The 70,842-nt window shown below is 49.3% G+C and overlaps 1 protein-coding gene across 1 annotated transcript; it reads right to left on the bottom strand.

Moving 5' to 3' along the window:
* Window positions 1-2,517: 2,517 nt before the first annotated feature.
* On the bottom strand, window positions 2,518-29,529 carry XPNPEP2 (X-prolyl aminopeptidase 2). Its single transcript, XM_067722262.1, has 21 exons — window positions 29,079-29,529; window positions 26,743-26,813; window positions 25,129-25,239; window positions 24,126-24,189; window positions 23,017-23,121; window positions 22,687-22,773; window positions 21,529-21,675; window positions 18,147-18,248; window positions 17,408-17,489; window positions 16,929-17,124; window positions 16,079-16,168; window positions 14,832-14,941; window positions 14,066-14,143; window positions 12,889-12,960; window positions 10,847-10,907; window positions 9,519-9,588; window positions 8,920-9,024; window positions 8,441-8,500; window positions 7,853-7,929; window positions 4,944-5,033; window positions 2,518-4,655 (listed from the first exon to the last, which is right to left on the bottom strand). Exons 1-21 carry the CDS (start codon window positions 29,125-29,127, stop codon window positions 4,461-4,463), a joined length of 2,022 nt encoding a protein of 673 aa, XP_067578363.1. The 5' UTR covers window positions 29,128-29,529; the 3' UTR covers window positions 2,518-4,460.
* Window positions 29,530-70,842: the final 41,313 nt, after the last annotated feature.

Genomic DNA, 70,842 nt, shown 5'->3' on the forward strand with positions numbered 1-70,842 from the left:
CTGGGGCTTTCTCACCCTCCCAGCCTACCTCACTTGAGCTGCTTGCTCAGTTCCTGTTTCACAAAGAAACTAGGAAGTGAGGAGACGGGCCAGCCTTAGGGCAAGGGTTGGCTGGGCAGGGCTGGCGCTGGGGAGTGCCTCCCACTCCCAGCTGAGAGAACCCTGGAGGACAGAGATGGACAGAGAGGAAACAGTTGCTCCTGACTCTTTCATATTCCTATTTTTTGGCACCAAGAGTGCCCACCCACTGAGGAAGTGCCCAGTGAGTTGGTAAACTTCACTGCTGACGTGCTTTAGCTGGTGAAGGGTAGCGAGCCCCGCCCCTTCTGTGGTCCTAGCCCGTGAACAGCTGGAGCAGCTGGCGGGCAAATGAGAGACAACTGACAGTTATCATTTTTTTTTTTTGCGGTACGCGGGCCTCTCACTGTTGTGGCCTCTCCCGTCGCGGAGCACAGGCTCCGGACGCGCAGGCTCAGCGGCCATGGCTCACGGGCCCAGCCGCTCCGCGGCATGTGGGATCTTCCCGGACCGGGGCACGAACCCGTGTCCCCCGCATCGGCAGGCGGACTCTCAACCACTGCGCCACCAGGGAAGCCCTGAGAGTTACCATTTTGAAAGTGAACCATTTAGACTCTTTGTGTGCGTATGCAGGTATGTATGTATGTGTCATCTTACCCACGCTCTTTCCTATTCCAAAAAGGATTAAAAGGGTCAAAAGTGCAGCTCAATCCCATCATCACCACTGCTGTCACAGCTGTGTGACATCAAACTGGTCTCCATGGGCCTCACTTTGCTCATCAGCGCCAGTAAGGGAGTGACAGAGGCGCACACTGAGAGGCACGGGGGAGCCAGCACAGAGCTGAGTCAGGAATGCTGGGGACTTCATCCCAGCTCCTGGGCAAAGGGCAGTGTCACCTTGGGCAAGTCCCTTCCTTTCTCTGGGCTGCTGTTGCAGTTTCCCCGTCTGGACACTGAAGGGACCAAACCTGGTTTTTGTTTGTTTATTTGGTCCTGGAGCTCCTAGTCAGGACGGCCTATGGCATTTGTGGGGCCTGGTGCAAAATGAAAGTGCGGGAGCCCTTGTTAAAAAAATTCTTAAAGATTTCAAGATGGTGACAGCAGAGCATCACATCAAGAGTGGGGCCCTTCTAAGAACAAGGCCTTGCGCAACTGCACAGGTCAGTCACCCAGGAGGTGGCCCTGCAATTGCTTCCAGTACAACTTTATGGGAAGTCCATCCAGCTGCTTATTTTTTTTAATTGAAGTATAGTTAACTGACAACATTGCATCATTTTCAGGTGTACTGGGGCTCTGCTTTGCCTTGTGGCATTTCTGAGGAGGCTTGAGCTCTGGGAAGCATAGCTGGGAAAACAGATTAGATACTTGCTCAAAAACCTGTCTGGTTTTGACAATTTGTATGTAAAATTTTGGTCCCAAACGTTTTCCTTACCTCCCTCCAAAGGTGGGCAGATAATAGCATTTTCATCTCTTGTCTGTGCGGCTTCCTGGCTTACAGAGCGCTGTCATATCTGGATCTTACGGGCTTCTCACCTCATGAGGAAGGCGGTCCAGGTAGTTTACAGAAGGGATAACTGAACACCAGAGAGGTGCAGTGACTTGAGCAAGGCCACACAGCTGGTACAAGGACCCTAGAATCCTAACGCCTAGGAAAAGGGAGTTTTCCACGTGGCCTGCTCCACAGCGGGAATCAGCAGGCGAGGAGGGGTTCGGTAAGCTCTATTCTCCAGCAGAAAAAGCAAGGACCGGAGCCCAAGGGGACATTTATTTATCTTCGGTTCCTAATGATGTCTCAAGTGCCCTGCACGTGTTAGGAGCCCCGCTGTGTGTGCCCTGAACGTTTCCCTGCCTGATCCGGAGGGAAGCCCTTGAAGCAGGATGCTCCGTGTGCTGGGCACCTGAGGCCCTGGAGGGGAGGCGCTCGGGTGGCTGTGGCCCCCTCTGCAGCCAGGCTTCTGAATCCAAAAATGGTGGATTAGAAGAGGCAGTTTAACTGTGGGGAGGAGATGAGGTGCAGCCCTGGGTCTTGCACTAAAGGGAGGAAAGGGGGGCATGTGAGCTGCCCTGGGCTGAACGGCCTGCGAGTGGGTCTTGGCCAGGCACCCAGGCCCTCCTGCTGCCCAGGAACCCCAGGATCAAGTGTCAGGGGTCAAAGGTAAAGGCCTGGGCGGGAAGGCTCTGGGGAAGCAGGATCGTGTGGAGAACATGAGCTAAGTCCTACTCACCAGCCATGTGATCCTGGTTGAGTCTGTTTTCTCATCTGTAAAATAGTGAAATCCAGATCCCTTGCCCTTTTTTGAGAGAATGGGTCCTGGAGTCATTTGCCTGGTTTGATTCCTGCTTTTTTCATATCCTTGACGAGTGACCTTGAGCGACTTGGATAATCTCTATGAGCCTCGCTCTGTTCTCTCACTTGTAAAATGGGAACAATAAAAGTACTTTCTCAGAGGTTGTGGGGATGAAATGGGAAAATGCGATAACGTATGGTACGCTTAAAAATTTCAGAGGGTAGATCTCATGTTTAATGTTCTTACCACAATAAAAATAAAAACATGTAAAAGAGTGCATGTAAAGCACAGTGCCTGGAACATAGTAAACACTCAGTGGATGGTACCTCTGATGATGATGATGATGATGGTGGCGACGATGGCCACTAATTTTATTATGAGCAGCTGTCTTTGTGGGGTGAGCCTGTGGGGGAACAAATGACTCAGCAAACAGAGGCCCGCTGTTGGGTGTTACAGGCTCTCAGTGAGGATGGCTCAGAGCTGTGGCCTTTGGGTGCAAGTATCGGTGGTGATAACTGTCACAGGTCACCCTCACGCTCGGCAAGCTAGGCCTGGTGGTCCCGTCTGGGGGACTCCTCGGCCTGGTGCCTTCGCCCAGCACTCTGCCCCAGAGACTTGCTTCTCTCCTCCCTTGACTCTGCTCCACTTCTGCTGGCCCCAACTTTCTGTGACCACCTTTGCCAAGTCCTCCAGCATGGGGCTCCCCTCATCCGGTCCACGAGGCTACCCGTCCTTTAGCACAGGAGGTGGTTGGCTGGGCGTGGCATTCATGCGAATCCACGTACGCGCACGCATGCTCACTTGCACATTCTCAAACACATGTGCTCCCCAACTGAGCTTCTGGGAGCCTCACATCCCCGCCGCCACCGCAACTCCTCCCCTTCCTCTCCCACCACAAAAGCCACAGGTAACAGCAGTCCCCGGCTGCAGAGCAGACAATGCAAAACCCAGAGGCAGGCTTCCTTGCCAGGCTGTTTTAAGCATTCAGCAGGATGTGAGCCCAGGTGGCTAACGGCTGGGCTGGCCAGAGACAGCTCTCCCCCACCCTCCCCCTGCCCCAGCTTGGCGAACTTGGAAGGGGCTGGGAGGTAGGCTAAGGGATTCTGCATGGTGCCAAAGAGCAAAAGAGCTGGACTGCTGACCCACTCTGGCCCCGCCACGTTCCCACCAAACACGGTGTGTCGCTGGGCAGGTCCCACCCCATCTGGAGTTCAGTTCTCTTATCTGTAAAATGGGGAAACCAGATTCTGCCCACACAGGTTAAAGGTCATCCAAGAGTGTGGAGGATTTAACAGCCTTGTCCCAGTGGCTGCACTTTGGAAAGCTCAAAGGGTGACACACGTGCCGGGAAGTCTGGGAGAGTGATTGGGCACTGTGCCTTAGGTTGTTCTCCGCGTCCTCTCCTACCCCATGGCCAGATTGCTACGGCTTAACTCCCTATGCTGTCAACTGGCATGGAGTCTGCCTAGGGTTTAGGAGTGATGGGCTCACACATGGGTGGGTGGGGCGCTGGTGTATGTGCCCCTCACCTGGCTGGTCTCCCTGACCCTGGGGTGGCGGTAACACAGCCAGAGGACTCAGCCACCACCCCCTCCTCTCCCTCTACAGGCACAGTAGGGAGCCTGGAGGCAGCAATTGTTCCTTCAGCCTGTGGCTGCAGCCAGGAGGCCACTGCAGGGCCAGGGACAGTGGGGGTGACCAGAGGTGGCCTCAAGGATGCGGGAAGACCAACAAGTCAGGAGCCGGTGTGCGTCTGGCTCTCTCCAGCGGGTGCTGGCAAGGTGGGGTTCTCCTAGGGCCACGGAGCCCCTGCGGGCTAGGGCAGTGTCCTATATTGGTCTTTTGGGGGTGGAGCCGACAACAGCCTCTGCCAGGTTACAGCCTAGGCCTACCGGGTTCATGGGAGGAAAGGGACTAGCTGGCTCCTGTATCCTGGGGCTGGGGGTTTGGGGGTGGGGAGCTGAGGGTGAAATGTCGAAGCCCAGGTGTGGGGGGGAGCTGGGGGTGGCGAAGGTGTGACCCAGAAGCCCTGCACCCCTAGGGCTTGGCCCTGCAGAAGGAGGCTAAGGGCAATGGGTCAGCAGGGGCTCTTGGGGCACGGGTGGGGGGGGGAGGGGAGCTGAGTGAGAGGGTCAGGAGGGGAGTCTCGAGCTGCTAGACACTCCAGCTGAGGATGGTGAGAGCAGAGACTGTCATCAGAGGGGCCAAGGAGGCGGTGGGCGCTGCCCTGGAGGCCAGGGGCTCCGTGTGCCGCTGTAGCCAGGAGAACTCCTTCAGCAGCTGGCGCCGCTGGAGCTCGGGGCCCACCTTTTCGCGGATGGTCTGGTAGTAGCGGTTCAGGTACTGGAGCTGCAAAAGGTAGGAGGGGTAAGGGCCTCCCCAGGCCAAGCTGTCAAGGTGTGGGAGCTTGGTACCATCCAGGTCCCCACAGGTCCCCAGCCATCATCAGGTGAGCAGGGGAGGGATGCCCCAGTGCGTGCCTGTACGTGCCATCAGTGTGGACCCTCCCAAGGGAGAGGAAGGGGCAGAGGGTCTTCGCTTAGGGGAAGCAGGGGTGAGAGAGGCCCAGGGCTGGGGAGAAGGCACTTAGTGGCTCGAGGGCTGAAGGGGAAACAGCGCCGAGGGGCGCTCGCTCACCTGCTCGGGGGACAGCAGGCTGACGTCGATGAGGTTCCGGTCATAGGGCACCAACGACACCACTTCAAATGTCAGGTAGGTCCCTGGGTACTGGGGCGGGGGCACAGGTAAGGTAGGAAGGCAGGAAGTGAGCGAGGGGGAGGAGCTAGGCTGAAGGGGTGGAGGGAACACTCCACCCAGAAGCCCTGGGCATGGGGAACTGACCTTGTCAAGCCTGAACCCTCCACAGTGCCCTTGGCCACCCCCGTGTCTACCACTTAGGCACCCGCCTTTGGTGCTTCCCTCATGATTCCTGAAGTTTAGACTTAGGCCTGTGTTTTTCAAAGTGTGTGCCTCCAGAGCGCCAAGGGAGCCTGTTAAACATGTAGATAGATTCTGCGGTCCACACCCCAGATCACTGGAGTGAGAATCTCTAGAGCAGAGCTGGGAACCTACATTTAAATACTTTTAAGGTAAGTATTAGTTTTTTATATCTTTCTATCTGATTTCCATCTCTATCTACAGCTCTCTTTCTATCCATATCTCTGTTTCTATCCATTGAGGTATCTATGGAGATAAATATAAAGAAGAAGAAATAGCCCATAATTCCCATCTCCCAGAGAGCTCTTGCATATATGTGCTTAGAAAATTCAAACTACAAAAAGATACTCAATAAAAATGGAAAGTCTCCTCCCTGCCTGGTTTCCTTCCTGAAAACATTTTTGGCACATATAGTATATATATGTGTATATTCTAAAAATTCACGCAAAATGGATCCTACTATACACTTTTCTGCACCTCCCCGCCCCCCTGCCATAGTAAACCTAGGAGAGTGCTCCATATTGGCACAGGGAGGTCTACCTCACTCTTTTTTTTTTTTTTTGCGGTACGCGGGCCTCTCACTGTTGTGGCCTCTGCCGTTGCGGAGCACAGGCTCCGGACGTGCAGGCTCAGCGGCCATGGCTCACGGGCCCAGCCGCTCCGCGGCACGTGGGATCTTCCCGGACCGGGACACGAACCCGTGTCCCCTGCATCGGCAGGCGGACTCTGAACCACTGCGTCACCAGGGAAGCCCTACCTCACTCATTTTAAGGGTCCATAGTGTGCAGATGATAATTTATTTAACCAATGAAGGATATTTAGTCTGCTTCCATTTTTTTAAACTATTACCATCACTGCTACAATCAACATCATCGTATAAACATCTTTATACGAAGTGACGTTTTGCGACTATATCCAGAAGGGATACATCTGGCAGTGGGAATGCTGAGACAAAAGGTATAGGCATTTTCAATATGTATTTTGATAGATATTACCAAACTGCCCTCCCAAAAGGTTGTACCAATTTGTACTTCCCCCAGCAGTGTATGAGAGTGTTCTTTCCCCCACAAACTCACAAGCACTGGGTGTCATCAAAGTCTTTCGCTTTTGTCAATCAAATGGTATTCTACTGTCACTTTGATTTGTATTTCTTTAAGAATAAAGTTGAGCATCTTTTCACATTTATGGACCATTTGTGTTGATCTTAGTGAATTGTCTCTTTACGTCTTTTGCCCATTTTTTCCCTTTTCCTTATTTCTGTCTTACTCGATTTTTAAAAGCTTGTGGTAAAAGAAGGACATTCCCCCTTTCTCTGACACACGTGCTATACTCATCATACATCTTTTGAGTTTGTATGTGGTATTGTTCCCATATAGATGTTTTTTATTTAATTGGGTCAGAGTTATCAATCTCTTTCTTCATGACTTCTGAGTCTTACATCGAAAGGCCCCTTTCCTCCCTGGGATTATAAATGAATTCAGATAGGTTTCCTTCTAGATCTTTTATGGTTTCACCTTTAAACCTCGATCCATTTGGAATTTTATTTTAGTGTAACAGTGAGGTTCTTCAGTTTAATTCCCCCCATTTATTAAACAATCTTCCTCTTCTTTACTGTTTTGAAGCACCAGCTTTATAGTAAACTAAATTCCCATCTTGTTTATGGAAATTAGAGGGTCCATTTCTGGACTATTCTGTTCCACTGTTCCGTCTTTCCCATCTCTGGTGTCTTACTGTTTTAGTGATGGCTGCTTCGTAGTGTGGGCTAATATCTGCAAAGGCTAGTTTCCCTTATTGTTCTTTTCCAGAATCCTCCTAGCTATCTAGCTATCTTTGCATGTTTATTTTTACAAATAAACTCTACTATCATTTTGTGAAGTGTTGAAATTGAGGTTGCCTTGAATTTATAGATTAACTTAGGGAGAAATGACATCTTCATAATATTGAGGCTTATTTCCAGAGACCGCCATTTACTTAAATCTTTTTTATGTCCCTCAGTAGAGATTTTCTCCGTGTAAGTCTTTTAAAGTTTATATCTAGGTATTTTATCTTGTTGGTTGTTATTATACAGAATCTTTATACCTAACAGGCTCCCCTGGTGATTATTATGTGCATTGAGAACCAATGATTTAGGGCAAGGATACTGATTCATTTGGTTTGGAGTGGGACCTGGGCATTAGCATTAAAAAAATCTCCACGGGCTTCCCTGGTGGCGCAGTGGTTGGGAGTCCCCCTGCCGATGCGGGGGACACGGGTTCATGCCCCGGTCCAGGAGGATCCCACATGCCGCGGAGCGGCTGGGCCCGTGGGCCATGGCTGCTGGGCCTGCACGTCCGGAGCCTGTGCTCCGCAACGGGAGAGGCCACAACAGTGAGAGGCCCGCGTACAGCAAAAAAAAAAAAAAAAAAAAAAAAATCTCCAGGTGATTCTAATATTCTAATGTGCAAACAGGTTTGAGAAACTGATTTATGGAGTTATTCTGACACTAAGGAAGACTCCAAATAAATTCATGACCCTACATTAAATTCTCCTTTGACCTTCCTTACCCCCCATGCAGCCCAGAGTCACTGCCACGCTGTCCACACCTCCAGCCCGCCCCAGTGGCACTTTACCTTGGTCTTTGCTTCTACCACAAGGGCCACATCTTCAAGACGGATCCCAAATTCTCCATCCTGATAGTAACCAGGTTCTGGGAGGCACAAGAGATGCTGGTGACATTAAGTAGGGGAGGGGACCCAAGCCCAGGTTTCCTATGCTGACTGAGGAGTGGCTGGAGGGCCCGGCTGCCCCCCGCTGTTGGCTTGGGCAGACCCAGCACCTGTTAGATGCTCCGTGGCTACTCGGAGGCCACTGCCAGACTTCAGATTCCCCACCCTCCCTTGTGACCCAGCGGGGAAGACTTAAGAGCCCACTTGGGTCCTGGAGGCGCTCCCCTCTCCCTGTGTGCCACTGTCCTGTTACCCCGGCACTTGAATGGAGACTCTGGAGTTTGGATGTACAGCTGGAAACCAACTCCCATGGGCAAAGTGAGGGTACGGGCTGAAGGGGCTTGGGGTTAGAGTGGGACAACCCATTCGGGGCTGGGAGTGGGGAGGTGAGGGAGTGCAGCGGTGGAGCCGGGGCGGGCCTGTGTGGGGCTGTGCTCCTTGAAGGCTGGCGTTCCCTAGACTGCGGTCCTGGAGGAGCCCCGAGAGCCGTACCGATGGAAGTGAACATGCCCTTGGCCATGGCAATGTTGCCAGACTGGAATCCCACTGGCCCTGGAAAGGGAGAGTCAGGGACAGTGTCAGCCCTCCTGCACTCACCAGCTTGGAAACTAGCAGGTTCCGGGGAAGAGCAGGTAGCTGGGATCCCTAGCAGCGTGTGTCCACCGCATCACCGTCTACCTGCGACTGGTACAGACCAGACTGGCTCTGGCTTATATTTCTCTGGGGTCTATGCCAGTCAGCCACTGGACCTTGACCTGCCTCTTCTCTCTCTGAGGCCGTCCTAAATGCCAGCGGAGCGGCCAGCTGCCAGCATTTCTCACTTACCCTGTGGAGCACCAACTCCCCACCAGCTGGGTAACCTTGCATGGGTCACTGCACCTCTGTGGGTCCTGGTCATTTCCACACCTGTGAAACGCTCCACCTCTTTCATAAGAGGGGGAACTCCAGGGGAGTGCTGAGGAGATACCTACATTCGTGCACACACAGGAAGTTGCCAATGCCGTGGCCTGTCCCATGACCATAATTGAGGCCAACATCCCACAGGGCTCTGCGGGCAAAGGCCTCCACCATTCGCCCTGGAAGAGAGATGACCTCTGGTCAGCTGGCTGGACCCCAGACTATTGGCTTTGCCCCTTCCTGCTCTCTTTTTCCAGACCAACCACCAGGATGGTGCCTGAGGAGAGGGCCCCCTGAGAGGCAGGTAACCATGCCCTATCTCCAGTATACTGTACGTTGTACCCACTACCTGGACCTCCCCATCTGTGAAGACACCCGCTTCCTCCAGGAATCCTCCCATGACCGCTGCAGCCCACACTGACCGCCCCCACCTCTGAGCTCCGGCTCCAGCTCCTGAGTTGGACTAGGAGACAGGAGGCCTGGGCTCAAGGCCTGGCTCTCCCACTAACCCTCTGTGTGACCTTGGGCAAGTCACTTTCTCTCTCTGGGCTGGATTTTATCTATACAGTGGATGGGATGATGATATAATCCCTGCCCCACTAGCCTCCCAGGGTCTGAGTGCAGTGAAATCAGGGCCTGAGGTTCTGGGTCCAGCCTGGTTTGCAAAACCCACCTGATGTAGCAGCTGGGAAGACGAGTCTGGAGAGATCAATATTTCCTATCAACACGCGGGTGTACGCCTCCTGATGGGGAGAGGGCGAGGGAATGCGGTGTGTGGGCCCAGGCCTGGGTTGGGGGATGTTTGGGGGAAGTACATGCTCATGTGTGGTCACCCAGGTTCTGGAGGATGGCCGGAGGAGACCGAGGGGGACCTGCTCAAAGCTGGGGCTTGGTCCATGCGGTTCCCTTTGGCTGGTCCACAGGGATGCTTGTAGGTGGGGGTGAGCTGAGGCCACAACAGTAGGGATTGGGGAGGCAAACTCCCTGGGCTGGAATCCTGACGTGGCCACTCACAAATTTGACCTTGGGCAAGTGATTTTAACCGCTCTGTGCCTCAGTTTCCTGGTCTGTAATGGAACGGTCATAGTACCAGCTCATAAGGTTGCTGGGAGGACTAGGTAGACTCGTGCATGTTGGGTGCTCCCAACAGACTAGATGCTCAAATAGAGGTCAGCACCCTTCATTGCCATGATCACGATCACCATTTAGTTTTCTTAAGGCCTTATGGTTGGGTTGAGGCCTGATAATTGGCAGGTCGGCCTTGCTCTGTCAGGGCTGTTACCTTGTGGTAAGAGGGAGGGAGGTGGGCTGACAGTGGCCTCTTCTCCTGGTCACTCCCTGTGGCGACCTGGTGAGTCCCCTTCACCGCCCCCCCCCCCACAGGCTTGTCATCTTGAGCATGATAGCCTGGGGCATTGGATCTAACAGCTAAACTGAGCTCCTTGAGGCCTGACCAGTGTTTGTTTTCTCTCTCTCTCTGTCTCTGGCACAATGTCTGAGCCACAGTCCACTTGCTGAATGCACAAATGTGGCCCCCTGCTCTCCAGCCCCCCAGAGGCCCCCAGAGGCACACAGACCATGTCCCTGCCTCGACCCCAAGTGGACCAGCCCTCGCTGCTTTCTGAAAACCTCCAGCTCCTTTCCACCTCTGAGACTTTGCTGGTGCCTTTCTCTCCCCCTGGAATGGAATGCCTGTCTTCCTCTTTTCTGTTCAGCACAGTGCTAGGCTCACAGACAGCACTAAGAAAATATTTGTTCATTGAGTTACTGAAATGGGATGATGATAAGCTTGGGGCCCTGTTGGGGGCCTGAAATATCTCTGGGGAAGTAGTTGGGGGCACTGGGTTTTCTGGTACTAATTTGCTGTGTGACCTTGGGCAAACTACTTAACCTCCCTGGGCTTCAGTTTCAGCCTCTGTACAATCAAATGGCTCTTGGCGGAGTGGTTGCTTGGGTGTCCGTTGGGTGAGTGTGGGTAGGGAAATGTGGTCCAATGCCTACCTTTTGGAAAGCAGAGGGGGTGCCCCAGTGGACTGTTCTGGTGATGTCTGTTGTCCCGTCCCTGTGGAGAAGGACAATCAACATGTCCAACTCTTCTGAACACCTTGGGGTAGGGATCGTGGCCACGTGCTTCCCGAGTGCTTTCCACTGGGGTTTGAGTGGCAGGGCTGGGATGGGGGTGGGGAGGGAGGTGAAAGGAAGAGGATGGCTGCCATCATGCCATTCCCAAACTCAGCATCTATGCATGAAGGGGCTCTACAAAGCTATCACATTCAAAATCACTATGTTTTCTGAGAGTCCCAATTCCCCACACACATCTTCTACCCCCATACCAGCCATTTTGGTTGTTTTGTAAATCTGGGTTTCCTCGGGCCAGGCTGGCTCTAAAAGCAAGGCTTCCTCCAGGCTTCCTAGGAGGTAGGAAGGGATGGTCCCATTCTTACAGATGGGGAAACTGAGGTCCAGAGAGATCATAGCACTCTCACACATTCATATACTTATTTGCCATTTATAGAAGGGAGGGAGGCAGAGCAGACGTCATTATCTCCATTTCACAGGTGAGGCAATTGAGGCCATGAGGCTATCTCCCTCCCTGAGCCTCAGTGAGGCCAGGTCTGGCGCAAGCACTGACTCCACACAGTTCTCTCCATTGTAAACATGGATCTGCCCCAGGGATTTGCTCAGAGTCCCAGTGAACCAAAGCTGCCAGAAGCCAAATAGTCTGACTCCCAACCACCAGCTGCAGCTGTTCCCTCAGGATGCCTGCTGTGGCCACCCCCCGGGGGTGGGGGCAGTGAGGAATGATCCCAGGGCCCTAGGGACTCCTCCATGGGAGCAGGTCACAGGGCGTGGCCGACTTCTTCAGAAGGAGAGAAGAGGAAGTGAGATGGCCATTTACCCGGCCTCACCCTGCTGAAGCATGCCCCAATCCAGCAACGCCCCAAGAATTCACTTCCCCTTCGCACACTGGCCATCTCAAGTATACACAGCGCCACACCGGTGACTGCAAAGGCTGCTAGGCTGAGCGCCTGCCAGGCTGGCTTCCAGAGCCCCGTTAAGGCTAAGTGTAGGGCTTTTATCATTAGCACATTCACCGCAGGATAGAGGATGGGAAACTATTCCTTGCTCCTCCATCAGTTCAGCGTGCCCCTTTCTATCCCCCACTCTAAGTTTCCCACAGTCCACCTGCTTCCTAGATGAGAAGGGAAAATCTTCCAGCCCACCTCAGCTCAGCTCCCATGTGAATGAATGGGCCTAGTCTATTCTGCATGGCTGTCATGTCCAGGTGTTCAGGTTGTGCACTGCACAAAGGTACCACATCTAAAGAAATGCCATTCACTGAATGGGTATATACTAATTTCAATGAGAGCACACAAGTGGACACACAGATTGTGGGGTCCTGGAGCACGGGACAGTGCCCCCCCACCGCATAACCCTATCTGTGGTTGTGCTCACACTCAGAAGAACACGCACATGTCTACTCGCAGACACATCCGCATGCTGATGGGTGTGCCCTGTCCCAACTGTGCTGCAGGTGTCCCCTGAGGTTGCTTCACTCACCTGCCTACTGCTCTTGAAGGCCTGATCCTGCCCCCACTCCCCATGACATGGTCACCTCACCGTACAATGAGGGAAGAGGTGGTGAGGACAATGCATCATGCTGGTGGCGTGCGGGACGTGTCCAGGGTGTGCATGAGTCGGTGAGAATATGGGCGCTGTGTTTGTGCAGCCAGGCGGGGCTGCTGAGCATGGCTGTTCAGACTGTGTAATAATGTTCGGGCTTAAAAAACATTTAACTTTCACAAGGGGAGTCTTCCTGATTCTCACAGGGCAGCACCTGTGGGCATCCCCACTGTTTTGGCCTCTGTCTGTTGCCCACCGGGCAGGGACCCCCACGTGTGAAAATGGGAAGGATACTCAGGCACATTCAGTCCAGGCCTCTCCTTTCTCAGATGAAGGATCCATGCCCAGGAAGGGAAAGCTTTGGCTGGCTCTTGGCTGAGCTGAGACGGCCGGGCCAGGGCTGGGTGAGGAGTACATACCAGTATTGTCCCCCGGAATCCAGCAGGTACATCTCATCTGAGGACAGCTTGCGGTGCAGCTCCTTGGTGGGGCTGGGAAGGGGAGAGACGCTGAGAAAGGAGCAGCCTAACCCTGAGCTGGGTGAGGTGGGGGCCCTGAGTTAAAGCAGAGGAACCTCCTCCCCCCTGGGGGCCGGCCTTCTAGCTAACTCCTTTGGGGAAGCCATCATCCCCCAAAGGGCCCTGGGAGACTACTGAGCTTCTGCTGCTAATGTCCTCAGCGCACATCTGTTCATCCTGCACCTCCCCGAGCAAGGCCCTGGTCCCCAGGGAGGGGAGAAAGGAAAGAGCCCCAAGTGTGGGAGACGGGAGAACTTTAATGAGCACCCAGCTGAGCTATCTCTTTTTACATCAGGAGAAACAGGTTTGCAGAGCAAGGGCTTACAGAAGGCCCCGAGGGAAAGCTGTGAGGGAGCTGGGCCTGAACCCAGATGCTGAGTCTAGGGCTTTCTCTAACTTCTTGCCACCTCTGGGAGCAGAGGGCCCCAAGAAGCCAGGGCACAGGAAGGGAGGGTACCTGAGGCTGGAGCTGGAGAGCAGGAGTTGGTAGGGCTGAGGAGTTCCTACCCTGTTACTCTCTAGTAGGGAGAAGGGGCTGGGCTAAGGCAGCTGAAGTCTTGGGGACACTGGAGGAGGGAATTCTGGGATGGGTCAGGCCAGCCACTGGAGGGTGTCTGCCCTTTCCCTGCTTTGTCCTTGCCAGGCTGAGGCCTCTGGTTGGCTCGACTCCCCACCCCCAAATTGCATCAGGCAGGCCTGCAGGTGTTTGTTTTGTACAGAGCCAAACATCTGGCCAGCCTACATCTTGGGCCCACCTTGGTTGGTTCAGGCAGAGTGAATGGGCCCTTCTCCCCATGTGCTTGTGAGCTTTAAGAATTAAATAACTCACAGGAAGCCAAGGAAACACATCCAGCAGCAGCCCCACCATCTCCCTTCCAGATCCTTCTGCCCAGAGTGCTCACAAAGTCCCAGCCTCTCGAGCAGGGAGATTATCAAGTCTTTTAATTCAAAGGAGACTCTCAACGCCTGACTGGGCTCCATTCCGCACCTCCAGCCTCCACAATGCTAAAGGCCTCAGAGCTTAAATGTGGACTCAGGTCCTCCACAGAGCCCCAGAAAATTCTTTCTTCTGAAGTACCTGTAGTGGGCCAGGGCAGCATTCAGGCCACTAGCAGAGATGGTTTCAAAACTGGATCCGGAGAAGAACTCTTCTTCTCTGGAAAGGACAAGGCAGGAATGATCAATGAGTGGGCTCAGGGACTAGGCTGGGCCCAGGATGTCCAACAAGGGCAAGTGAAGGTGACGGCTGCCTCTACCTCAGCCAGGCTCCATTTGGCCTTCCCAGTCCCACCTCCTGTCACTTCCCAAGCCCTGACCTGTCACTCATAGACCACTCAAGGTCAGAGAAGCAGAGATTGTAGAGGCCAATTTTTCCTCCTCTACCTCCATTTTATAGATGGGGAAACCAAGGCCTGTGTCCCAAAGTGAGTTCCTAGTAAAGCAAGAGTGAAGAAACCTAGCTCCCTGTATCTGAAAACTCCCTCAACTCCGGAGCAGCATCCTGGGCTAAGTGTGCCCTCAGGGAACCTCCCTCCCCAACCTTGATATTCTCAAGTGGTCCAAGGTCCTACCTGGCCTGAGCTGGCCTGAAGCAGACACTAGGGGGCGCTGTTGGGTTGTGGCCCTTCAAGTTGTCCCACTTTCTGCAGAGCTGGGGAATGTCATCCAACACCTCTGCCCCGCTTCCCGACCACGACCACCCAAGAACCTGTCACTCCTTGTTCCAGTGGGGCCCTCAGATACTAGGAGGGTCTTCCTTCCCCCATAAGGAGACCAATCCCCCCTCCCTGCCCCCACCCCCACGTTAAGACAGTCAGCCGAAAAGGATGGCTGTGGTCCTTCACCCTCGGAACTTCTCCAGCAGCTCTGCCCCTGAGAACTCATCCACGGTGCCTTTGGGCACGTTCTCCTCCAGCCAGACCAAGTAACGGATCACAGCCACAGCGTCCCGCACCTGGAGCAGGGCAGGCAGAGAGGTGGGCCGAGGAATGGTCTCAGCCGGGGCTCAGGGATGAAGGAGATGGGGGGACTGCTCTGGGAGCTGAGCTTTAAAAACACGAGGGTCTTCCTCGCTATTCGATGATATTAAGGGATTCTTATTAATGTTTATATATATGATCAGAGTGTGGTCATGTTTTGAAAAGAGTTCTTGTCAGAGATACTGAAATGTTGATAGAAGAAACGATATGATAGATGGGATTTGCTTTAAAATCGTCCAGCAGCCGAGGACACGGGGGAGTGGAGATAATGAATGTAGGGTTGTAGAGGAAATGAGATTGGCCTTGAGTTGATGATTATTGAAGCTGGGTGATGGTGATGGAGATCATTATGCTACTTCCTCTACTTTTGTATATGCTTAAAATTTTCCACAAGAAAAGTTTTCAAAAATGAGGCAATGTATCCTAATTTTAACAGGAATATCCAAAGGGGCAAGCCATCCTCTCCCTGGGGTGAAGGAATTATTATAAGTAACACTTATTTAAGACTTGGAATGTGCCAGGCAGTGCTCAAAGCAATATATTAAAAATATATAATTACATAATTATACATATAGAACTATATAATCATTATATAAGTATCATATATTTATGTAATTATTATATATTTATATGTACATATTAGATATATAAATGCACATATGTACACTATATATATTTATATTATGTATTACAATGAATATATTTAAACATGCATTATTTATTATATATTATTTATACTATACAATGTAGATATATATCTTTAATCCTCACAACAACCCTCTGCTATGGGTTACAGTTATGATCCTCATTTTACAGAGGAGGTAACTGAGGCCCAGAGAGGTGAAGTGACTTACCTAAGGTCACCCAGCTAGGAGGTGGGTAGAGGAACTAGGATTTGAACTCAGATACCATAGCTCCGGGGCCCAGGCTCTAAACCACTAAACCACCCTGGGAACAACAGGGTGGAGCACAAGTGGGTGCCCAGGAGTTTGGCGTCCACGTCTCTGATTCACTGAGGGCCTTCTTCAGGCTCCTCCAGCAGGGTCTCCTTTCTAACCCATCAGACCGGGAGCTCCCCAGAGGCTGGTGTGTCTGCCTGCCCATGGACTTACATGGCTGGCCCTGAGGAGGGTCTGCTCCTTGCTGTTTTTCACCGCCTTGGTTACCATCACTGGGGAGTAGGTGTCTGCTATGAGTTTCTCCTGTGAGGGGCAGAGAGGAAGCGGTCTGGGAGCCCTCTCTAGGGCACGGTGGTGTTTGAAAAGGATTGGCAGGAAATTCCAGCTCAGATGAGACTTGCCGTCTCCTGGAGTGGCAATGCCCTTCCCGCGTGTGCTTTCTGACTACGCAGGGCTTTCCTAGTCTTCCCTTCCAGCCTAACCTTCCCTCTCTCCCTCCCTCCCTCCCTCCCTTCCTCCTCCCTCCCTGGTCCTGGATCCCAGCAGCACTCTGGGATGGATCCGAGCCTGGCCCCTGCCAGCCACGGGCTGTTCTGACACTGTGTTTCCTGCACATCTCATATCACGACAGCTACCACTTATTGAGCGCCTGCCACGCGTTAGGCACCAGGCTTTACATGCACTTTCTCCTTTAAATCTCCTCAGAGTGACTCTTTTGAGGTTGTGACTCTTAGTGCCATTTTACAGGTGAGGAAACGGAGGCCGGATTGACTAAGTCACTTGTCCAGGGTCACGGCACAGCCAGTTCTCAGTCTCAGGTTTGGTGACCTCAAAGCCTCTGCTCTACCAGCCTGTACTCCCCCAGCCTCCTTGACAATCTCTGAGCTCTCTATGGACAGATGTTCCGTCTCTTCCCGGGAAACCCTAGAAAGGGGACTCAGTGCACCACTGCTGACTGGCCAACTGCCAGAATGGCCCAGGGGCTGCCCACCCCACCCCCCCGTTTGGTTGAGACTTATCAGGGCTGTTGGGGGGTGGGGAGGACGGTGCATGGCAAACCCACCTTGGGTATCACTTCATAGAGCCCATACGAGGTGTAGCTGGTCCCGATCCAGATCTTCACGGCTCCTGAGGTGTAAGCCTGGACGCTGTCACGGACTTGGCCGTAATCTTCGAGTTGCACACACATGGAATCCGTGCAGCCAGAGTTCAGGTACTGCAGGGTCTTGGAGCTAAAGCGACTCTTGTTTGCAAATAACCTAGGTGGAGAGGGCACACCAGGAGGGTCCAGACAGAATCTAAGGACAGTGCAAAAGACCAGCGGCCCTTTGTTCCTGGAGGTCAGAGGGCGCCTGCGCCAGGCAGCTGAGCAGACCAGATTTGGAGTACGTGGGAACAGAGGTCAAGGGGGTCAGGAAAAGCTGATTGGAGGCTTCCTCGAGGGTCCTGCTGGGGCAGGCACCCCGCTTCTGGGAAGACTGCATGTTGGGGCAGTGAGGAGTTAGAGGAAGTCCGTTACCGCAAGCCAAGGACAAGCCCTACCTGATGGAGGAGTCAGTGAGCAGCGTGTAGGAATAGAAGAAGGGGTTATAAGGGATGTCACTGCTGCGCAGGTTGAAGAGCCCTGGGGAAGAGAATTGATGGGGACTATTTGAGGCTGACCTGCCCGACGCAAGTACATATGACACCTTTGCTCTACTGTTGGCTTTGGCCGCACGCCGGCATCCTCTGCCCCTGAATGTTTCTCAGTCTTTCCGGAGTGGGGGAGGGCCTTTGAAGCACTAATGAGCGCTAGGGGCACTTTCTCCCAGAGAAAGGCAGATACCCAGCCAGTAGTCTGCACACGGTGTCGGTGGGCTCCCAGAATACCTGAAGCCCAGAGCTGGGGTCAGGTGAGAAGCGCTGAGCCACGATGGGATAGAACAGGGCTGCACGGGGTGCTAAAGCCGGGAAGCTGAGTGCCCTGGGCTCGTGCCCAGGAGGTTGGGAGGTGTTTGCTGGGCCTCCTCCCCTTCATGAGACAGAAGCCTTTGCTGCTGTGGTTTCCTGGTCCTCTGATGGCCCGGGGGCTGGCCCCAGATTGCATGGGGCTTCCTGGTTTCCTTAGTGAGCAGACGTGAGCTCCTGCCCTCACCTTAGTTCCCGCAGGCCATGACCACGGAGCTCTCAGAACCCATGGGTCAGTGGTCGTTGGGGGAGGAGTCCTGTGCTGCAGAGCCCAGGAGGCTTGGGGGTTGGGGGGAACCCAGGCACCCCCCTGCATCCACAAATCTCTACTCACAGGCCGTCTCATCAAGTGCGGACAGAAGCACGGCAGTTGGGGCCTCACGATGCTTCTTCATCTGGCTTCGGATACCAGATACTTTCTCCTGCCAGCTGCTTCCTAGAAGCAAAAGAGCCAGAAGAAAGCAGAAGTGATCTACCTTCTCTTTGGCACTCCGTTCCTGAGAAGGGCTCCCTTAGGGCAATGGTTTTCCATTCCTTTAGAAGCAGTAGAACCCTTTCTTTAACCAAACTCTTACTTGTGTAATCATTAAGGACATGGGCTCTTGACCCAGACTGTCTGGGTTTAAATCCTACCTCTGTCATTACTTGCTGGCTGACCTTGTGAAAATTAGCCCCTCTGTGTCCTATCTTGCACATCTGTAAAATGGGGATGGATTATAATAATAGTGTCTACCTCAATAGAGTTGTTATGAGGTCCGAATTAACTAATATTTGTAATGTATGTAGAATTGTGTCTTGGTGTATAGAAAATCTGGCATAACTTTCTGATTAACAAATAAGCATGCAAAACAGAGATCAGGAGAGCAGCCCTACTTGAAAGGCAAAGGGATAGGGCTGGGCCATGTTTAATCCTCTTCCTCGCAGTAACCCCAGCACTTACTAAAGCCACTTGGGTCTGGGCTAAGCACTTTGTGTACATTGTTTTAATCCTTACTTGACCCATTTTACAGATAAGGAAATTGAGCCTTTGGAGAGGTAAAGTGACTTATCTATGGTTTTCATAGCTGGCAAGGGGCGGAACTGAGACTTGAACGCAGGTCTGTTTGACTACATGGCTCACACTCTTAATCGGTATAGACATTGGACTATCTTGCTAACCTTGTTAGTCTCCAACCTTGTCCTTAAACTCTGTGTCACAGAGCTGTCCTTTCTGGGATGCTTGTATCCTGGTTCTAGGACTTTGGTTTTCATCCCCCCCCCCCCCACCGGCTCCCTGTAATCACTCTAAAGAGTCTGCCCCTAGGCAGGGCTAGGGATTTGCTCGCAGAAGATCATAAGCATTAAGGGTCCTAGTTGGGCTGAGAGATTAGCATAAACAACATAATTCAATTTAAAAAATCTTTATGCAAACAGGTGAAACTGCTCATCAAGAACCAAAGCTTTGGGTGCGATACTTCTTCTAGGTTTATTTTATTGTGGTAAAATACACATACCATAAAGTGTTATCATTTTAACCATTTTAAAGTGCACAATTCAGTGCCTTTAAGAACATTCACAGGGCTTCCCTGGTGGCACAGTGGTTAAGAATCCGCCCGCCAATGCAGTGGACACGGGTTCGAGCCCTGGTCTGGGAAGATCCCACATGCCGCGGAGCAACTAAGCCCGTGCGCCACAACTACTGAGCCTGCGCTCTAGAGCCCGCGAGCCACAACTACTGAAGCCCATGCGCCTAGAGCCCGTGCTCTGCAACAAGAGAAGCCACCGCAATGAGAAGCCTGTGCACCACAATGAAAAGTAGCCCCTGGGCTTCCCTGGTGGCCCAGTGGTTGGGAGTTCGCCTGCCGATGCCGGGGACGTGGGTTCGTGACCCGGTTCGGGAAGATCCCACATGCCGCGGAGCGGCTGGGCCCATGAGCCATGGCCGCTGGGCCTGCGCGTCTGGAGCCTGTGCTCCGTGGCGGGAGGGGCCGCGGCAGTGAGAGGCCCGCGTACCGCAGAAAAAAAAAAAAAAAAGAGTAGCCCCTGCTCGCCGCATCCAGAGGAAAAGCTCGCGTGCAGCAACGAAGACACAACACAGCCAAAAATAAAATAAATTAAACAAAATAAATAAATTTTTTTTAAAAAAGAGCATTCACAAAATTGTGCAACTACCACCACTATCTAATTCCAGAAACATTTCCATCATCCCGAAAGGAAACCCTGTAGCAATTAGGCAGTCTCTCCCCATTTGCCTCTCTCCCCAGCCCCCCGCCCCCGGCCACCACTAATCCTCTTTCTGTCTCCATGGATTTGCCTACGCTGGATGTTTCACACAAATGGAATTCTACAATATGGGGCCTTCACTGACTTCTTTCACTTAGAATTATGTTTTCAAGGTTCATGGATGTGATACATTTTTGAGACAACAAACGAAAGCCAATTTAAATTGTCTGATACACACAGGTGTCTTTGAACTTTTCACGTTCTTCCCTTTGCTCTTTGCCCCCTTTAAAACCTGTGAGTGGCTGGAGAGAAAGTCTCTCTTGTCTCTGTGAGCTTAGAGACTCTGTTCTTGGGCTTCCAGGCCCAGTTCTGGCTCTGGATGGCTTTTCCTTGAAGACTAGCAGCCTGTGATGGCTTGGCTTCCTCTCACTTGTGGGAAGTGATAAAACCCACGTGAATTCTCTCCCAGTCCCTGGAAGGTTTTCCCCTTTATCCACTCCTCTTCCTGACATAACTGCACCCTTCTTTAACTGAATGGAATGAGTTTTATTTATGATGGAAATGTCTTGGATAGCAAGTTTCTTTAAAAACTGCGTCAAGATGCAGAAAGTTTCTGCAAGTTACATCAGAATGGATAAAGAAAATTGGACACAATTTTGACTTGTTTCATCAGACTCGCTATTTTGAAATTTCTCTCCTGTTTTTGGGATTCCTTTCCAAACAAGAAGTGTGCATAGACCTGTGTGTGGAAAGGGACCTCTCAGATTGCCCAATATTTCTAGGAATCCAAGTCTATGGGCTTGTTCAGAATTCCTAGGGAGGTAGAAGCTGGTGGTGGCCAAGACATTGATTCATACTCAGTAGCCTGGGTCCAGTCAGTTTAGTTACCACTTACAAGAATTACAGAGCACACTGTTCTTTTATGACATATTTAGATGGTGTCAACGGGGTCAAGATTATCGATGTTAGAATTCTGAGGGCCAGTTAATTTTCCTTTGCGGTCCGGCCAACACTTGAACCCTAATCTGTGCCACAGACTGAGCTTGACTTAGTTTTTGCTTCCTTTGTCCATGCCAGCCCATCTGACCCCAGCCATCTTACATCTAAATTCCTCATCACTGCAGGACCCAAAGTCAAGGTCTGAATGATTCAATACAAACCAGTCTTCACTACCAGACAAGCAGCCCATATCATGTTTTTTTCTCTCTTCAAAGGGGTAGGGTTTTTTCATCTTTTTCTGACTCCCTTGTTTCCCCCCTTCCTGTTCCCTCTTGCTTCAAATCCTGACACTCTTTATTCCAGCATTTTCTAAATATGCTTCGAGGAACTTCCGATTCAGACTCTCTGAGGGGATGGGGCCTAGAAACCTGTGTTTTAAGAAAGCATCCCAATCTATTCAGGTACACATGGAACCATTGCTTTGGGACCTCTTAGGATGAATTTTTCAGCCAAAGGAGCAGCAGCGGGGGCCTGTGTTGCTCCAAGGTGGGAAAGAGAACGGGCGTAGGAATCACCTGTGAATGCCTCCTGCAGGGCATAGATGGGCTCACTTGGCACCGGAGGCCTCTCTGACCCCCACAGCAGGTCCACAAGGTTGACGGTGATGGACACCAGCTCTCTGTCAGAGTCTCGGAGGGCCACGTTATAACTCTCCCAGGAATCTGCAGAGGCAGGAAGGAGTCACTTGTCCCTTGCCTGTGTATGCCTCCGGGAAAATTGTGACGCAGGCAAAGCTCGTTCTTGTCCCCTCTGCCTCCTGTTCCGCTCAAGCAGCCTGGGCTGTGCACTCTCACCTTCCTCCTTCAGCTTGCCCTGAGCCCGCCCCAGTACTGCCCACGGTCAATTAGCTAAGCTCGCCCTTTTAAGTGCCAAGGGTTGCGGGGCCCTCATTTTGGTCCTGTCTGTTCGACTGAACTTCAATGCCACAGCCCAAAGGAATGGTGAGGTTCAGGCCACTGGAAAGGCTGGCAAAGAAGCCAGATCTGAAGTGGGAGCCTTTCAGTGCATATTCACGAGGACGGCACCCTTGGGGGCAGGCTGGCCAGCTGGCGGGGGCACTGGGAGCTCAGGGAGCTGTGTTCCTGGATGGGAGGGGAGGGGACTGTGCTTATTTTTGTAAAAAAAATTGTTTGGCCACACCATGTGTGCCATGAGGGATCTTAGTTCCCTGACCAGGGATCAAACCCACGCCCCCTGCAGTGGGAGTGCAGAGTCTCAACCACTGGACCACCAGGGAAGTCCCAGGGACTGTGCTTCTTTATTCAGAAACCCTCTCGACTCCTTCGACCCTTCCAAGCTGCCCTATAGAAGAGGGCTACCAAGTGATTCTACTGCCGATTGTTAGAGTTCCAGGGCACAGAGGATGGTTCTAGGTTTAAGAACATCCCGGCCTACCCACTGGCTCGGTCTTAACGATTCCCTGAGTCTTCTAGGTTGGGTCTCTGCACTCCTGACTTAAAAAGATAATCTATGTTTATTCTTTTAAATGTATTTTCATTACACAATCCAGGAATACACCCTTGTTGCAAAATATTTTGCAACTACAAGTTCAAACACTCTATCTTTAGAGTCACCCTGCACCTCCTTCTACCAAGATGTGCTTCTTTACATCCTGAGGGCCTGAATCTCCCTCGTTGGTGTGGACAAACACGGGGACTGAGGGCAGAACATACTGATGGAGAAGAGGAAGGGGTCGAAGCCCACACGCCCTCCAACAGGAATCTCGGTGAGGAGCCAGGTGACAACAGGAGTAGTGCCAACTGCGAGAAAGACAGGAAGGGACACCGAGGTTACCCCAGGCCTTCCAGCCGGGCTTCTGTCTGTGACAGTCCTTCCACATCTGTCCTCCTTGATATCCGCCTCAAAGATTAGGGATGGCTCCAAATTTCTTGAGCTTCCCACAGGGGCCCAGCATGGCCTTCCATGCACCCCCCTCACCTGTACCTTCCCAAACCCAGTCTGGGTTCCAGGGCTTGGGGAACAAACCCGTGCCGTCCTCTTACCTTCCTTATGGAGCTCCCAGTTGCAGTCCATCTGCCGCTCAGCCTGGGTCCAGTAGCGGCTGTCGGTCCAGAGAGCGGCTTTCCCCATGGTCACCACGGCGATTCCTGGGGCAGAACAGAGAAACTTGGAAGGGGGGGTGAAGGTGTAGAGCGTGGCTTTGGTTAGCACTTTAGCAATGCGGTGCTGGCTCTGACATTGTCACAAGGGGTCTCTGGAAAGAGTTGCTCTCCTCGCTTGGAAGGGAGTGAGGCAGGAGATGTTAAAGAGAGTGTTGGGGGGAAGGTAGCTGGAAGTGTGTCCTGAGTTGGGCACCTCTGCTTTGCCTTGAGGCCCTTCCCTAAGGGGGCATTTAGCAGGACAAGTGGGGTCTGCTTTTGGCCATCCCCAAAAGTCGATGCTACATGTAGGTGCTCTCAGCAAAGACGGTGTGGCAGTCAGTATGAAGATGCAGTGGCTGATGGGAACACTAAGCCAGGGGCTTAGCTGAGGACAGGCAGAGAGGCCAAACCCAGCGACTTCTGCAAAGAGAAGAAGGGCCCGTGATGGGCAAGCCAGGCAGCTTGAAGCCCAGGGGAGGGATGTTTAAGGATCAGCAAGGGAAGCTTAGGTTTCATTCAAGGGGCCAGGATCAAGGTGGGAGGCCGATTCCAAAACTGGGACCCCATAAATGGCCTCTATGTTTGTGTCTCATTTGGCCACGTGAGGTGATGCTATCCATAAAAGGACCAGCAAAGTAAAACTTTGTCCCCAAATGAGCCATTGTGTGAAGGGAATCAGTGGGCTCCTAGTGGCTAGATATAGAGGTAGCAACTGTCCCAGAAATGGAGCCCAGGGAGCGCCGTCTGGGCCTGGCTGTGGCCGAGGCAGCGAGCACAGGAAAGAAGTCAGGAGGGCCATCTGCCTCACGCAGAAGCGTGGCTGCTGGGCTATGAGATGTGTGCCCTGGTGACCCCTTTCGGAGTGGTGAAGGGGGAGGCAGAGAGAGGAGCAGGGGCCTCTGGACACTCGCTCCTGGGCTCCTGGCTGCTGAGAACTAGCCACACCAGGGCCTCTCTGACCACTCTGGGTCTCCCACCAGAAACAATGAGGGCCGGGTAATGGCTGTCACCTGCAGACCCTGTAAAGCCTGTAATCCACGCACGCCTCTTGTCATAGTCGCCGATGTACTCGCTCTAGGAAATCAACAATGCCGTCATTAGCCTTCTTCATGGAGTCACACCCCACATGGAAGGGCCCCAACCACATCCCGGTTCTTTCTGTCTAGTCAGTTTCAACCAGTCCTACAAGCCCAATGGGTACATCATAAATAACTTGTGCAGAGAGCTTTACACATTATTGGGTTTGGGTTCTCATAATCCTTGGAGACAGATCTCATTATTCCCACTTTGCAGTAGAGGAAACTGAGGCTCAGAGAAGTTCAGACACTTACCTACCCAAGCTTCTTAGCCCTTTTCGGCAGGTGGGGAAATGAATTCAAGTAATCGTATTGACACTGAAAATGCCTTCTCTTCCAACTGGGCTGTTGCTGGGAAGGTGGATGCGGTGGAGGTGGAGCCAGGGTGGGAAAGGGTGGGATGGGTGGGCAGGGGTGCTGCTTTGGGAAAAGCAGTTCTGGCTCAGACCATCTTCTTTCCTGTCTGTTCCCCTCTCCCAGCCTACACCCCAAACTTGTGGAATCTTGGATGCTGGATCGTTTCAGCGCTCCATCCATCAGCTGACGGGAAGGGCTGAGCCAGAAGGGAGCTCAGGGTTCTTCTAATTCAGTTCCCATCCCACATTCTAACCTCCTAGGGCAGGGGTATCCTAAACATTCATTCTGGATCCACCATCTAGGAATTGATCAAAATCGTTCTGAAGCTGTTTATAGTTTTATTGCCTGAGGTCAAGGAGATTTGGCAATGTCTTCTCTCCTCTGTAGAGGAATACATTCTTTCAGTTGCCCTAAAACGCCTGTGTCCAAGCTCCCCACTTCCTTCCCTTTGCCTGTCAAATCCTTTTTCTGTCTTCCATCTTCCGATTCTTAACAGCATCCTGTTTGTGGCCTGTTCTCTTAGGCCAGACCCAGCCCGGGGCGGGGAGGGGGGGGGTTGGTGGGAGGAGCCATCCCTCACCATGTGAGCATCCGTGTCCGGGACGATGTAGGCAGAGACATTCTGGGTGTGCATCTGCTGGCGGAGGGCTGTGAGCTGCGCTGTGGTATTGACCACAGTAACTGGAAGGTACTGACAGGTGACAGGAAGACACCAAGACACACACACAGACACAGACACACATTGCTTAGAGAAAATGTCGCCGGGGCCCCCATCCTCTCCTTAGGCAGGGATTGATTGGGGTTGGGTAGGCTGGGCCAGCCTGGAGAGGGATGGTGCAGAAGCTGATGTTATGGATTAGTCTAGATTACGGTGCCTGGGCTGAGTGGAGATGGAGGTGTTTAAGAGCTTGGAGAGAGACTTTTTGTGACAGTAATGGGACCTGAGTCTGGGATGGGGTAGGGGGTGGGTAAGAACTGCAGGGTTCTGAGCCCTGCCACTGGGCCAGGCCAGGGGATGGCCCCTCTTTGGATACCTTGGGGTAGAGTTGCCAGTTTAGCAAATCAAAATACAGCATGCTCACCCAGTCACATTTGAATTTCAGGTAAACAATGAATAATGTTTTAGTGTAAGTGCGTCCCAAGTACTATTTGGGGCATACTTATATTAAACACATTATTCATTATCTGAAATTCAGATGTAACTGGGCGTCCTGTGTTTCACCTGGCAGTCCTACCTTGGGGACTTTTTTCAAGTTTCCACTCACTGGTCCCAAATGGCAGAGGAGAGTGAATGAGTACCCCCAGCAGTTTGGGACATTGTCCAGAAAGATCGTCTCCAAGCCAGACATTTTGTTAAAGGTTATTTTATCTTAAAAATAAAAAGTGTGGGCTCTTTGTTTTGTTTTGCCTTCTACTCCAGGATACATCCATGTTTATTTTAACATAAAAATAATGTGGTTTGCCCACCTACCTGCCTGCCCCAGTGGTCTCATAAAGTGGACGAGGCAAGCGGATGTATCCCATTTGTCCCAAGACTTTAGTGACCTGCTGGCAGGCCCATGAGCCCTCACCTTCCCATGAGCCCTCACCTTCCCATGAGCCCTCACCTTCTGGCCTGCTCCTGTCTGGAGAAGCTCTTTCACACTCTCATCTAGTTGTGGAAAGAACCCCTCTGGTCTCCATAGGGAGCTGATGACCTTCCAGCTCCAATATGCTGGGCCTTCTCACAGTCTTCACACCCGAGGCCTCTCCCTCTTGACCTTGCGCTGGCTCTTCTAGCCCTCTGTCTTCCGCCCTCCTCCCGGTTCCTCTAGAATTGTTGTTTTCTTTCCTCCCATCCTCTTCCTGGCCTCTGCCTAGCTATCCTCAGCGAAAGGCTGGCTAGGGGCCTCCTCCCTCCTTGTTGCCCCTCCTCCCTCCGGCTCGCAGGGGCTGCCTGGGCTCAGGCCTGGAGGGAAGGAGATGACCTGCCGTGGGAATGGCTGGGAGGGAGGGATGGGGGCGGATGTCAGACACCTGAGAATGCGCCGCCCGCCCTGAGGGAGGTTAATCAGAAACAGTGGCCCCAGAGTCCGGAAATCAGGAGGAAGGCTGGTAGAGGGTGAGGCTAGCAGCTGGGCCCATGGGGGATGGGGAGGAAGGTGGGAGCTGTGGGTCCGGGCGGGGCGGGGGCGGGGCGGAGGCAGGGCCTCACCGGAGGGCTGATTGAACAGTTTCTCACATCCTCTCTCAGGTCCAGTGACTTTGGGCGGCCCCAGGCACAAGCTAGAAACCGGAGAAAAGTCCAGGGTTACTTGGAGACTGGATAGGTCCTAGAGAGCACGGGAACATGTTCCCCCAACCCCCCTCCTGGTCCTCGCAGGGCCTCCATCCTTTGAAGCAGGAGATGCTGTCCAACTCTACTTGAGGATAAAAATAATTACATTTCATAGGAAATCAGGCTGAATTGGTTGGCACCCTGGGTCACAATCAAAGAAACCTATTTCATCGACAAGTGATTGCCACTTTTGGATGGGTTTTAGTGCTCATTAAATCATTTTTTTCCTTCCAATCTAATTGGGTCTTTTCAGGATCTACCGAACTGGAAAAGTTGTGTGTAAGTTAAATTTTTGTAATCAGATCTTCTCTTAAATGCTCTAGAGGATCTCGCTAAATAATAACCCCACCTTCGTTTTACCCTTCTATAAATCTAATTTTATATATATTGGGTTTACTTAAATTCAAGGCCCACTTCTACCATTTCTTACAGTCCAAGTATCTGCCTCTCATTCCAGGCTACAGAAGCCAGCAATCCCAGGCTGACATCGTCCCCTGGTGGGGAAAGGTGGGTTAGCATCTAAAGAGCTCCTACTATGTGCTAGACACCGAACCCTGCAATTTACCTATAGTATCTCTTTTGATACTTGCAACAACCCTGGGAGATGGGGATTATTGTCTGCTTTCTACAGAAGAGGAAGCTGAGGCCCAGGTACGTTTAGTTACTCGCCCAAGTTTTACCACAGTGAGTCCGTGGCAGAGCAGGAATTTGAACCCAGGCCATCTGAGTACAAAAAAGCCAACCATGGAAGGGTGGTGCCCCAGAAGGGACAGAATGTATAGAGACAGTTTCCAGTTGGGACTCTGCCCCAAATTTGGTGTATCCCAAGAAGAGTCGCCCAGTATTCATTGAGCAAACATTTCCTAAGCCCCTGCTCTGCGCCGCGCACTGGGCTAAGTCCTGCAGGCTCTGGGTCTTCACACCCTGAAAGTCCAGGGGTCTCTGATAGGCCTTCCTTCCAGCACCCCACCTTTTGGGGGGGAATCTCCCCAGAGGTAATGGGGGTCTGAGTTTGGGGAGACACTCTACTTTTCCTTTCTGAGTGGGTTGAGCTACAGATGGAAGGAGTACCGCTGGGTTCTAACACCGTGAATGCCCTGCCTCACTATCTCTCCCGGTCACATAAACTCAAGGGAGAGATGAGACCCACCCTGTTGATTTAAGAAAATGAACACTCATTTCTGTAGGAACAGATATCTGGCAAAATGGTGGCGCTAAAACAACAACATAAGAAGCAAGACACAGCCAACCCATGTCCCTCTAGACACCCCAATTGCTGTTTTCTGAGGTCAGGGCTGTGGCTCCCAAGGGCAGGCTCTGCAGCCGAACCACTCTGTGGTCCCTGGCATGGGGCCTGTCACTGAGAAGGTGTCAGGAACTGGGTACTGAATGAATGAGTAGGGTCCTGCTGCCACAGAGCAAAGGGAAGGAGGCCTCCCTAGGGCCAGGGTGGAGTGGATGTGGAAGATGCTGAGCTGGGCACTTAGCTGTGACTAAAGAGTACAAACAGGACACCATAGGGTGACAAAGACCAAACTTTAGCTAGACTCCACCAAGCCCTCTTCTCCATTAGGCCTTGACTTCCAAGTCCATCCTGTCCTTACTGGGCCTGCATCGCCCAGTCTTAGCAAGAATCCTGCTAAGTCAGTTTAGAGAGAATTCCCCACCCTTAGTATCTCATCAACCTTGATATCTGATCAAATTCCTCATCTCCCATCCTTGATATTTGATCACCCTGCCTTCAGCAAGATCCTATTAAGTCAGTTTAGCAAGAATCTCCTCACCCTTGATGTCTCCTCTTGGCAATTTTCCATCCACTGACCCCCTCACTCTGCTCATGGACAAGAAGTCCTCAGCCATCTTTGCTGTATTCGGAGTTGAGCCTGATCGTTCTCCCCTACTGCAGCGCCCCTATTACAATAGTCTTGAATAAAATCTTCCTTCCTCTTTTAACAAGAGCCAGAATCATTTTTTCTTTAACAGGTGGGAATGGAAACAGGCCAAATCAGACTTGAGGTGAGCCTTGAGGGTCCCCAGGACTGGCCCTGGGGTTCCTCTTCCTTAAGACAGAGAGAGGGACCAAGAAAAAAAGAGACAACCTAGGCCCAGACTTCACTCCAACCCTTTCTGAGCCCACAGGGGAGAGGCCAGAACTGCTCTCCAGCTGGACCTGCCCTCCCAGCGTGGGAGGGAGAGACGGGTGATGCACATACCACAGAGGAGGACAAGCCAGGGGCAGCATCCCCAGGGAGCCCGGGCCATGGGGTCTTCAGATGCCAGTGCTGGGTGGATGGAGGGTCAAGGGAGAGTGGGCAGGGCTGTTTCCTTGGCCTCTTCCTCCAGGCCTTTCCGGGGCAGGAGCAGCCGGGGGGTGGGGGGGCTGGCAATGGGGAGAAGGTGTCCAGCTGGTGGATGGAGAGTCTTCTGGTCTTTGGTTTCTGAGGGTTCCAGGAGTCAGGCTGGGTGGAGAAGGCTCGACTGCCCCAGGCAACATCTGCTGGCTCCCTGTTACCCAGAATAGGGTGTGAGCCTGCCCCGGGCAGAGTCCAAAGATCTCTGAGACAGAGGAGGAGCAGCTGGTCTCAATCAGCCTGCTTCTCCCAGCCCCCTCTCCAGCAGCCAGCCTTGGCCATTCCCGAATTCTGTCCCCCTCCCTCCAGCAAGCTGTTTCCTATTAGCTGCCTCACCCCAGGCTCTGGCTACAGCCTCACTTTTGCTTTGAGATGGATGTTTATCCTTCCGTCTCTTCTGAGCTGGCCTGACTCAGAAAAAGCCAGTGTCCTCTCTGCCCAGTGCCTGTGAAGCCCCACTGCACCCCTCGGAGAAGTTAATTACAGCCGGAGACTGACTTTCCTGAACTGAGGGCTGGGTCCCCTCAGGAGAGTCCCTTCTGTAAAAGTGGCGGCAGTCACTGGCAGAGGGCAAGACTGCCCTTCTCTTGGGATGGTGGGGATGGTGGAGTCCATGCAGCTGTTAGTGCCATACACACCTGAGGGAATGAAAGCCCAAAGGCCCATCTGGAGGGATCGGGGGATGACATTGAAGAGGGAAGAAGACCCAGAAAGGAGGTTTGGGGGCTCCCAGAAGACAAATTTGGTTAACTGGACATGCCCTTTCTACCATAGCTTCTAGAAGAGGCCTTTGTCCCCCTGTGGTGTGGGTCACTCCCAAAGGGCATGACTCCCTCTGGGGGAAGTGGGCAAACTGAGGCCGGCCCTGTGTCCACCCACTACATCAGAGGGCAGCTCACTGCACCAGCGCCAAAGCAGCCCCCAGTCAGAGCCATCTACACCCCTAGACCAGAAAGGAGTACTTCCCAGAGACAAACAGACCCAATGGACAGGTGCTCCACCTAGCCTGGAGGGCCCCAGAGGCAAACCACCCATTCCTTTTGATCTGATTTTTAACGTATTTACACTCGGGTTACATCCATAGCAAGTTTAAGGCAGCTTTCAAGTAATCCATCCAAGGATCATAAAATAGATCATTTTGAAGAGGGAAGGGGGGCCTTCGTGGGACTCCCTGAAGGAAGGGTGTCTAAATGAGCGAGGAGGTTCAGGGAGCTCCACCTCCAGGAATAAAAGTAGAGGCAGAGCCCAGAGCCTCAGAGGACAGCCCAGGACTGGGGATGAAGTTATGCCCAGAGACCAAAGGACTGGGGAAATGTTCCCTCAAAGGCCTTTCCCTCCCCTGTGCACTGTATTAGCCATCCGCAACCGCAAGCAGGTAGACTTGATGGGGTCATGCAGGGGAGGGACCCGGAAGACAGCCTTCTAGGACAAACAGCCCTGCCTTGACCAGTGACCTGGGAGCCAGACTGCCAGGGCTTCAATCCCAGCTCTGTCACCCACTAAACTCACAGTCTTGGGCACATTGAAACAGGAGGGAAGGGGGCAGGACACAACCTTTAAAAGAATGACATAGCCATAGGACATGACAAAAACTGGTTAGAGCCAGCTAGGTTCAAGATGGACCTTGAGCCTCATTATAAGCTCATTGTTATACATTAGCATAAGCGAAGTGACACACCCACAGGTGCCATGACAGTTCCGAGGCTGACCATCAAAGATCAAAAAGTGGGCGATAGCCCAGTTCCTGGAAATCTCTGCCCCTTCCCCAAAATACTTGGAATAATCCTCTCGCTCATTAGTCTATGAAGTTACCCAGCCGGTAAAAACTAACCACGCCATATTTCAAGGCCTCTCGCCTTCTGAGAGGGCCCACACTCTTTCTGGGGAGTGTGTTTCTCTCTAAATAAATCCACTTCTTACCTATCATTTTGTCTCTCACTGAATTCTTTCTGCGATGAGACATCAAGAACCTGAGCTTCATTAAGTCCTGAGACCAGGTGTGTGAGCTCAGTTAAAAGACCATGGGTTCAAGTCCCGATCTGAGTTGCACAGTTTCAAAATGATGTCACTTCTCTGAGCCCACAATTTCCTCACCTGTGAAATGGGTAATAATTGTAGTAACTTCTTAGGAATGTGATGAGGGTTAAATGCATTCATGTTTGTGAAGCTCTCAGAACGTGCTTGCCACAAGGAGTAAAGGCTGCGTGAGTTTGTTAAATCAAATGCATAACTAGAACTCAAGCCATTCTCATCTGTACCTGGTTCTTTCTGCCCCGGCATCCAACACTGCTGAAATGACAGTTAATGTTTTAGCAAAGATCAGCTGGGCTGAAGTGTGCCAACCTTGGAAAAAAATAACCAGAGCAGGCATCCCTCCCCTATCTGCTGGACTCTGCCCTGGGATGGTCTCGGAGGCTGCACACAGGACTCAGCCCTCTGGTTCTGTCCCCAGGGTCCCTGTCTTGGCCCTGGTGGCGATGATGACCTCACCTCCCTTCACCCTCAGCTCCTCTCTTATCTCAAAACCAATGTCTTTACTCATCACTCTGGGGGACTTGAACCCAGGTTGGTAACAGGCCTGATGTGGAAAGGAGTGATTCAGTGCGGGAAGGGTGGATGGCCAAGAGTCCTTGTGTCAACGTTGTTTCGATGAACTGTCGCTCACTGGAGTCTGGCCATGGTGGTGCAGGCAGCCCCTGTCTCCAAGGCCAGCCAAAAGGCCAAATTCTGAAACTGGAGAATTTGTTCTTCAGGGCCACTGCTGTTCCTGCCTCTTTTTTGGCACCCTGATCCCATCTTAGGCTTGCCATCCTGCCTTCTAACCTAGGTCTGCCCACTCTGGGTACCCAGGACTGCCCGACTTCATCAGAATGCACCTACCTAACTTGCATTTTCTCCCACTTGGTGACAACGGATGTCCTGAGTCACCGTGCCGATCACAATCACAGCCCATCTCGTGTGTATGAGAGAAAATGCATGTAAAGCGACCAGCATGCCAGGAGCTCTAGCACCAGGGCCACAGGCAGCCCTGCTGTGGGACCCTCTGGAAGAGTAGAAGCCAAGGATGGCCTGAGAGCGAAGTGGGAGCCAGCAGGCCAGAGCCGCAGAGGGCATCCTGACAGCCTCGGGGAGTAGCATTGGGGCGAACATTGGCAGGAGAGGCACAGAAGTGGCACTGCAGGCAGTGGTCATGGGGTGGGTTGGGGGCAGATTGGTGGCGTTGACATAAACAGAAGCCTGAGAGAGCACGGGCAGGTGGCACCGTGGCCTGGAGCAGTGTGTGGCAGCAGGAAATTTGGATACCCAAGCGTGCTCCGAGCGTTGTGAAATACCCCACTGGGGATGTCCCAAGATACTAAGGATGAAACCTCAAAAGGGAGCCTGTGGTCCTGCTGTTCTGCAGGTGGGAGGGGACTTCGGATCTAGCTGTTGATGTGACCTCAAAGGCTGAGAGACCAGCTCCCCCTTGCCATGTGGGCAGAGCACATGTCTGCTGCTTCCAAAGCCCCTTTCTACCCTTCCATCAGGTTAGTCAACCACCCTGGGAGACAGGCGGTCCTCACCTGCAGAAGAGGAGGCAGGCTGGAGAAGAATAGTGGCGTGGCCCAGGTCCAAGCTGATCAGTGGCAGAACTGGGACTCAAACCTGGTTTTGGGGGCTTCAAAGCCCCTGCTCCCTCCATTGGGCCTCACTGTCGCCCCACCTGAAGTTCCTCCACGGCTCCCATTGTCCTCAGGATAGAATTCAATCTCTATAGCTCAGCGGTCAAGGCCTTCCTCCCTGATATTTCCCATCACCCATCTCTTCCTGTCCACATTCTCTCCAACCATCAGAGTCTAGTTCAAAAGTGACCTTGTCCACCAAGCCCTGACCCCCATCTCAAATTCGTCCCTCCACTTTGGAGGCTTCCATAGCATTTTGTTTGAGCTTCTATATTAAAAGCTTGCCTTGACCCTTTGCTTTCCTGGCTCTCCCCTCCTAGGTCACCCATCCCTGAGAGCAGGAGTTTGCTATTATAAATGGCTGTATGCACCACAAAATCCAAGACAGAGCCCAGCAAAGAGTGGGCTCAATACAAGCTTGGTGAATTGACACTAAACCCCAACAATGTGGGGACTAGCCCCCCATCCCTAATCCAGAAGGAATGCCCTTGATGGGGGGGGCAATTGTCTAGTCCCCAGACGGCTGCTGTGGTGCTTTTGGGTGCTCCTTCTATCACATCTGCCCCACTTTGACAAAAAGCCAGCCCTGCCTCATTTGTGTGTGTGTGTGTGCGCATGCATGCATGTGTAGGGTTGGCCACAGGGCTGGAGGTAAGAGTTTGTTTCATAGAAGCTGGTCTTTAGGGCTTCCCTGGTGGTGCAGTGGTTGAGAATCCACCTGCCAGTGCAGGGAACACGGGTTCAATCCTTGGTCCAGGAAGATCCCACATGCCACAGAACAACTAAGCCCGTGCGCCACAACTACTGAGTCTGTGTTCTAAAGCCTGCGAGCCACACCTACTGAGTGTTTATTCCTGGGTATTTTATTCTTTTTGTTGCAATGGTAAATGGGAGCGTTTCCTTAATTTCTCTTTCAGATTTTTCATCATTAGTGTATAGGAATGCAAGAGATTTCTGTGCATTAATTTTGTATCCTGCTACTTTACCAAGTTCATTGATTAGCTCTAGCAGTTTTCTGGTAGCATCCTTAGGATTCTCTATGTATAGTATCATGTCACTTGCAAACAGTGACAGTCTTACTTCTTTTCAGATTTGGATTCCTTTTATTTCTTTTTCTTCTCTGATTGCTGTGGCTAAAACTTCCAAAACTACGTTGAATAATAGTGGTGAGAGCAGCAACCTTGTCTTGTTCCTGACCTTAGTGGAAACGGTTTCAGTTTTTCACCATTGAAAACGATGTTGGGACTTCCCTCATGGCCCAGTGTTTAAGAATCCACCTGCCAATGCAGGGGACATGGGTTCGAGCCCTGGTCTGGGAAGAACCCACATGCTGTGGAGTAACTAAGCTCATGCGTCACAACTACTGAGCCTTCGCTCTAGAGCCTGCGAGCCACAACTACTGAAGCCCATGCACCGCAACAAGAGAAGCCACCACAATAAGAAGCCCGTGCACCACAATGAAGAGTAGCCCCCGCTCAACACAACTAGAGAAAGCCTGTGCGCAGCAATGAAGACCCAATGCAGCCATAAATAAATAAATAAATAAAATGATGTTGGCTGTGGGTTTGTCATATATGGCCTTTATTATGTTGAGGTAAGTTCACTCTGTGCCTACTTTCTGGAGGGTTTTTATCATAAATGGGTGTTGAATTCTGTCAAAAGCATTTTCTGCATCTATTGAGATGATCATATGGTTTTCCTCCTTCCAATTGTTAATATGGTGTATCACATTGATTGTTTTGTGTATACTGAAGAATCCTTGCATTCCTGGGATAAACCCCACTTGATCATGGTGTATGATCCTTTTAATGTGCTGTTGGATTCTGTTTGCTAGTATTTTGTTGAGGATTTTGGTGTCTATGTTCATCAGTGATATTGGCCTGTAGTTTTCTTTTTTTGTGACATCTTTGTCTGGTTTTGGTGTCAGGGTGATGGTGGCCTCGTAGAATGAGTTTGGGAGGGTTCCTCCCTCTGCTATGTTTTGGAAGAGTTTGAGAAGGATAGGTCTTAGCTCTTCTCTAAATGTTTGATAGAATTCGCCTGTGAATCCATCTAGTCCTGGGCTTTTGTTTGTTGGAAGATTTTTAGTCACAGTTTCAATTTCAGTGCTTGTGATTGGTCTGTTTATATTTTCTATTTCTTCCTGGTTCAGTCTCGGAAGGTTGTGCTTTCCTAAGAATTTGTCCATTTCTTCCAGGTTGTCCATTTTATCGGCATAGAGTTGCTTGTAGTAATCTGTCATGATCCTTTGTATTTCTGCAGTGTCAGTTGTTATTTCTCCTTTTTCAATTCTATTCTATTGATTTGAGTCTTCTCCCTTTTTTTCTTGATGAGTCTGGCTAGTGGTTTATCAATTTTGTTTATCTTCTCAAAGAACCAGCTTTTAGTTTTACTGATCTTTGCTATCATTTCCTTCATTTCTTTTTATTTATTTCTGATCTGATCTTTATGATTTCTTTCCTTCTGCTAACTTTGGGGTTTTTCATTCGTCTTTCTCTAATTGCTTTAGGTGTAAAGTTAGGTTGTTTATTTGAGATGTTTCTTGTTTCTTGAAGTAGGATTGTATTGCTATAAACTTCCCTCTTAGTACTGCTTTTGCTGCATCCCATAGGTTTTGGATCGTCGTGTTTTCATTGTCATTTGTCTCTAGGTATTTTTTGATTTCCTCTTTGATTTCTTCAGTGATCTCTTGGTTATTTAGTAGCGTGTTGTTTAGCCTCCATGTGTTTGTATTTTTTACAGACTTTTTCCTGTAATTGATATCTAGTCTCATAGCATTGCGGTTGGAAAAGGTACTTGATACAATTTCAATGTTCTTAAATTTACCAAGGCTTGATTTGTGACCAGAGTGACTTCTTTTAAGCATAGCAATAGATAACCAGAACAGCCTTCTAATGACAAAATTTAAAGGACCATTTTAAGGGTAATGACCTCTTTGTGGTAGTTGATCTAGTAGAACCATTCCCTCCTCTTGAAACTTTCCCTTTCTTTGACATCCTTGACAATTTTTCCTAGTTTTCCATGGTTGCTTTTTAGTCCTCTACCTACACTCCTTTATATTCTTTGCCTTAAATTTTGATGCTCTGGCCTCAGCCTTCTTCTTTTTCTCTTGCAGCTCACTCTCCCTGGAATATCTCAGCCATCTACCAAGTTGATGCTAGTCCAGACTTCTTTCCTGAGCTTGAGGTTCATAAAACAAATTGCTCACTGACAATCTCCACTTGGATCTCTCACACTCACCATTTCCAAAATGGACCTCTGCATTTCTCCTGTACCCCAACATGTTCCTCATACAATGATCTCCAAAGTTCCCAACTCCATGATTGGCATCCCTAGCCACCCAGTTGTCCCAGCCACGATGCTGACAGTCATTTCAGACCATTCCCTCCTCACTGCCCTCACATTCAATCGGTCACCATATTTTGTCAAACCCACCTCCTAAATACATCTAAAGATCTTTGTGGTTGTCTTCTGCAACATCTCCACTCTCCCCTAATCAAAACCGGTGCTCATACAGTCTTCTGTATTCAGACCTGACATACCCAAGCTACAGCTGCTGTGGTCCATGAGCTTGGAGCTGTTTCCTTCAGTGATGAAGGTGAACTGCTAGAGCAGCTCCAAAGTCTGTGTTCTCAACCACTGGCCGTGGTGTGGAGGCTAGTTTGGAGGGAAGAGAGTAGAGGCAGACAAACCAGTTAGGGTCTATGGCAATTTTCACGTCTCTGCCACTCCCTGGCTCTGTGACCTTAGGCAAGACATTCACTTCTCTGAGTCTCAAGTTTCTTCATCTATAAAATGGAGACAATAATAATTTTACCTACTTACAAGGTCGTTGCCAGGATTCATTAAGATAATGCACGTGCAACATTTAGCACAGTGCCCTGCACACAGCAAATGCTCATGCTCAATAAATGATTGTGGAGTGTTCAAGAAGGAGGAGCAGATGGGAACTTGGCTGGCTCTAGCTGCTTGCCTTCTTTGCTGAAGACAACAGCTCCAAACTCATGGACCACACCAGCTGTGCCTTGGGATCATCTTCGGGTCTGCATAGGAAAGACTATGTGTGCATTTGTGTTGATTAGGGTTGAGTGCAAATGTTGCAGAATACATCTGCGTTGTGTTCCTGAAGTCAGGGTGGCAGCTAGGGGCTGGAGAAACTGACTTAACCTGCCCAACTGTAGCCAGCATGTCTGGAGCCAGACAGCAGAGGGCAGCAGAGGTTGATTCTATTGCAGTTCCCCGAATTGGAGTGGGGGTGGGGAAGAGAAACCTAAAGGAAGGACTTGTGGTCCTAATTCCAGATTCCAGTGGACTGGGGAAGCTGTTCAGAGAAGAGACATGCTCTTGGGATCGCTCTCCCTTAGGGTCTGGGGTGAAGATGATTAAGGAAGTAAGACAGCTTGCGAGGGGCCAAAAGGGCTAGAATTTAAGGGTGGGATCTGAGTGAGTGAGTTGGGATGTTTACAAAGTATATTAAAGAAATGTATATATCCTAGTCGTGTCTCTATTTGGGCCTTCTAACTTTTCTTGGAGTCCCAGTGGTCCTTCTAAGGGCAGAATTATCAACTGGGGACCCTAGAGGGTGGAGATACCCTTATGTGTGTTCAATGATGAATTCGTAGTACAGGTAGGGACGCCATTCCTAAAGTATAGATGAAAAGAAGCCTCAGGCTCACAAGAGGGAAAACCAAAGCCCAGAGAGGGGAAATGACTTGCCTACGGTCATATAGCTAAGATTCAATGTCAGAGTCAACACTCACTGAGACTCTAGAGGTACTGCTGAACACACTACACACGTTACCTCACTTCACCCTCACGGTAACCTTATGAGGCAGAATCAGATGTTTTATTATCACATTTTACAGATCAAGAAACTGAAGCTCAGAAAGGCTAAGCCATTTGCCCAAGGTACAGCCAGGATGTAAACCCAGGCCGCCTGATTCTAGGGCCTGTGCTATTAACCACCTCATTCTACTACTTGCCTAGACCAAAGGTTAGGTCTCCAGACTCCTAAGTCAGGGCTTTTACCATTATTCGACATTGTCTTGGATGGAAATCCCATTTTAGTAAGTCAGATCCTGGTCTTAAGTATAATAACAAGGCAGTTTGCTTCTTTAAGTGGATTTTCAGTTAGTTCTTTTGTAAGGTAAATACCCCATTAAAAAAAATCTCTCATCTATAATTTACCTGCTCTGTGGTGTTCATATGTTGTGCGAACTGTCTGGGGAATGTGCTATTTGGTACGCTTCCTACGGAGCATTAACGCCAATATGTGTTCTGCTTTAAATGTCTTCTTTCTCAGCCTGCTCTGGCTCTCTCCTGGGATACCTTCCTACATCAGACTGTCAGTGTAGGTCCAGGGACAGTGAAAGCTAGTTAAAGCAATGGAATTTTTTGGATGATCGTCTATTTTGTTTTCCTTGTAGTATTGCTTATTGTTGGCCAAGCAAACATTCTTATGCTTATTCAGTATTTGTGTGGAGGCATGCATGAATGCATTCATTCAATACTTGCTGAGCACCTACTATGTGCCAAACACTATGCTAGATCCTGGGGGTACAGTGATGAGTAAGGTGAGCACGGTCCCCACCCTTATGGAATTTTGTGTCTAGATGGGCAGCACGTGCCCCTCACTGGATTTGGGCATCGCCCGTCTTCTCCACCCTCACTGCCTCAGTTTGAGCTCTCGCCATCTGTCTCTTCCTTGGGTCACTGCATCTATCTGGTCTACCATCTCTGCTTCCTCCCAACCCCCCACCCCAGCCTGCACAGAGCAGACAGCAGCAGACAGACTCCACCTTGGAAAACATCCCTTTCAACATGTCACATCCTTCCCCTGCTCAACCTGCTCAAAATCTTTCAGTGACTCCCCATTTCCTGTCAAATGGGATCCAAATTCCTTCACCATCTGGCCAGAGTCAAGCAATTCCATGAGCCCATCCTGCCCTATCCCCCACTCCTTATTTTCTACCTGTTCCTCTGTGAGTAGGGAGGGTCTTCTCACCGTCCCTATGCACTGCCATCTCATTCCTCAGCCGTACTGCACTTCCATCTCTGAGAATCCCACCCGTCCTTCAGAGGTACCACTGCCCGCAGGAAGCTTTCCCCAAAGCACCCCCCCCCCATTTTCTGCTCTCCCTTCTCTGTGATTTCTGGGTCCAAGTCCTGGCTGGTGTGAGAATCAGATGAGAACCATTGTGGGCAAATGCTTTGTATTGCCTAATGTTAGGCAGTCTTCATATTGGTTCTCATAGCTAGCATTTATTGAGCATGTGTTCTCTGCCAGATAGTGGGGCTCAGTGGTTTACAGACTTCATCTCACTAAATTCTCTATGAAATAGATAATATTTATTAAACCCATCATTTAGATGAGGAAACTGAGGCTCAGAGAAGTTAGAGATCTGGCCCAAGATCACACTTAGAGATTGGTCCATCTGGGGATCCTGTGCTCTTTCAGGAGATGGCCCATTGGACTGAGCTGGGTTGAATCTCAACTTTGCTCTTTTTAGCTCCCTTAGTTGAACACCATATGGCCTTGAGGGTTTTTTACACTTCGTTTTTTAAAAATTCTATTGATATTTCCCCTGGTCCTGACTCTCTGTTTCTATTTTATCATTATTTTATTGTTGTAAGTCATCTAAAGTCTTTGGGAAACAAGGCGTAAGTAATCGAATTCGAAGCAAATAAAATGCATTTCTCCCGTCTCCACTCCCAGTGTCCAGGAGAGAGGTGGGTGCCGGTGTTATGGGTGAGCACTGTCTCGCTCTGTGCTCTGTGGGCCCTTGAGGAAAAGGCAATACAAGTCAGAAGCCAAAGGTCAGTTCCTTCTGTGAAATAAAAGGGCACACGGTCTGTGCCAGGTCCTCTAGCAAAATGCCAAACTGTGGCATGAACTCTATTTCCTTCCATGGTTTTATTTTTAAGGAGCCATCAGGTGGTGATGGATGATTCATGCTTTACTTACTCTTCTTGTTTATTTCCCTTCCTCGACCTTCAGATTTTTTTCGCCTTAATGTTTGTTCCGGGTTTTGACAAAGCACTGAGGTACTTGACTTGCGTTGGTAACTTTTTTTCCCTAATGTCTTCTCAGGAAAAAAAAATGAAAGGAAGTGACAGTATTCCAAAACTATCTTTTATTCCATCAGTGGATGGATTGCACCTGCTACTCCTAAGGTCACTCTCCTCTTGTTTCCTTTTACAGTAAAACCTCATTAGAAGACACTCCATGAGTACCAGATGGGGATGGCTTGGGCCCTACCTGACCTTACTTTGCCCACTCTCAGCAGAAAGAGTCATCTGAATAAATGGGCTCCATGCACTGAGTTTCCCTACTTCAAGGCAGCAAACTTTGTCACTCCTTTGGCAGCACTATTTGTGTACAAATGACTGATGCTGGGGAATCTTTTCATGCAGGCAAGTCTCCTAAGACCTCGATTAGGCTACAATTTGTTAGCCTACTTGGAGTTACTGTGAATTATTCAAAGCTATAAAGCTTCGTTTCTTTACAAGTAACCTACAATACAAATGGTTCACTAATTTGAAGGGCTACCTCCAATTAGTGTAAGTGAAGTTGGACTGCATTCAGGAGCAATTTATTGATTTCTCTCATCGTAGAAATCACCCTCTCTAAGCAAGAACACTTTCTAACAGTCCCAGCACTGTGGGAAGTCTGGAAGAGTGGGTTCCCCCTAGAGACAAAGATGTGCTGGCCACTCACTTGTCCTTGAGCTGGAACCTTAGTAATAGGGATCCCTTTGAACTGATACATCCATATACTTGTAATCTTATACTTTATAGCTAAAAACATGGTCTGAAATTCACGGTCAGTATATGGCTGGGATGGAGAACTGGTTGTGTGTGATATTGGCCAAGTTCCTCTACCTCTTTAGGTTCGAGTTACCTCATTCTGTGACTGTATACTTAGCCTGTGAGTATGATTAAGGACCGTCAGTGGCCAGGGTTAGGGCTCAGCCTGTGGATGAAGAACGAAGCAAAGGGGCCTTCCTTTCCCAATTCTTACAGCCTGCTCATAGGTAGCCCAGTGCTCTACCCCACTGAGCTAAGATACAAGACACTAGACAGCTAGAGGAGACTGGAATTGCAGGACAAAGACATTTAGGAAGGTGGGGAAAGATAGTGGATAATTTATATTCCCTGTAAAGAAGGCAAGAAGAAGAGGGTCACTTCTGCAGTCACTGGTGTAGCAAGGCATTCTCAGATTCCAAATAAGTATTTGAAATGGGTGATTTTGCTTTGAATTTCTCCCTGGGAGACTTTGGCCATGGGATGCTGCTGGAGTATGTTTCAGCGAAGCTGTCTTTTCTCTGTCTGTAGTAAGGGTGGGGAGGAAAGGAGATGGGCTGGGCCACCTTGGCCATATTTGAGCTACCAGATGACAATAGAATTCCTGCTCAGAATGCTAGGGAAATGGGTTTCTCTGATCTCCTGGGAGGAATTGTAATCACCAAGTGTTGAAAAGCCTAGGGAATCTGTAACTGAAGGCTGACTTTCATTTGGGACAGGAAGAGACAGACACGGAGGGTGAGACTGATAAGTGCAAGGGCGTGAAGCACCGTTTCCCTGGCAGGATGCTGGGGCTGGCCTGGAGAAGAGGAGGTGGTGGTGGTGATGGGGGAACCTACCCTCTTTGACCTAAATGCTCACAACCACCTTATGAGGTCATTACCATTATTATCCCCACTTTACAGATCAGGAAACTGAGGCACAGAGAGAAACAGAGGTCACACAGCTGGTGAGTTACAGAGCTGTAACTTGAATGGAGGGCTGACTCCAGAGCCTCCAGTTGTGGTTATTGGGAAGAGCAAGTTCTCCTGGGACAACAGGGTGACATGGAGAAGAAAGGATGGTGAGGGTTATGGTAACATGGCGCCTCAAAGGCCCTGAGGTGGCCTCCATGCCAAGAGGTAGTATAGTGTAGCGGGGAAGAACGCACATCAGTGATCCAACAGTCTCCGTCAACAGTCTGGGTTCAAAGCCCAGATCTACTGCTTCCTGGCTTGTGACCTTGGGCAAGTTTACTTGACCTCTCCATACCTCAGCTGCTTCATCTGTGAGATAGGGATGTCAGGGTAATCATAGTACCCGCTTCCTGGGATTGAATGAATCAATACAGGATTGAATGAATCAATGCCTGACACCCCTTGAGGACCACCTAGCTATTTAGCAACTTGTGCAGCAATGAAGTGCACAAGGGCTAGGGCTGTGGTTGGCTGGGAGCCCTTTGAGCCCCAGTTCCTCCATGCAGCCCACTTTAGGGTTCCTGTGAGAGGCAAATGAGGCAGCGCAGAAAGAGAACTGCACACAGTGATCCCCGCAGCTGTTTTGCATGATTACATCAGCCTCTTGCAACTAACGCTAGAGTCCACATTCTCCTGCTGGCCTGGATCTGGGAGTTCACACATTAAATGAGTGGGTCACTGGCAAGGGATGGGGAACAGCTTTTGCTGTGCAAAGAATTTCATTTTTTTAAATGAATTTTTATTGGGCTATAGTTGATTTACAGTGTTGTGTGAGTTTCAGGTGTACAGCAAAGTGAATCAGTTATACATATACATATACCCACTCTTTTTTAGATTCTTTTCCCATATAGACCATGACAGAGTATTGAGTAGAGTTCCCTGTGCTATACAGTAGGTCCTTGTTAGTTATCTATTTTATGTATAGCAGTGTGTATATGTCAGTCCCAATCTCCCAATTTATCCCTCCTCCCCCCTTTACCCCCTGGTAACTATAAGTTTGTTAAGAATTTCGTTTTTAATGCAAGCGACTTTAGGTCCTGCTGACAGACAGTGAAGAAGGAAAGAGGCCACGGCCTCAGGTACCTCTGGGCTCAGATCCAGAGCCCCAAGAATCCAAAACCTGCAAGGCGGTAGAAGAAGAACTCAGCTTCCAGAGCCAGACCCACTCTAGCGCAGACTGAGTGGCCTGGGGCAAGTAACTTCACCTCTCTGCCTCAGTTTCCCCATCTGGAAAATGGAGATAGGATTTATACCTCACAGGGCTGTTGTAAGGGTTTACTGCGTGAACACGTGTAGAGAGCTTAGAGCAGTGCCTGGCACGTAGTATAATTATTGTTGATTTATTTCCTGAGAAACCAGGGAGATGAGTGAGAAATGAAGGAAGACGGGCACTCCCCCCCACCCTTTCCCCTTCCCCCCGGCTGGAAGGTGCTCCTGGCCAAGTGCGACATTGACGCCTAAATAGCACAATAAAGGAAAGGAAGCCTCTCAGGGAGCAGATGGGCTCCCACTGCTGCCTCCCAAGGAATGTGCTGACTCTTCAGAACAGGCCTTGGGCTGTCACTTAACACAATCACGGAGCAAAGGGAAATGATCAGGTTTGTCACCAGGGTCAGTGCCAATTTATTTAAGGAAGTGGTGAGCCTGAAAAGGAGGATGTGGGTAACGGGAGGTCCCATACATTCCTGGAGCCAGTTTGCAAAACCTTCGGGGTAGCAATCCCAGGTGAATGGGGAACCACCCCTCCACACATGCCATTCCAAAGTTCCCAAGTGAGCAACCTTGACCAGAGGCTGGGATTGGAGATTCTGAGCCAAGCCTGAGAGGGGGGTTGGTGGCCTGTGTGGGCTGCGTCCAGCTGAGGCTCTCATGCTTTTTTTATTCTATTCAGCAAACTTGTATCAGGTGTCCAGTCTGTGCCGGGCACTGGACCAGGAGCCACAGGAGATGCTGGGAAGAATGATGCAGGTAAGGTCCTTGCCCTGGAAGAATTCACAGAGGGTAGAGCCTATGCTCATTACACCCCGGGAAAGCGTCTGAGAAACACTGAGGGGTCAGGGACCAAATGGCCACCCCTTTTCCAGGGAGTTTACCTGGAAAAAAAAGAATGTCTGGCAAGGATAATGCTTAACACGGAATAACCTCTCTTGGTGGAATGAGCGGGAGAGTTATTTTCCGGGGGGGGTGAAGGGGCTACAGCAGACTATAAACTCATTCAAGGAAAGGCTTATGCCTTTGTCACTCCCTTCACCAGTGACTAGCATGGCTTTAAACCTATAGAGACTCATAGGCAGAGCATTTAGAATTCGATGCCACCAGCTTTGAGTGCCTGCTATGTGCCAGGCACAAGGCCAGGTGCTCTCCCATGCTTGGATATTCTACAACATCTGAGTTGGATTAATGTAAATACTGAATGATTGGGCATGAATCATAGAAAGGTGCATGGGTATAATATAGCCCAGTGGTTCTCAAAGTGTGGCCCCTGGACCAGTAACATCAGCATCATCTGAGAACTTGTTCGAAAGGCAAATTCTCGGCCCCACCCCATAGGTACTGAATCAGAAACTCAGGTGTCGGGCCCAACAAGCTGTATTTTAACAAACCTCCCAGGGGTGCTGACACATACTCCAGTCTGGAGACCACTGCTCTAACCCAGTGATCTTTAAAAGGGGATTCCGGCTGCCATGGAGGTTCTGGGGGAAACTCTGGGGAGGGGAGGGGGGCTGGAGCAGCCCTATTTTCTTCTTCTTCTTCTTCTTCTTTTTCTTTGACCTCACCACGCGGCTTGTGGGATCTTAGTTCCCTGACAAGGGATCAAACTCGTGCCACTGCTGTGGAAGTGCGGAGTCTTAACCACTGGACCGCCAGGGAAGTCCTGGAGTGGCCCTATTTTCATCTGCTTTACATGTTGAGCTGCTACATCAGACTTTGCTTAAAGAAAGTGTTTTAAACTGAAGAAGTTTGAAAGCTGTGACTCTATCCTGCCTCATCATCTGTACAGATGGAAACACTGAAGCCCAGAAAGGGAAGGCTCTGGGAAGCAGGGATGTACTAGCAGCCAGGCCTCCCAACTTTCAGCCCAGGGTGCTTACCAGCATCTCAGGCAACCCCCTCATGAGAGAGGAAAGAGGAAGACTAGCTTTTGGGGCTGTCTATTAGTAAGATCCTGGGGCCTGTCTGCTTCTCTTTCTGGTTATGCCAGGAAAGGCCAGGGGCTTCCAGGGTTCTTGCAGGAAGCCCTCTGGTTTCGTCTTTCTTCCTGTGGCCCAGGGTCTGTAGCCCCAGACTCCCTCCCAGCCAGCCTGACTCTCCCGCCCCCCACCCCAACATTCATCTCAAGGCAGAACATCATGGAGGTCTGCCTGAGCTTCCAGCCTCTCCCTCTATTCCCCATCCCGCCCTCTTAGGCCCACCTGACGTCTGAGACCCTGCCCAAGTCTGCATTTCCCTGCCCTCCATTCCTTGCCCACCCCAATCCAGGCAATGCTCCATCATTGGCATCATACTATGAACTGGGGTCACTGCGAGCTCCTCCTGGGAGGTCACTGCATTCTGTACCATGGCTCCTCCCTCCCCAGCCCCCAACACTGCCAGGCCTATGGTCCCAGCAGGCAGCTCACAGGGCTTGGTAAATGGGCAGGGGAGGGCTTCCCTGGTGGCGCAGTGGTTGAGAGTCCGCCTGCCGATGCAAGGGACACGGGTTCGTGCCCCGGTCCGGGAAGATCCCACATGCCGCGGAGCGGCTGGGCCTGCGCGTCCAGAGCCTGTGCTCCGCAACGGGAGAGGCCACAACGGTGAGAGGCCCGCGTACCGCAAAAAAAAAAAAAAGGGCAGGGGAGATGCTGGTGGGGTTGGGGTCTGCACCACCAGCTGCTGGCTCCTCCCAAGGCCCAAAGACCCAGCTGGCAGGACCTCCCCACCGCTGCCTGTGCCCTTTCAGGGCATCACCTTTGACTTAGGACTTGAGCTTTTGCCAACCTCTATGGCTTTCTCCAGGGCCAGGGCACTGAGTGCAGCCGTGTCCACAGCACAGGGGAGTATGCAGCGGCTCCTCTGGGTGCCAGCTGAGGACAGCGACCAGGCTGGGGCAGGAGTCTCGAGCCACTGAGCCTACGTGGACAAAGTCGAGGCCCCTTCAGTGTGGCGTGTGAGTCAGCTGCTTGGCTCTTCCCTTCTGGCTGTGTGGGTATGTGCGGGGGGTGCACTCTGGAGGAGGGAGAGAATGAAGAGAAATTGGAAACATGACCACCGAAAGGCTAACATTCATAGACCAAACCAGCTCATCTCCCCTGCCAAAGGGTGTTTGAAACCCTAGCCAGGCCCGCCCCTGTCCGAACCCTTGCCCTCTGTGGACTGCCTTATAGCAGGAATTTCACAGCTGATGGAAGCTGAGCAGTGGGAGGGAAATAGCCCGGGTTCTGGAGTCAGATGGACGGACATTCAAACCTGGGCTCAGCCCCTCACTAGATGATCAGACATGTGAGGGAATCCACCTCCTTGAACTTTGGTTTCCTCAGCTCCCAAAAAAGGATGGTAATATTAGGTTGAACCATACGAAAATGCTATTTTGTAGTCTTTCTTACCAATGTACAGAGCACATCTCTCCTAATTACTTTTTCTCCCAGAACCTTGAGTTATCTGGGCCACTAATGCCATCCCACTTAAAAGAGCATTTTCTTTTTTTTTTTTTTGCAGTACGCGGGCCCCTCACTCTTGTGGCCTCTCCCATTGCGGAGCACAGGCTCCAGACGCGCAGGCTCAGCGGCCATGGTGCACGGGCCCAGCCGCTCTGCGGCACATGGGATCTTCCCGGACCGGGGCACGAACCCACGTCCCCTGCATCGGCAGGCGGACTCTCAACCACTGCGCCACCAGGGGAGCCCAAAAGAGCATTTTCTTAATGACGCTGTGATAAGCTGGTCACTCTTTGTGGTAAAGCCACTGTCCACTGAAGGCTTCCATTTAAGTCACAAAAGGGGAACAGATTCAACCATTGACTCATCAATTCATTCATTCTTTCAACAGTTGGATCGAGAGACTATTGTGTGCCAGGTACTGTGCTGAGTGCTGGGTTGAAGGAGCTATGGTCCCTGCCCTGGAGGAATTTGCAATTTGGACGGGAGAAAACCCCAGGAGAGGTACTGACAGTCCACTGTTGACAAGCATCCTAGTCATAAAAATTGTGTCCCAAGACTCGCGGGAGTACTGAGGAGGGATCATCAAACTCTGTCTGGAGGTCTGGGAAGGCTACACAGAAACAAGTGACATGCCAGATGGACCTTGAAAGATAGGTAGGAATTCCTTGGATGGAGAAGGCGCAGCACTAGAAGGACATTTCAAGCAGGGGAAACCTAACATGTAGAGAAACGAAATTACAAAGGGGAGTGATTGGTCTGAAGTTCAGTGATAGGGATTGATTCAAAGTTCAGTGTGTCTGGAGCATGGGGTAGGGAACGGAGTATCAGGGGCCGAGGCTGAAGGGGCAGGTTAGGGCTGAGTGAGGAAATGTATCATATGCCAACCTAAAAGGCTTCGATGTGATTCTGTGGGCAATTGAGAACCAACAGATAAGGGTTTCCCAGAGTGTGCAGACAGAAAACAATCTGATTTTGTCTGGAGTAGGTCCTGGGAATCTGAGATAGAAAAGTTTTTTAATTGTTAGTAATTATTCTCAACTTTATTGAGGCATAATTTATATACAATAAAAGGCACCCATTCGTTTAAGTGTACAGTTCAGTGAGTTTTGACAAATATACACCCATGTAACCAGTACCACCTTAGTCCTGGGCAAATGGGGGTCCTGCTCCATGCCCTGCATCTCAAGGGTGGGGAACTGTGTTTTGCAGCACCTTCCTTACAATTTTCAAAGGTCCCCTTTAGTGCCTAGGAATGGCCAGGGTCAGCAATATCATCAGGGTGGGCTGCCCATAGTACAGAATAAGTTGCAGGTTGGTGGGAGACCAGATCCATGTTTTTCCCCTTCAAGAGACACTTTGAACCTCTAGACCCTTACCACCCCTTCATGCTTGGGGCCCACCAGATACCCCAAGGAACTTCAGGATTCTTACCTATGGGATCATCTATGGGACTCTCATGCTTGGGACCTGGTTCCAGGAGGGCAGCATGGCAAGTGGATTGATCCACTAGCCAATGCAGTATTTCTTTGACACAACTGCATGAAACTGGGCGATCAGAATGGTACCGACACACTGGTTTTGGATGATTCAAATAGTGTCTCTAGACAGGGGCCATGCAAAATGTATTTACCTAGGCTCTGAGCTCCCTAGGAGTGGCCACTGTAAAACCACCACTGCAATCAGGATTTACAACATTTTCCTCCTGGTAAAAAAATTTTCTTGAAGACCTTTGCAATGAATCTCACTCCCACTGTCCATCCCTGATACCACTGTCTTGCTTTCCGTCACTACGGGTTAGTTTTTCCTATTCTAGGATTTCAAATAAATGGAATCATACACTGTTTAGCCTTTTGTGTCTGGCTTCTTTCAGTTAGCATAATACTTTTGAGGTTTTCCATGTTGTAGCACATATCAGTAGTTTGTTCCTTTTTATTGCTGACTATCCATTGTATTAATATACCATTGTATCGACATACCATTGGTCCATTGTATAGATATACCACAATTTATCTATTTACCTGTTGCTGGGCACCTGGGCTGTTTCTAGTTCAGGTTTTTATTTTTTATTTTTTTGATAAATAAAGCTACTTTGAACAAGGCTTTTTGTGGGCATATATTTTAATTTCTCTTGGACAAATACCTAGGAATGGAATTACTGGGCCAAAGGATTGGCTTATGTTTAATTTTATGAGAGACTACTGAATTGATTTCCACCATGGTTGTACCATTTTATACTCAATCAGCAATGTAAGAGAGTTCCCATTGCTTCCACTTGCTATTGTTATTTTTTAAAAAAATTTCAGCCATTCTAATGGGTGTGTATTAGTATCTCATGGTGGCTTTAATTTGCATGTCACTGATAACTAATGATGTTGAGCATCTTTTCATGTGTTTATTGGTCATTTGTATATCATCCTTTGTGAAGTGTCTGTTCTTTAGGTATAATGCACAGACAATAAAATTCACCCATTAAAAGTGTGCAATTCAATGAGTTTTGACAAATGAATACAACCACATAACTAGTACTACCTATCTAGAAGTTTATCAATAGTACTGATCTTTTCAAAGCACCAGCTTTTGGTTTCATTGATTTTCTCTGGGGTTTTTTTTGGCTATTTCATTGATTTCTGCACTTACCTTTATTATTTCCTTCCTTCTACTTACTTTGGGCTTAATTTTCTCTTCGTTTTCTAGCTTCTTAAATTTGAAGCTGAGGTCATTGATGTGAGGCTTTTTTCTTTTCTAATATAGGTATCGAGTACTATAAACATCCCCCTAAGTACTGCTTTAGCGGCGTCTCACAAATTTTTATATGTTATTTTCATTTCTTTCATTTAAAAATACCTTTCAATTCCCTTTTGATTTATACTTTGACCCATGGATTACTTAGAAGTGTGTCATCTAATTGCCAAATAGTTAAGGATTTTCTGACATCTTTTTGTTATTGATTTCTAATTTAATTATGTTGAGGTCAGAGAACATGTTCTCTTTGATTTCAATCCTTTAAAATTTATTGAGACTCATTTCATGGCCCAGCATGTGGTCTAGTCTAGATAATGTTCCATGTGTGCTTGGAGAGGAATGTGGGTGAAGAAGGCAGATGTTGGGTGTAGTCTTCCATTCATGTCTATTAGGTCAATTTGATTGATAGATAGTGTTGTTCAAGTCTTTTACATCGTCATTGGTTTTCTGTTTACTTGTTTTATCAGTTACTGAGAGAGAACTGTTGGACTCTCCACCTATAATTATGATTTTATATATTGTTTCAGTTCTTCAGTTTTGGATTCATGTATTTTGAAACTTGTTATTAGGTACTTACACATTTAAGATTGTTGTATTGTCCTGATGAGGTGACCCTTTTATCATTATAAATGTCTTTATTCTTGGTAATATTCTGTGTCTTGAAGCTTACTTTGAAATTAATATAGCCATCATTAATATATCTTTATTCATCATTTTAGTTTTTTTTAATAAATTTATTTGTTTATTTATTTCTGGCTCCATTGGGTCTTCATTGTTGGGTCTTCGTTGCTGTGTGTGGGCTTTCTCTAGTTGTGGTGAGCGGGGCTACTCTTCGTTGTGGTGCCCGAGCTTCTCATTGCGGTGGCTTCTCTTGTTGCAGAACTTGGGCTCTAGGCGTGTGGGCTTCAGTAGCTGTGGCACACGGGCTCAGTAGTTGTGGCTCACGGGCTCTAGAGTGCAGGCTCAATAGTTGTGGTGCACGGGCTTAGTTGCTCTGTGTGCATGTGGGATCTTCCTGGACCAGGGCTCAAACCCGTGTCCCCTGCATCGGCCAACCACTGTGCCACCAGGGAATTCCCCATCATTTTAGTTTTAACCTGTGTCTTTATACTTAAAAGATGTTTCTTATAGACAGCAAGAAAAAGGCCAATTTTATTTTTAATACAGAAGGATGATCTCTGACTTTTAATTGTCTTGCTTAGAGTACATTTACATTTAATGTAGTTGTTGATATCGCTGGGTTTAGGTCATCCATTTCTCTAATTGTTTTCTATTCTTCCCAACAACTTCATCAACTTTTCCCTTTTTTTCTGCCCTGTTTTGGATTGAGTATTTTCTTTATTTTCAAGTAATTTTAGATTTACAGAAGAGTTGCAAAGATAGTACAGAGTGTTCCTGAATACTTTTTATCCAACCTTCTTTACTGTTAACATCTTGCATGAACATGGTAGTGTATTTATCAAAACTAAGAAATTCACATTGGTACAGTATGATAAACTAGACTACAGACTTTATTTGGATTTTTCCATTAATGCTTTTTCTGTTCCAGGATCCCATCCAGATACCACATTTCAGTTAGTCATCATGTCTCCTTAGGTTCCTCCTGGCTGTGGCAGTTTCTTAGACTTTTCTGGGGTTTGATGACCCGGACAATTTTTAAGAGTACTGGTCAGGTATTTTGTAGACTGTCCCTCAATTTGGGTTTGTCTGATGTTTTCTCTTGATTAGTCTGTGGTTATGGATCTTGGGGAAGAATACCATTGAGGTGGTGTGCCCTTGTTATCCCATTATATCAGGGGGTATGTGACATCAACATGACTTACTGGTGGTGTTAACTTTGATTACTTGGTTTAGGTGGTATTTGTCAGATTTCTCAACTATAAAGCTACTGTTTTTCCCTTTTCAAATTTTATTCATTATATGCAAGTCACTAATTTCAGCCTACACCCAAAGGGAGGGGAGTTAAGCTCCACCTCCTGGAGGGACAAGTATCTAGGAATGATTGAAACCTTTTATATTCTGTGTTATCTACACCATGGGCTGCTTAGCTATAGCTGTATTTTTTGCTTTGTTTTTGTTTTGTTTTGTTTGCAGTTGCTCTAGGGTTTAAAGCAAACATTTTTATCTGAAAAAAACCCCAAAATAATAATTCAAAAAGACACATGCACCCCAATGTTCATAGCAGCATTACTTACAATTGCTAAGATATGGAAGCAACCTAAGTGTCCATCAAGAAATGCATGGATAAAGAAGATGTGGTGTATATATATACAATGGAATACTACTCAGCCATAAAAAATGAAATTTTGCCATTTGCAGCAACATGGGTGCACTTGGAGGGCATCATGCTAAGTGAAATGAGTCAAAGACAAATACTGTATGATATCACATATGTGGAATCTAAAAAATACAACTAAAAAAAATACAACTAACCAGTGAATATAACAAAAAAGAAGCAGACTCACAGATATAGAAAAAAAACTAGTGGTTACCAGTGGGGAGAGAGAAGGAGGCAGGGGCAATACAGGGGTAGGGAAGTAAGAGGTGCAAATTATTAAGTGTAGAATAAGCTACAAGGATGTATTGTATAACATGGGGAATATAGCTAATATTTCATAATAACTATAAGTGGAACATAACCTTTAAAAATTGTGAATCACTATATTGTACAGTTGTAACTTATATAATATTGTACAACTATACTTCGACCAAAAAATAAAATAAAATAAAACAAGCATTTTTTGCTGGAGAGGGTGTGGAGAAAAGAAAACTCTCTTGCCCTGTTGGTGGGAATGTAAATTGATACAGCCACTATGGAGAGCAGTATGAAGGTTCCTTAAAAAACTAAAAATAGAACTACCATACGACCTGGCAATCCCACTACTGGGCATATACCCTGAGAAAACCATAATTCAAAAAGAGTCATGTACCACAATGTTCATTGAAGCACTGTTTACAATAGCCAGGACATGGAAGCAACCTAAGTGTCCATCGACAGATGAATGGATAAAGAAGATGTGGCACATATATACAATGGAATATTCCTCAGCCATAAAAAGGAACGAAATTGAGTTATTTGTAGTAAGGTGGATGGACCTAGAGACTGTCTTACAGAGTGAAGTAAGTCAGAAAGAGAAAAACAAATACCATCTGCTAACACATATATATGGAATCTAAAAAAAAGAAAAAAAATGATCGGAAGAACCTAGGGGCAAAACGGGAATAAAGGTGCACACCTACTAGAGAACGGACTTGAGGATACGGGGTGGGGGAACGGTAAGCTGGGACAAAGTGAGACAGTAGCATGGACATAGATACACTACTAAATGTAAAATAGATAGCTAAGTGGGAAGCAGCCGCATAGCACAGGGAGATCAGCTCGGTGCTTTGTGACCACCTAGAGGGGTGGGATGAGGAGGGTGGGAGGGAGGGAGACGCAAGAGGGAAGAGATATGGGGACATATGTATATGTATAGCTGATTCACTTTGTTGCGGAGCAGAAACTAACACACCATTGTAAAGCAGTTATACTCCAATGAAGATGTTAAAAAACAAAACCAAACCAAAACATAAGCATGTTTAACGTATCACAACCTGTCTTCAAATTGCATTATGTGACTTTATATACAAGTAAGAACCTTAAAACAGCACACTTTGATTTCTCCTGTCCTTTGTAGTATTGTTGTAATACATTTTGCTTCTACATGTATTATAAGCCTCCAAATCCATTATTATTTTTGCTTTAAATAGTCATTTATCTTTTTCAAAATAATTTATTCAGGTGAAATTCACAGAACATAAGATTAACCATTTTAAAGTGAACAATTCAGTAGCATTTAGCAATTATCTTTTTTTTAAATTAATTTATCTATTTATTTTGGCTGCGTTGGGTCTTCATTGCTGCGCGCGGGCTTTCTCTAGTTGCGGCGAGCGGGGGCTACTCTTCGTTGTGGTGCGGGGGCTTCTCATTGCGGTGGCTTCTCTTGTTGCAGAGCACGGGCTCTAGGAGCGCAGGCTTCAGTAGTTGTGGCATGCGAGCTCAGTAGTTGTGGCTCGCAGGCTCTAGAGCGCAGGTTTCAGTAGTTGTGGTGCACAGGCTTAGTTGCTCCGCGGCATGTGGGATCTTCCTGGACCTGGGCTCGAACCACGTCCCTTGCGTTGGTAGGTGGATTCTTAACCCCTGCGCCACCAGGGAAGTCCTTTTTTCCTTTTTTTAAAGGAGTATATTGTTTGGCGGCTGGGTAGAGTGGAGTTGCTGAGTTCAGTTGTGGACATGTGGACCTTGACTTGTCTGTGAGCTGTCCTACTGTAGAGGGCAGTTGGATACGTAAACCTGGGGTTCAGAGGAGAGCTGGTGGCTGAAAAAATAAATGTGGAGTTTATGGCATATACATGGTAAGTAAGGCCATGGGAATGGGTGCGACTGTCCGGGAAGAGTGTGTCCTAAGGGAGAAGAAGGCAGCCCCAGACAGAGTGAACATCCTCATTTCCAGCAGAGAGGTTGGTACTGAGAGAACGGGCCACAGTTCAGGGAAGTCATGATGGGGGAAGAGATAGCAGAGAGTGGGAGCCCTGTTTGTCCTGTCCATGGCAGATAAGCCCTGGGAGGGACTGCCTGGAGGCTCAGGCCCCAGGGATAGGAGTAGGGGGTGCTAGGAGAGAAGTCACCAAGCCCCAGGGCACATTCTGCTGACTTCACTGTTCTTTTGGCTTCTGCCCTGCCCTGCCTGTCTCACCTCCGGGCACTACCACTACCACTAGTACAAAAAAAAGGCAAACTAGGGCAAGCAAAGGCCTAATTGAAATAGAAATAGTTTCTAAACACCAAAGTAGGAGAAAACCTCAACTGGTATTTTGGAGGCGACAGGCAGCAGTTGCCCCTCCGTCTCTGCAGGCCAGCGCTGTCAACTTGGCCCTGCACCCTGCCACTGGGCCCTGCAGGCTGGCCACACTCCAACCAGCCCACACATCTTCACCCCCCGCCTCTGGCACTGGGAACCATGCCAGTGCCTCCCCAGGCGGCCAACCATGTGGCCAAGCCTAGGGAGCAGAGTAGGAGGACTCCGAAGCAACTGGGACATGCAAGGAGAGTCAGGAAGGGGACGACTCTGTGTGGTGGTGCAGGGGATGCCTGAGCCCAGTCCTGGGTGCCCACACTCAGTGGCCTCCCTGACTCTTCTTGCCTAACCTCACTCGTGCTTCTCAGAACTAGTGAACTAGCAATGGTGTCACCACCCAACTATTACCCGAATCCATTCTCTGGGGCCTATTGTTCTTCCATTGGCTCCTGTCTGTCTCCTCAATGGGCTGGGAGCTCTCCCAGGCCAGGGACCTGCTGCAGTCACTGTTTGCTTGGCTTCTCCCCAGTCAACCCATCTTGGGAAAATGCCCCGGGGTACGTTGAAGGGGACCCTTCATCAGCTTCACTGTCAACTTTGCTGTCTACTCAGATACACAGCGTGCTGACTGACTTTTTTTTTTTTTTTTTTTGCGGTACACGGGCCTCTCACTGCTGTGGCCTCTCCCATTGCGGAGCACAGGCTCTGGACGCGCAGGCTCAGCGGCCATGGCTCACGGGCCCAGCTGCTCCGCGGCATGTGGGATCCTCCCGGACTGGGGCACGGACCCGTGTCCCCTGCATCGGCAGGCGAACCCCCAACCACTGCGCCACCAGGGAAGCCCCTGACTGACTTTCGATGTACTGCTGAGTTCTTTTTAACTGGGAGCCTCTTGGGGCATATAAAGTAGGCTCTGGTTCCCCCCAGTGTCGTTTGCATTCAACTTCTCAAGGACACAGCTTTTGGGTAGAGTGAGGTAAAGCTGGATTTCTTTTTTTGAATTAAGATGAATAGCTGGGAGCCCTTCCAGACCATCAGCAATGAGCCCATGCTCAGCCCCTCCCCCAGACTTTCTGGGCTTCAGGGGGCATGTACATCTCTTAGGCTACTCATCTTGACCCACTGGACCTTTGCCTTCTGTCAGTGGGGGTCCTCTGAGAAGCAGACATCAAGATGAGGTTAGGGACTTCCCTGGTGGCACAGTGGTTAAGAATCCACCTGCCAATGCAGGGTACACGGGTTCGAGCCCTGGTCTGGGAAGATGCCACATGCCACAGAGTAACGAAGTCCGTGCGCCACAACTACTGAGCCTGATCTCTAGAGCCCATGAGCCACAACTACTGAAGCCCGCGCGCCTCGAGCCCATGCTCCGCAACAAGAGAAGCCACCACAATGAGAAGCCCACGCACCGCAACGAAGAGTAGCCCCCGCTTGCTGCAACTAGAGAAAGCCTGCGGGCAGCAACAAAGACCCAATGTAGCCAAAAATAAATAAAGAAAGATCTTCGTGAAAATGAAAAATGTTTCTAAAAAAAATAAAGATGAAATTAAATGTACAAGCGATGTATTGGGAGAGACACCTGTGAAGGATGCAGGGAAAGAAGTAAAAGCAGGCAGGGAGTATCTTCCCACTGCAGTGCAGGACTGACACCTGAGAAAGGAGAGGAGGAAGGAAGGAGGCGTGGGTGGGAAATGTCTCAGATCACAGCACAGTTCTGAGAAAATCTAGATTGACGGGAAATCCCTGAGCAAGGTTTGCCTGTTGGAGGAGTCCCATGTCCCAGGGATGGGCTGGGATTGGTGTCCTTGCTGGACTTAGTCCTTGGCTGGGAGTAGCCTGGGGGAAACATGGCCTTGATGTGAACACCACCCATGGATCCCAAAGTGGAGCCCCTTGGGCTGTCGGTGAACGCTGCTCCCTGCAGCAGGTTCTCTCGAAGGGAGCTCTGAGCTGTGCAGTGCATCTCCACGCCCGCCACACCCTCCCTGCAGTCTCCTGGCTTCCCTGCTCTGCCACCTTGCCTGGGACGAGTCCTCACTGGTTTGTTCCCAAGGCAATCATTTCTCCCCTTCCAGCCGAACTCCAGGCCAGACGATCTGCCTGGGCTTCGTAAGGCTCCGCAGCAGGGCCCAGGTCCCCGACCCCTGCCTCGCTGGAGTGCCGCTTGGAGCAGGCTGGGAGTGGGGGCCGCTGGGGAGGGGCTGCGCACTTTGATTCACTCACCGGCCAGGTGGTCAGTGCAGGTGGCAGAGACGTTAACAACAGCTCCCAAAGGAAGGCTGCTGCTGCTTCTCTCCTACCTCTGGAAGGGTAGCCACAATGCCGGCCTGGCTGGTGGTTCCTCCTGGCCCAAGCACCAGGTCTGCTTTGGTGGTGTGCCTCCACGACCTGGTCTAAAGCCTGGGACACAGTGGGTGCCCAATATCTGTTGGTGGAACAAGTGCCTTCTCCTGGTTTTCGCTCCCAGTGATCCCCTTTGCCCTCCACTAGAATCTCAGGTTCATGAGGGCAGGAACTTTGTTTTGTTCCCTGCAATATCCTAGTTCAGAGCCTGCACTCAGCAAAGAGCATCCATTGGGTGCCACAGTCCTATTCCCAGGAGCACAAGAAGGAGGAAAGTGTGGGCCTGGCCCATGAGAGCTCACAGCCTTCTGGGGAAACGCAGCCTCTTAGGCAGCAGATGCGAAGCCAGGATTTACTCTGAAATAGCTAGACATAAGGACCGATTGAAAAGAAAGCTCTAAGCAAGAACATAGGTGACCACAGCTGGTTGGAGAAGACTTTGGCATGGAGGGGGACACTGGAATGACTGAGGTGACAAGAGCTGGCTGGAGACAGCTGCTGCACGTTTCCTTTCTAGGCTTCTTGTTTATGGGGAACACATGTTGTGACTCAGAACTCTGGACACATGGTGTGACCAGGGGCCTGGATGTGGGAAAGTGGGATTGGCCTGGAAAATCCAACAGGACACTTCCTAGTCTCGTGCTGGAACTGCTCATGGTAAGGAACAGCCCAGATGGAGGCCAGTCTCTCTGCTGGGAGCGGGGCCAAGTTCCCAGGCAGTGGGTCTTACCAGTAGGCCTATCTTTGGCTCTCTTGCTGGAGGTTGGCAAAAGCCAAGTGTATCGAGGAAGGAGAAAGACTTCTTGGATGCATGAGAGAGCAGCAGTACACTCTCTGCGCCCAGCTCAGCCTGGCACCCCCAGAGGCACATCCTCGCCATGGCAGCACACCCCTCCAGGTCCTTGAGTCTTGGTCCAACGAGAGAGAACACCTTTACCCATTCATGCATTGCCTTTGGACTCCTAGCCGTCCTCACTGCCAGCTTAAGAGTGTAAGTGCTCAGAGGCGGGTTCCAAGAACCTATCATTCTTTGGGGGAGATTATTCTGTGCAACTTCAGATTTATTGAAGGCTCATAATTGAGAGAGAAGGAATCAATACACAAAAGCTATTCCCCTGAGACGTCTTCAGGGTGTTCTCCCCACTCTAGGAATGTGATTGGCCTGAGCCTTTCACATTCCATCTTAAGAAGGCAGACTAGGGTTGGGGTTCAGATTGAGGCCAGGGTTATTGTTCAATTAGGGCTTAGTCCATGGCTAGGGCTAGAATAAAAGAAAGTGGTCTGCACCGGGGTGAAATCCACAGTCTTGGCCCCCAATGGATCCAATCAACCAAAGTTAACCAGCCCAGACATTTAGATATTGTCTGTTGCTCATAAATGACGCACTAGGACCTGCTTTACAAATCTTTGAGGAAAAGCTCAAAGTTCAAAATTTTAGTTGGAACTAAAGGTATAGCGGTCTCCATGAATGCAAGAGTTATGGGTGGACAAGATTCAGCCATGACTGGCCATGAACGTGGCAGTGGTAATTCTTTCAGGAACTGAGGCTTGGCAGAGAGCAATGTTTGGAGAGACTAGTTACTTTTAAGCTGAGGAAAGAATGGGTTGGTCTGGAGACCCCTAGGGGGTAGGTTCTGAGGGGAACGGATGTGTAGGGACACCATGGTGAGGGTTCCAGCAGACAGTCTTTGGTTTCCTCCTCCTCTTCCTGTTGGCTGACACTGTGTGCTAATTGTGCTTATTCCTTCACAAGCATTATCTTATTTTGTCCACAGGACACCGTACAAGGAAAGTCTGATATCATCCCATTTTACAGATGAGGAAACTGAGGCTGAAGAATGTTAGATAACTAGTCTACAAGTTCAGAATGGGGTAGGAGTGGGACCCAGGTCTGTCTGACTCCAGAGACTGTATTACTGCCATCTTCTGCTGACTCAAGTTTTTCCTGGGGTCTAGGCTTGCTGTGGGTGCCCAGGGGACAGGTGGGCACCCGAGATCTTGATTCTCCTAATGCAAAACTGCCCCAAGCATGACTCATTCATAACACCTTTCTGTCCAGTGCCCCTACAGCTCTGCTCCCCTGGAACCCTTTGGTTCTCCTGGACCTCCTCGGAATTCTGCCAGGCCCGCGTGGGCAGGAGCTCGCTCCTTGGGGCATGTGCTGTCTCTACAGACTCACCCCCAAATGACTGGGGTGAGGCCATCCCCCAAGCCCAGCCGCTTCCCGCCCCTCTGCCTCCCTCAGCCCTACTGTTCTCTGCAGCCTTCCTGCCTCCTGATAACTGTGGGAGGATCTGCAGCTTGTGTATGAGGTTAGCTGGCCCCTGTCCAGGCTGAGTTTCACTTGGTTATTTCCTAGCCATATTCCTAACCTCGCAGGCCCTCTAGAGACTCGATCTCAGTCTTGGCTCACTCTGAGCGGTCAGTTTTTAGCTTATCTGTGGATTTCATTAGTGTGCTGTTTATCGGCATCTTACAAAGTTTCTAATGAAGGTGTTCCTGGAGACTGAGCCTGGGGTTGGTCACTCGGGGTGGTCAGAGTTTGGTGTTAATGAGGCCGAGCACGTGGGTCCAGGCTGCATCAAGCCCAGTAAGCCACAGGCTGGGGCTGATCCCAGACCCCGTTTCAGATTCAGGTTGAGTCCTACCCACAGGCCGGCTCTGGGGGTCTGAACTCGGGGTGGCAGTGGGCATGGAAAGTCATACGAATAAATAAGCCAAGGTACTTGCAGAGACGCTGGCTTAGAAGTTTGTCCCAGGTGTCTACCTCCTCCCTCACCTCCCTGACATCCTCAGCACAGGCTTTAACTCAGACCTGTGCCCTCCTGCACTGGGAAGATGGCGTAGTAATGGCGTGCGGAAGGGAGCTGGCCCGGACCCCCCTCCCCACCCTTGCACTGGCCCGGGCCTGGACACAGTGTCATGGTGTCTCATTGCAGGTGGTGCAGGTGAGGGGTGCAGGCAGGCCTGCATGGGGGCTTTCTTCTCTGCACCTCCTTCTCCTCATCCCACCTGAACTGACCCAAACTGGTCCCTCGAGGAGTACAGATGGCCAACCTGTTGTGTCGCTGGCTCCTCTGGTTGGAAAGGGTCACGTTTGCCTCATATCCAAGACGGCACAGGAAAGAGGGACTGAAACCAGGTGACTGTGTTGCCCCGTGGGCCCAGCCATCTCTGCTCCAGTGGTGGAAATGGCTGCGCCGGCACTGAGGGGCCACAAACCCTCTCCTGGACCCTCTGGGCTGATTTACAAGGCCCTGAAGGGTGAAGCCTGTGGCTGGAAAACAGTGACAAGCACCCGGGCTGCTGGAGGGCTGGGTCCACACTGTTGCCCTCGTTAGCCTGGGGTTCTCTGCTAACTAATCAAAGGGACCCTGCATTCTGGGATGGTAACTCTATTTTGCAGCCTCTGCAAGTGTGTAGACTATGCCTTCTATTCTGCTGATGATTTTTCTATTATTTTTCCTCTCTGCCTCCTCCCTCTGCCCATAGCAGGGCCTGAGTATAAGGGAGACAGATACCAGAGGCCGAAGGCCACTCCACCAAGGGCCGGTCAGCCTCGCCTTTGCCTCATCTGTGCTGCCAGGCTGCTGCATCACAGGTGGGGGTAGTGCCTATGTGCAACATGATGAGTGCTATGGACTGCATGTTTGTGTCCCCTTGAAATTCATACGTTAAAACTCTAATCCCCAGTGTGATGTTATTAGGAGGTGGGGCCTTTTGGTGATGATTAGGTCATGAGGATGAAGCCCTCATGAATGGGATTAGTGCCCTTATAAGAGACAGAAGGGAGCTTGCTTCTTGTTTCTCTCTCTGCTCTCTGCTATGCGAGGGTACAGCGAGAAGACAGCCAACTGCAAACTAGGGACGAGACCTTCACTAAGAACTAGACCATGATGGCGCCGTGACCTTGAATTTCCAGCCTCCAGAACTGTGAGGAAAAAATATTGTTGTTTAAGCCACCCAGCCTCTGGTGTTCTGTAATAGTAGCCTGTACTGATTAAACTAGAAGTCTTCACAAAGGAAGTGATTCCTGGCCAGGGGTTGAAGGGCCAATAGTTTTTCCAGATGGGCAAAAGGAGGAGGGCGATGCTGGGGGATGCATGAAGAGCACGAGGAGAGGCGCAAAAGCAAGAGTAGCTGAATGGGCTTGGGAACCTGCAGCTATTTCAGCATAGCTGTTTGACTTTTGCCTCGCAGTGCCTGGCACCTGGCTGGTGCTCAGGAGACGTTAGGTGAATGAATCCACCTCCATGACCCTGGGGTACCATATGCATCTGTAGGACTTCTGGTCCTGTGTCCCCTGCTAGACTGCAAGCTGGTTGAGGGTGGGTCTGTGAGAGAAAAGTGAACGCTCAGGGTGATGCAGAGGGTTGAGCAATGAATTGGTCTAGAACCCAGCTCTCCTGACCCCCAGCTCACTGATCTTTTCACTCCACCTACTTCCCTCTCAGTCAACACCCATCTCTCCCTTCCGCAGCCCCTTCAGCGCTTTCAGGCAGAGCCATGCACTCTCACATGACTCCTCACCTCTCTTGTCTTGCACATGAGCTGTTTCTAGTGTGTTCCACCTGTCTCTCTTCTTTTCTGTGTTCTCTACTGCGAGCTACATATTTCCCAAGCCACACTCTTTCCTCTTTCCCCAAGAGCTTTGTGGGCTCATTTTTCAAGGGCTGGCTGACCCGAACTTAGGAGTTCCTTAACTTTCCATGTACACACCTGTGGCCCTGTCCATGCCATGTGCAGGGAAATCACCATAGTAAAGAACCTCCACCATCCCCTCCTTTGGGAAGTTTGCAGCCGGGTCAGGGAGGGAAAATGGCCCCAAACATAGTATAAAGGTGGATCTCTGTTATTTTGTTAGTGTGTTCCTAAAATGTGCGTGGGAGTGGAATACCCCATTTGATGCACTGGGAAAAAATCACTAGTTGAGGAAGTCTGATGGTGAAATTTTTTAAACTAATGACATTGAATTTATTTATTTCATTTCTCCATGGCATCTTTTGCTTATTAGGGTCTGAGTCTATTCACTTACCAATTATCTAAGAAAAATCCGTCCATCCTAATGAATCCGTACATCTAAGTGAATTCCAATATGGAGAAAAGTAAGTACACACTAATTTATAAAAAGGGATACATGTATTTTATTTGCAGTAACTTCTTTTTCAAAATGAAAGACTCACACCCTAACAAACCCAATGTGTTATACTAGGACTAGAAGCTGAATACGATTAAAGGAAGTTCTTACAGTTCTCGTCCAACAGATGGTTATGGAAGTGTGTTTAGATTTGTATTTAAATGTCATTGGGGCCCACCACCTAGTTTCTCCAATGGAATCCATCCATAGGGTGCAGGGAATCAGATAGGCTGTCTTTTGAATCCACTTCTGCTTCTTACTGAGTGACCTCAGGCAAGTGACCTAGCTTCTCTTTTCTTTTTTTTTTTTTTTTTATATTTATTTATTGATTGATTGGCTGTGCTGGGTCTTAGTCACGGCATGCGGGATCTTCGTTGCCGAGTATGGGATCTTTAGTTGTGGCATGTGGAATCTAGTTCCCTGACCAGGGATCAAACCTGGGCCCCCTGCATTGGGAGCACAGAGTCTTAGCCACTGGACCACCAGGGAAGTCCCAGTGACCTAGCTTTTCTGGTCCTCAATTTCCTTAGCTATAAAATGGGGACAATCAAAGCAAGTGCCTTGCAGGGTTGTGATTCAGATGAAATGTGATGAACATCAAGAGTGTGGGTCATCTGAACTAGGTGAAGGAAGGGACTGTGAGAGAGGGAAGCAGCTCCCTCCTAAGGTGACCCTGAAGCATAAATCCATTACGCTAAGGGCGAGTTCTCCCCACCATGCACCCACAGTGGAAATGATTTTACCATTCCGAGGCAGGGTGGGGGTGGGGAGCCAGCAAGGCACATGTGGGTTTCAGCAGGTCATCGACAGATTCTCCCATGACACCTCTATGGGCAAGGTGTCCATTGGGGCTGGATGATAAGCATAATCATAAGTATTAGCAAGAGCTTGCTTGAGGAGCTCATGCACTTAAGGTAGATGGGACTCCCCTGGTCACGCAGTGGTTAAGAATCCGCCTGCCAATGCAGGGGACATGGGTTCGATCCCTGGGCCAGGAAGATCCCACGTGTCGCGGAGCAACTAAGCCCGTGCGCCACAACTTCTGAGCCCGCGTGCCACGACTACTGAGCCTGCGTGCCACAGCTGCTGGGGCCCGCGCACCTAGAGCCCGTGCTCCGCAACAAGAGACGCCACCAAAGTGAGAAGCCCGTGCACCGCAACGAAGAGTAGCCTCCGCTCGCCGCAACTAGAGAAAGCCCACACACAGCAATGAAGACCCAATGCAGCCAAAAAAAAAAAGGAATGATAAAGACACAGATGACATTCAAACCTGGAAGGTTTCTGGAGTAGATGATGATGACCTCCCTCCTTTCCCCATCCCGGCCTAGCTGAGGTCACCTGCAGCTGTACCGGAAGGTTCTTTCCAACGTGCCCGGCTTCCGACTTCCAGCGCCTGAATCTTCTCTGCTGGAGGGAGGGAGGGCTTTTCTCCAGCACCGGGGCACTTGCCCAGCCCTGACACTGGAACCTGACCCCAGGGCAACCTTCAAATGATGGGGAATGTGAATTGGTGGGAAAATGCTCTAGCCGCCCCCCCATCCCAGCTATCCAGTGGGACAGTTCTGAGGAGTGTCCCCACCCTTTCTCAGCCAGTCCCCAGCAGGATGGAGCCCTGGTTATGCCTGGGACCACCTGCTGTTTAATGCCCTCTTCATGGCTTCTCGTCCTTTCCTTACTTTCCCTATTTCTGCATGAGTTCTTCTCGTGACCACCTCCCCAGTAAACTCCCTAAGCCCCAGTACTTGTCTCTGGGTCTGCTTTTGAGGGAAGCCCAAACTAAAACACTTTTTCTATCTTCTACAGTTCACAAGAGAGCCAGGTGGGCAGGGAGACAGGAGCGTGAGAAAAGCTCACTACAAAAGAAATAGAATAAGCCCACCGGACATTTGTTTTCCAAGCACTTTCTTTCACCTACATCCTTGTTATTCAAAGCACAGAGGAGCGGCCAAGGCATCACCTGGGAGCTCTGGAGAAATGCAGACCCACCCCAGGCTGGCTGAATCCGAATCTGCATTTTAACGAGATCCCCAGGTGGTTTGTGTGCCCAGTCTAGTTTGAGAAGCCGTGTACATTATCCTCCTCGACTCTCATGAAGACCCTATGACAAAGTGTTACCATTTGTAGTAAGTTCAATAGTGTCCCCCAAAATTCATGTCCACCCAGAACTTTAGAATGTGATCTTATTTGGACTTAGGGTCTTTGCAGATGTAATTAGTTAAGATGAGGTCATACTAGAGCAGGTGGACCCTGAATTCGATGACTGGTGTCCACATAAGTAGAGGAAAGGACGCACAGAGACACACACTCAGAAGAAGGGCAAGTGGCAGAGATTGGAGTTTCGCTGCCAGAAGCTAAGGAACACCAGGAGCTACTGGGAGCTGGAAGAGGCAAGGAAGGATCGTCACTAGAGCCTCTGGAGGGAGTTGTCTGCCCAGCAGACAACTCGATTTTGAACTTCTAGCCTCCAGAGCTGTAAGAGAATACGTTTCTGTTATTTTAAGCCACCAAGTTTATGGTACTTCATTACAGCAGCCCTAGGAAACCAATAGAATATTATTCCCGATTTCACAGCCACGAAAGTGGCTAAGTCAGGACTTGACCTAGGCACAGTTTGTGTTGCTGCTTCAACGCCCCGTGGTGGGTGCCGGGCCTGGGGGGACTCCGGGAGCATTTCAAGGGCCCTGTTCTTAGCCCTGCCCTATGTTGTTATCCAGGACTTGGAAGCAGGCACGGGGACACGTGGCTCAGGTGTGCAGGTGACACGAGGCTGGGAGAGATGGCTGAATGGGGACTCAGGAAGATTTAGACAGGTTTAGAACAAGGGCCCCGACACCAGATGATGGAACCCCACCGGGTTGAGAGGAAAGCTCAACGCTTAGGTTACAAAGAACAACCGTACAGAAACAGGATGGGGAGAGCTAACTTGACAGATGTTCTGATGGAAACAAAAATTAGGGCAGGCGTGTGGGTGGTTTAAGTGACCTCAAGCTCAGCTGGAGCTGAGAGTGTGATGCACTTGGAGCAGGACCATGGCCTTCGGCTGCATCAATAGAAGTGGGATGCCTTCCCTTCCCCCAACGAGCAGGGACAGCATCTTCTGCTTCTGCTTTGTGCTGCTCTCACCACCCCTGGAGGACTGGGTCAAGGCAGGGGTACCACTTTTTTTTTTTTTTTTTTTTTTTGCAGTACGCGGGCCTCTCACGGCCGTGGCCTCTCCCACTGTGGAGCACAGTCTCTGGACGTGCAGGCTCAGTGGCCATGGCTCACGGGTCCAGCCGCTCCGCGGCATGTGGGATCTTCCCGGACCGGGGCACGAACCCGTGTCCCCTGCATCGGCAGGCGGACTCTCAACCACTGCGCCACCAGGGAAGCCCAGGGGTATCACTTTTTAAAGAGGACTTCAAACTAGAGAGTGTTTGTGGGGCAACCAGAATGGTGGAGATTCAAAAATAAAACGGTGATAAGAGCTGCCATATATTGAATGCTCCCTATGTGCCAGACACTGGGCTAGGTGAGTAAGACAGACACTATCCCTGCCCCGGGGAAGCTTACAGCCTGCTGGCCAATAAACCCGGATAAATACATGTATTTATTTAGAAACCTACACATGCTGCAGAGGAGTGTGGGGTGCTCTGAGACCACTAACCCAGAGAACCTGACCCAGACTGGGGATCCGGGTTTTCATCTTTGGACCAATATATGAAGGCTGACTAAGTGTTACCCAGGGGACCATGATACCTTTGAAATAGAGCACAGCAGGTTCAAAGGCCCTGGAGCATATTTGAAGAATAGGGAGAAGGGACGTGACTTGCTTAGGTGAGGGTCTTGGAAACATCATTTTGGCTGCATTGTGAGGAACGGATTGGAGAGAGGCAAGAGTGGAGACCAGCCAGGAGAGGGTTGGGGCCAGCCTGTGTTAGTTTCCTATTGCCGCTGTAACAAATCACCACAAACTTAGTGGCTTACAGCAACACAAATGTCTCCTCTTACAGTTCTGGAGGCCAGAAGTCTGAAATGGGTCTCACTGGGCTAAAATCAAGGTGTCAGCAGGGCTGTGTTCTTCCGGAGGTTCCAGGGAGAATCCGTTTCCTCTGCCTTTTCTTGCTTCTAGAGGCTCATGATGCCTTTCCATCTTCTAAGCCAGCAATGGCCAATCGAGACTTTCTTATGTCCCATCAATTCTGAATCTAACTCTTCTGCCTCCCTCTTTCACTTCTAAGGATCCTCATTATATTAGGACCATCCACATAATCTGGGATAATTCTCTAACCTCCCTGTTTTTTTTTTTTTAACATCTTTATTGGAGTATAATTGCTTTCCAATGTTGTGTTAGTTTCTGTTGTATAACAAAGTGAATCAGCTATACATATACATACATCCCCATATCCCCTCCCTCTTGTGTTTCCCTCCCTCTCACCCTCCTTATCCCACCCCTCTAGGCGGTCACAAAGCACCGAGCTGATCTCCCTGTGCTATGCGGCTGCTTCCCACTAGCTATCTACTTTACATTTGGTAGTGTATATATGTCCATGCCACTCTCTCACTTCGTACCAGCTTACCCTTCCCCCTCCCCATGTCCTCAAGTTCATTCTCTACGTCTGTGTCTTTATACCTGTCCTGCCCCTAGTTTCATTAGAACCGCTATTTTTTTTTTTAGATTCCATATATATGTGTTAGCATACGTTATTTGTTTTTCTTTTTCTGACTTACTTCACTCTGTATGACAGACTCTAGGTCCATCCACCTCACTACAAATGACTCAATTTTGTTTCTTTTTATGGCTGAGTAATATTTCATTGTATATATGTGCCACATCTTTATCCATTCATCTGTCGACGGACACTTAGGTTGCTTCCATGTCCTGGCTATTGTAAATAGAGCTGCAATGAACATTTTGGTACATGACTCTTTTTGAATTTTGGTTTTCTCAGGGTATATGCCTAGTAGTGGGATTGCTGGGTCATATGGTAGTTCTATCTGTAGTTTTTTAAGAAACCTCCATACTGTTCTCCATAGTGGGCTGTACCAATTCACATTCCCGCCAGCAGTGCAAGAGTGTTCCCTTTTCTCCACACCCTCTCCAGCATTTATCGTTTCTAGATTTTTTGATGATGGCCCTACTGACCAGTGTGAGATGATATCTCATTGTAGTTTTGATTTGCATTTCTCTAATGATTAATGACATTGAGCATTCTTTCATGTGTTTGTTGGCAGTCTGTATATCTTCTTTGGAGAAATGTCTATTTAGGTCTTCTGCCCATTTTTGGACTGGGTTGTTTGTTTTTTTGATATTGAGCTGCATGAGCTGCTTGTATATTTTGGAGATTAATCCTTTGTCAGTTGCTTTGTTTGCAAATATTTTCTCCCAGTCTGAGGGTTGTCTTTTTGTTTATGGTTTCCTTTGCTGTGCAAAAGCTTTTAAATTTCATTAGGTCCCATTTGTTTATTTTTGTTTTTATTTCCATGTTTCTAGGAGGTGGGTCAAAAAGGATCTTGCTGTGATTTATGTCATAGAGTGTTCTGCCTATGTTTTCCTCTAAGAACTTGTCTTGTTTAACATACAGTATGTACAGTTTTGAAGCATATTTTAAATTAATAATTACATTGTGAGTTTTTATTTCTATTATGAATTATTGGAAGTCTCAAGCCACTTATTTAATGCTTAGATATACATTGTAATTCCTTGAGGCAGTAAACAGTCAATGATCTTAATTTTTATTATGTAACATTTTACCTACAACTTATAAGATAGAATTTGGACTCAATTTTCAATCAAAATAAACTTATAAAATGTTTCTCTTTAATAGTTTCAGGATCTAAGACATTGATAAATGTTACGGACTAGGTCTAAGACCTACCTCCAAATTACTACTGTATTATCTGGCCACACACTTTAGGTTCAGCCCTCAAATTATTTATCAAAAGCTCCTTCTCAGTTTTATTGATCACTTTTCTAGGTTTTGGTTTCTTACATATGACTTTCGTGGATATAGAGCCACCTAGTTTCTTTGGTGGCAGACTCTTTTCTCTACCATCCCTCTGTGCCATGCTTCCCAATAAAGTGTCCTTTCTAATTTATTGGCTTCTAGAAGCTTGGGAAGGTTCAGTGGAACTCTCATTTGACTGAGACTCAAAAGTTTTCTCTGGGACTCTTGGATTTTTAAAATGTGTCTGGAGCTACTGCCCAGGGTGATAACCTCCCTGTTTTAAAGTCAGCTGATTAGCAACTGTAATTCCCCCTTGCCACATGACATAACACATTCACAGGTTCTGGGGATGAGGGTGTGGATACCTTCAGGGGGCCATTATTCTGCCGACCACGCATCCTGATTTACATATATCACCTCATTCATCCCCCATGCCCCCTCCTGTGAGGTTGGTACTATCAGTCCCTTTTTATGGACAGGACACTGAAGCTCACAGAGGTGATCTGCGTAAAGTCACACAGCTGGGAAGTGGCAGAGTCCAGAGTCAGATTCCAGGCTGATACTGCAGATCCTGTGATCTTAGCCCCTGCGCCGTGTTGCCTGTCCATGTGGAGGGCACAGGGGAGCCGACTTCCAGTGTGTAATGGACTGGCTCTTACTGCGACACAGAGCCAAGTTCTGGGTGACTCTGGAATGCAGAACCAGATCAATAGTTACAAGGAGGTAAGTTCTAAGTTTTAGTGACTCAGAATGTTCGAACTGGAGGGGACCTGAAAGGTCATGGTGTCCATTTTCTTCTAAGGAAACCAAAGCCCAGAGAAGGGAAGTAATCCACCCAAGGCCACACAGCTAATTAGTTGCCTAATAAGGAACTTTCTATCACAGTTCTCCCAGCAGTGGTATGGGCTGCAGTATTAAGTGAGGGGATCCTTGTCACCAGAGGGGGCTGAGCCTCTGACGGGGGCCCTGTGCTGGGCACAGGCATTGCTGGCTATTGTGAAGCATGTGAGAGTAATTGGTTAACCACAAAATGCAAAGGTTTGTGAATAATTTACTCCTTTTAATAAGTTAGAGCAGTTCTTCCTACAAGAGTATCAGTCTCACCCATTTGTCCTCTGGTATAAGGTTTATTAAAAGTTGGGCTTTTATTTTTTTTCTTTTTGCGGTACGTGGGCCTCTCACTGTTGTGGCTTCTCCCGCTGCGGAGCACAGGCTCCGGTCGCGCAGGCTCAGCGGCCATGGCTCATGGGCCCAGCCGCTCCGCGGCATGTGGGATCTTCCCGGACGAGGGCACGAACCCGCGTCCCCTGCATCGGCAGGCAGACTCTCAACCACTGCGCCACCAGGGAAACCCTAAAAGTTGGGCTTATCAAGGCACAATCTACATACATTAAGAGTCACCCTTTTAAGAGTATCACTCAATGAGTTTTAGCAAATATATACAGTCATACAACCACCACAGCATTCCACATAGGAAAGGTTTCCATCACCTCAAGAAGTCCAAATGTTTCTGTGCCTCCCCTTTCGTTTTTCTCCACTTTGTTCTTTATCTTTTTTTTTTAATTGAAGTATAGTGGATTTACAATGTTGTGTTAGTTTCAGGTGTACAGCAAAGTGATTCATATATATATATATATATATACATTCTTTTTCAGATTCTTTTCCCTTATAGGTTATTACAAAATATTGAGTATAGGTCCTTGTACTATACAGTAGCCCTTGTTGGTTATGTTTTATATGCCTCCCCTTTCTTGTTTATTTTCAAATAAACAAAGTTATTTTCAAACAATCGCAGACTCACAAGAAGTTGCAAAAACAGGACATGTATCCTTCACGCAGCTGTCCCCAGCGACAACATCTTACATAACCATAGCACAACATCAAGTCCAGGGAAATGATATCAGTACAACATCATCAGCTGGACTGCAGACCTAACTCAGATTTCAGGAGTGTTTCCATGCACGCATTCGTGTGTGCATGTTTTTGTGTATAGTTCGATTCAGTTTTATCACCTGTATAGTTTTGCATAACCACCACCAGAAAGGAGCTGCCTGGTGCCACTTCCTCAGAGTCGTATGCAACCCCTGCCCCTGGCGATCATGAATCGGTTTCTGTGCCCCTTTTCATAAGCTTTTTGTTAAATTGCATTTTTCATTAGAAACGAAATTGGCAAATGAATTCACATTGGAAAAGTCCAAACTCTGCAGGTATTGTGGAAGATCTCCTTGAGACTTCCTTTTCATACCAGACCCTTCCTGGACGGTAAGCACTGTTAGGGTTTTGGGTATCCTAAGCTTTCGTCTCTGCAGCTGCACACCATGATGGTTAATTTCACGTGTCAACTGGACTGGGCCACTGGGTGCCCAGATTAAATATGATTTCTGAGTGTGTCTGTGAGGGTGTCTCAGGATAAGATTGGCATTTGAATCGATGGACTCAATAAAGCAGATCACACTCCCCAGTGTGGATGGGCACCACCCAATCTGTAGAAGACCTGAATAGAACAAAAAGCAGAGGAAGAGACAATTTGTCCTCTTCCTGCCTGCCCGCTTGAGCTGGGACATTGTTTTTCTTCTGTCCTGGGACTTGGACTTAGGCCATCAGCTCCCCTAGTTCCTCAGGTCTTCTAGCTCGGCCTGGAATTACACCACTAGCTTTCCTGGGCCTCCAGCTTGCAGATGGCAGGTCGCGGGGCTTCTCGGCCTCTGTGATTGTATGAGCCAATTCCTCACAAGAAACATATATCTACATCCAGATAGGTAGATAGATAGATAGGTAGGTATCTACTATTGGTTCTATTTCTCTGGAAAACACTAACACACATGCAGAATACACATTACATGCACATGTACTATACCATAAAAATATAGAGTTGTATGTGTGTGTTTAACCTATATATTGCATCATACACGTTGTATGAAAAATATATATTGTATGAAAAAAACCCACAGCTGGGTGTTTTCACTTTAACTATATATCTTGGGTTACTTTCTATATCCACACATTTTTAAGGCCTACTGCATTAAAAGAAAAATCTCTGCATAGCATTCTGTACTATGGTGTCCCATTACTGATTTAACCAATCCCCCACTGGTGGGCATTTAGATTGCTTTTGGTGTTTGCCTATTACAAACAATGTTGCAATGACCAGCCTCTGTGCACACGTGCAAGTCCTTCTCATAAGCTGAGAGAAGTGATATGCTTTCTAGAGTGGAAGACGATAAAGTTCCAGCTGACAGAGAATTGCCCCAAACCCTGGAGTGGCAGTGGGTCCCCCGTGTGAAAGGCATCCGGGACAGTTCATTTTGGAGGCTGATGACGGCTGGGCTGGAGGATTTGGGCAGTGCCTTTTAGCTCCAAGCGTTTGAGGTTCTCTGGCTGAGCCATCTCATGGCCAGAATTGCCTCTCTGGTCTGCTAACTCCTGGGCCCACACTCTACCTAAGCCAGCTCTTAGGTCCCATGAGGTGAAGGAGCCTAGGGGGCCCCCTTTATTTGGGGGAAACCATGTATTGTTTTGATGAAGGCTGTTCCAACTTAATACTTCCCAGCCCCAGAGAGACCACAAGCCACCCCTGGCCA

The sequence above is a fragment of the Pseudorca crassidens genome, chromosome X (genome assembly GCF_039906515.1).
Source record: "Pseudorca crassidens isolate mPseCra1 chromosome X, mPseCra1.hap1, whole genome shotgun sequence".
NCBI classification, from domain to species: Eukaryota; Metazoa; Chordata; class Mammalia; order Artiodactyla; family Delphinidae; genus Pseudorca; species Pseudorca crassidens.

Coding starts and splice junctions, on each gene's coding strand:
- XPNPEP2 (XM_067722262.1), bottom strand. CDS start 29,127: ATGGCCCGGGCTCCCTGGGGATGCTGCCCCTGGCTTGTCCTCCTCTGT. Junction 9,589..10,846: donor CCCCCTCTGCTTTCCAAAAG/GTAGGCATTGGA, acceptor TCTCCCCATCAG/GAGGCGTACACCCGCGTGTT. Junction 8,501..8,919: donor CTTCCTGTGTGTGCACGAAT/GTAGGTATCTCC, acceptor CTCCCTTTCCAG/GGCCAGTGGGATTCCAGTCT.